The sequence below is a fragment of the Cupressus sempervirens genome, chromosome 1, assembly GCF_028749045.1.
Source record: "Cupressus sempervirens isolate cs-2001-9-10 chromosome 1, ASM2874904v1, whole genome shotgun sequence".
Classification (NCBI taxonomy): Eukaryota; Viridiplantae; Streptophyta; class Pinopsida; order Cupressales; family Cupressaceae; genus Cupressus; species Cupressus sempervirens.
The window spans coordinates 839,751,312-839,823,400 of record NC_143118.1 but is presented as its reverse complement, the minus strand read 5'-3'; the positions used below and the strand labels follow the sequence as shown (position 1 = coordinate 839,823,400).

Here is a 72,089-nt window from a genome sequence, read left to right as displayed (position 1 = left end):
TCCTGCATTATTAGTACAATTTGCAAATTTTTTTTTCACATTAAGAATGTCTTATCCTCTGTGGATTTGAGAATTCTATCCTCCATAGTTTTTGCTTCTCTTTATTTGTGATAGTTGTTTGCATGCAGGTGATACTTGGGACTTGTAGAGTTGAGCTTTCATCAACTTCAACATGGTATCAGAGCTCAAGATCTTCATGCCCCTATTCTCTTGATGAGAGGTTTGGTTTTAGTTTTTAGATTTGTTATTTTTCAGAGATTTTTTATATTAGATCTAGGGGGTCACTTGTTTTGGTGATTTTGAGCCCAAATGGACCTCGTCGTTTGATTCGTAGTGCTTAAAAACCCCTATTTCTGTATAATATTTGTCCAATTCAGACATAGTTGCAATTTCAAGCTACAAAAATTGCCCCTAGATCTGGGCACACTTCCTGAGGTGGTAATTTATTTTTTTATTAAAAAATAAATAAATAAATAACAAAAAATTGGAAAAAAGTGCTTTCCTTTTTTTTAAGTGCCTTGTTTTTTTTTTAAATCATGTGATGCTTACATCATCAAACGACACCTATGTCAACCAGGTACTGATGCATGTCAGTCTAGGTACACCAGCAGCCACATGTCATGATGTCAACAATTTTGGAGCCAAATTTTGATGGTCATTTAACCATCATTTCTTTGATTTGTTTTGTCCTAAAGACCAATTGATGGTTTTTTTTTTGTAGCTTGGGCATACGAAGGTATTTTTTGACAAATCTTATATTGTCGAAAAGCTCCTTCCAAGCTTGTCATGATGGTGTAGGTTATTTGGACTTTTGATTCTTTTTGGTTGCCTATTTATGTAGTCAAAGCTAAGAGTTCTATTTTGCACTTTGGTAGACATATCTTAAGCATCCAATCTCTAAATTGGGAATTATTTATGTCATTTGAAAAATCTTTCAAAGTTCTTTCAAGTGATCTTGGTTGTTTTTCTACATTTTTCTCCAAGAACATTCTATTTAATTTTTTGCATTTTGGTGGATATCTTGGTTGTTTCAAGTCTAAGGATTGATTTTGTTGCTTCAAATGATTCGTCATGGGTTGTACTATCTATTTTATTAGCCTTATGTCTCTTATGGTCTTTGTAGACATCATTTATATGCATTCTTGCAAATGCACTGAGATAAAGTGTCATATTTCATCTATATTTTTGTTTCAGTTGTTTTGCCTTGATTTTCCTTCTGATTCGAGCAATGTCATATGAGGACACTCATACAGATTACTGTATTCTTGGAATTCATCATATCTTGTGTCTTATTGTATATGCATTGCTCTAATTAAAGGGTCATGGGGGGTCGATGTTTTGCCTTTGCTTGTCATCTTCCTTTGTTAGTGAATATTTCACCTGTGACATTAGCCTCATCATCTGTCTGAGATTGATCACCTCAATACACACATATGTATTTTTTTGTGCATCTTGATCATGGTCCCTTAGCATGCAGATATTTTAGCCCACTTTTCCAATTTCCTATCAACTCGCTCTTGTTTGCATTAGGGGGGGCTATATTTTATTTCTCATACTTCCTTGGTTTGATGGAGAGAGCTATGTATTCAATTTTTGTTCCTATGTACTAGGTCGATGTAGTGGTTGGTTACCTATGCATTTCGGTGAGATATGTTGATTCTATGTAACTTTGATAACTTATTGATCTGAATAGTAGATCATACATGATCAAATAAAGCATGGACATCCTCATATAGGATTTGCCTATTTATAACCCTTTATGAATTACCTTATCGATGTCTATTAGGAGCATTGAATAATGTTTAGTTTGCATAGTTGTTAAACTTTGTTTGCTATCTAATTTGATCTACTAATTTACATTGATCTTGGAGAATAATTATGTGTTTATTATAAGGGGCAACATAGAAGATTCATGTCCTCTATAAGGACATGCCTCTTGGGTTAATATAAATATAGGGTAAGTATGAGGATAGAGAGCACACAATATAAATAAAGTATGCTCCTCTACATTACTGCCTAATTTGAATTATTGTAGAGTAAGAACATTTCCAGAATAGTATTTATACTATTGATAAACATTTCAAGTCTGGACTAAAGAAGATCATCTTTAGCAAGCACAAAGAAGGTATTATCTCAATCTAATTTATAGTAAAATTTGTAGAAACTTTACATGGTATCAGAGCTCTGGTAGTCAAACCTAGGCTCTCCAAATTAAATGATCGGACTTTATATATCTAGCGACATCCTTCTACCTTCAATGGCAAGCACAATCAGACCCAAGGATAGGTTTGACGGGAAAGAACACTTCATTGCTTGGAAATTCAAAATTATGATGATTCTTGAAGACAATGATGTGAAACAATTTGTTGATTCAGTATCCAAGCAACCTGCTGTTGAACCTAATAAAACTATCTGGAGTAAAGGAAACAGGAAAGCCATGCAGATCATATTAGATGGAGTGAAAAATAAAATAGTACCTATGCTAATGAAACATCAAACAACATTTCATATGGTGAATGCATTATTAAATGCATATGAAGTTAACAATGTGACTAGAACCCTTGTACTAAAAAGGCAACTAAATCATAAATAGATAAATAAGGGAGAATCTATGAACTCTTACTTCCTAAGGGTGGCTAGTCTAAGAGACGAACTTGCAAGTATAGGGACCATAATTGAAGACAAGGAACTAACACTTATGGCTATAGATGGGTTAATAGATTCATGGGAAACATTCTCACAAGGAGTAAGTACTAGAGACAATCTTCTAGACTTTAATAGACTTAAAGGAGATTGTTTGCAAGAAGAATCTAGGAAACTTAAGAAAGGAGGAAGATTGAAAATTGAAGATGAAGAACTTCATGTTCTTAATACAAATTCCTATAAAGGTAAGAAGAAGCACTTCAAGAAGAAGAAGAAGGGTAATCAAAGAAGATAACTATGATCCTGAGAATCGTGTATTGTATTTTGCACTATCAAATGAAGTATCAAGCAAAGCATGGGTAATTGATAGCAAATTATCTCAACACATTACAAGATACAAAGAAGCACTGGACTCTATATCTAAAGAAGTTGATGGCGAAGTTACCATTGGTGATAATTTCGCTCATTCATTAAAAGGAATTGGGAATTGCACCCTGAAACTGAAGTCGAGTAGTTCTCTACATCTCAAAGGAGTACTGTATGTACCAGGAATAAAAGAGGAATCTAATCTCAGTTACAGCACTTGAAGATGATGGACATAATGTTGCATTCATGGATGGTAAAGTAATGACCTGGTCTAAGAACTCTTCATTTAAAAAATCAAAGTTGAGTGGTCAAAGAAAGGGTACTTGTATGAATTAAATACAGAACCTTGTCAACCTATTCAAGCTTTAATTCATGAAGCTGTTGATATAAATGGAATATGGCACAAAAGGTTAGGACATCTAAATTTCAAAACCTTCTCAATTATGGAGAAGATGATAACTGGTTTACCTAAGTTCAATAAAGATCACTCAAGCATATGCAAAGGATGTGCTCTAGGTAAGAACAACAAAAGTACATTTCATGATAGCACTAGAAAAACCAACAATGTTTTGGAATTAATCCACTCATGTTTATGTGGACCTATGGTTGTTTCTTCTCTTGGAGGATTCTAGTACTATATACTTTTTATAGATGATGTCTCTAGGAAAACTTGGATTTGCTTCTTAAAGTGTAAAGAATCAAAAGAAATCCTTAAGAGATTTAAAGAATTCAAAACTTTAACTGAAAATTTATCAGGACACAAAATTAAAACTCTTAGGATTGATAATGGAGGAGAATAGACTTCATATTTGTTTAAAGAGTTTTGTAAAGAATCACGAATTAATAGGGAGTACATTGTTCTTTATAACCCACAACAAAAAGGGGTAGCATAAAAGAAGAATAGAACAATTATAGAAGCAACAAGAGCTTTGATAATTGATCAAAATTTAAAATATTATCTTTGGGCAGAAGCCTCTTGTACTGCAATCTATATTCAAAATAGGAGTCCTCACTCCTACAAGATAAAACTCTTGAAGAAGTCTTTAGTAAGGTTAAACCTAATATAAGTCATCTTAGGATTTTTGGGTGCCCAGTATATATTAAACATGTTCCAAAAGAAAATAGAACTAAGTTAGAACCCTCCGGGAGGAAAGGTATTTTTGTCGAGTATAGTGAAACATCTAAGGCATATAGGATTTTCATACCTGGTTAGAAAAAACATTGAGCATAGTAGGGATGTAATATTTGAAGAAGATTTAGCATTCAAAAGAGCCCTAAGATCTGGAGAACCCTCTCCCTTACCTAGTTCTAAAGAAAATACTGAATATGAGTTTTAGAGGGAGAACATTGAAGAAATTGAAGATGAAAGTCAAAATCTTAATCTTGAGTAAATTCAAAATCCAAAGAAAAGACCACTTTGGGCCATTAAGATAGTAGAGGAAGCACAAGACTTTGTTGCACCATCTAGAACCTTCAAAGAAAGCAAAAGACCCAAAAGATTTTCTAGTTATGCAGCAAACATGAGTGATTTATCTAAATCAGAACCAAACAATGTTTTAGATGTTATTAAACATACAACTTAGAAGGATGCTATGATAGAAGAATACCAATCCATTATTAAGAATGATGTTTGGAAAATTGATCCAAGACTAGAAGGAAAATTCATTGTTTCTTCTAAGTGGATATTTAAAATCAAGCATGTTGTTGATGGTATCATTGAAAAATATAAAGTCATATTTGTAGCCAAGGGATTCTCTCAGAAAGAGGGAATTGATTATGAAGAAAACTTTGCTCATGTTGCTAGATACACCTCTATAAGAGCAGTCCTAGCTATTGTAGCATCAAAGGGATGGAAAGTACATTAGATGAATGTAAAAACAACATTTATGAATGGAAAGATTATAAAGAGGTATATTTGGAGCAACCTGAAGGATTTAAAATTCATAACCCTAAAGTTTTTGTTTGTAGGCTCAAGAAAGCTCTCTATGGACTTAAACAAGCTCCAAGGGCATGGTATGAAAGAATTCATAAGTATCTCACCAACTTAGGATTCTCCAAGAATGAAGCTGATCCAAATCTATATTATAAAAGGGATAAAGATGATATGGTAATTTTAATACTATATGTTGACGATTTATTAATAACAAGTGATGATCATCTTATAGATCAATGCAAGAAAGATCTAATCAAAGAATTTGAGATGAAAGATTTAGGACTCCTTCATTACTTCCTAGGACTAGAAGTATGGCAAAATTCTAACAGTATCATACTTAATCAAGGAAAGTATACATTAGACATCTTGAAAATATTTAAAATGTGGAACTACAAGCCTATGTCTTCTCCAATGAAGACTAATCTACATAAACTTAAGGAAGTAGCAGCAGAATCACCTTCCATAGATTCTACTCTTACAAACAGATGATTGGGTCTCTTATGTATTTAGTGAATACAAGACCTAATATTTGTTATGTTGTTAATGCCTTAAGTCAATTTATGTGTGAGCCAAAGGAGATTCACCTAGTTGCAGTCAAACACATTTTGAGATACTCACAAGGCACTCTTAATCTTGGGATCAAGTATGAAAAAGTTGACTTGGATTTACATGAGTACACAGACTCAGATTGGGCTTGAAGTGTTAAATAGGAAAAGCACTTTAGGATGTTGTTTTGATTTAGGCTCAGTAATGATATATTGGATATGCAAAAAGCAAGCATCAGTAGCATAAAGTTCAACAAAAGTTGAATACATTGCCGCAGCAATGGCCTCTTGGGAAGTAGTATGGCTCAGAAAGTTACTAGTGGGATTATTTGGTCAACCCATGAATCCTACTATTATTCATTGTGATAATCAGTGTTCCATCAAGCTTTTTGTGAATCCAGTTTTTCATGACAGGTCCAAGCATATTGAAATTTCTTACCATTATGTAAGAGATATGGTAGATAGGAATACTTTAAAATTAGAATACATTTGCATTGCAGATCAGACAATAGATATTCTTACCAAACCTCTCTCTCAAGTGAAGATAGATCACTTCAGGAAAAGACTTGGTAAGGTTGAATTGTAATACATTTGTATTCTTTAATTATTAATGATTTTTAATTAAATTTATTATTGTTAGGTTATTGACTGTTATGGGCTTCACCATTTGTATTCATTATTTAAGAGGTGACGATCTCTGAGATAATGAACACTTGTATAAAAGATATTATGAGAGATGAAGATCCCTTAGATAATGTGCTAAAAAGTAGAGAACTATTATCAGATCTAGATGAGTTCAAGATCATTTTGTGATATAGACATTTCTATGCCTATGAGTTACAACTTGGACAAAGGAAGAATTTAGTCATTCTCCAGATTTTATCTTGTGTTATGGTAGATCTTAACTCAGGATCATGTTGTGATATAGGATTGCCAATACCTATGAGTCACAACTTGGATAAATGAAGAATTTAATCATTCTTCAAATTTTATCCTATATGTTGCATTCCATGCAATACTATTATTACTAGTATGATAATAAGTCATATCAGAAGATGGTAAGATGACATAGTATCATGTGTTCTATGATACCGTATGCTTAGAAGATTCAAATAGATATAGAGTATCAATCTATTCTTATTCATCTTGATTGATGTTGCTAGACATGCTATCTCTCAGTATGATTATCAAGTTAAGAGGGAGTGTTAATTCTATGTAACTTTGATAACATACTGATCTAAATAGTAGATCGTGCATGATCAAATAAAGCATGGACATCATTATGTAGGATTTGCCTATTTATAACCCTTTATGAATTACCTTATTGACGTCTATTAGGATCATTAAATAATGTTTAGTTTGCATAGTTGTTAGACTTTATTTGATATCTAATTTGATCTTCTAATAGACGTTGATCTTGGAGGATAATTATGTGTTTATTATAAGGGTCAACCTAGAAGAGTCATGTCCTTTGTAAGGACATGCCTCTTGGGTTAATATAAATATAGGGTAAGTATGAGGATAGAGAGCACACAATATAAATAAAGTCTACTCCTCTACATTACTTCCTGATTCGAATTATTGTAGAGTAAGAACATTTCCAGAATAGTATTTATACTATTGACAAACACTTCAAGTTTGAACTAAAGAAGATCATCTTTAGCAAGCACAAAGAAGGTATTATCTCAGTCTGATTTATAGCAAAATTTGCAAAAACTTTACAAGATAGATCATTTACCATACAGAAACTCTTCTTTCTGTTTCTACTTTGGTCACAACCTTCCATGTTTGATGGATCAACTCTTCAAGCTTTGATGTTTCATGTCATTTGTATCTTCAAGTTCAGTTCTTTGCCTTTGTGTGCCTTCTAATTCAAGTAGTATCTTTTGAGAGCATTCATGTAGATAATAGTCTTCTCTCCCTGGTCATGTTCTATTTCAGTGGAGGTTCTTCATATCAAAAGCTACTTTTGACAGAGGTTTGCAGCTTCTACATGCTTCAACAGTGTTTTTCATAATCAATTTGTGTTCCTATCTTCTGGGACATTCCCTAGTTTGGAGGCTTCTTCAGTCGTTCACTAGTTCTTTCAACATTTTTTCATCTCTTTTTTGGAGTAGGATTCTCCCCATGTGGTTTTCTCTATTCTCCTCTTTATAGAGATTTGGTTGTGCTTAGGTACCCGATCAAGGCTTTGTTGTCGAGACCCTTTTTTTTTTTGTTTTAGTAGTAGTTTCTTGGTTTTTAGCTACTCCTTAAGTTTATTTTAAAAGGGGGTGTTAGGGTAATAAGATATTCTCTTAATAATTAAATCATTTTGATTTAATTATTAAGTCACTTATTATCTCTAATTTACTTAGCTAAACTTTAGGCATATAATAATTAATTTTTAAATTAATTATTATGTAATGGACACCCAAGAATGCCCAAAAATTGAACCAAGGCTGAAATTATATTAATGCTGAGAATGCTACAATCAATTACAAAGAGATATATTCCAAAGGCCAAACCCTAAGGGAATGATGTCTAGAATGTTACAACAGAGAATGAACGTCCTCTATTGCCCAAAAAAGAGTGTAATTCACACATCCAAGCTCTTATCAAATGCAAGTCATAATCATCCAATGATCAGCAATGAGACTTTCAGCCCTATTTATCCTTTTCTTCATCCTTCTGGAAGGAACTAAACATTAATTAATTGCAAGAGCTAGAAGCTTCCTCTTTCCAATAATTAATGCATACCCTAGAAATTCCTCCCTAGCAATAATTAATTAAATCACGAGAAGCTTCCGTCCTTCCAATAATTAATACATACCCTAGAAGCTATTAATACAAAGTCACCTTTTAATTTTAATTGAATGACTTTAATTTTTCTTATCCTCCACTTAGACTTTGGAGAACGTGAGAGCTAAAAGATGGGATCATTACAAATCCGCCCTCCTTGAAATTGCTTGTCCTCAAGCAATAAAGTAACATAATGAACTTCAACCTCTACCTGGATCCCAATTGAAGTAATATGTGATATCCATATGGACATTAAACAAACTGCAAATGAACATCATCAAGACCAACCACATGTCCTGTAAGTTAGCTCCCAAAACTTGTGTTGATGAAATATAAGTTTGGATGTCACCAAAAGGCGGCTCCATAGAAGATCTATGAAACCTCTTCCTCCCAACTATTGCAACACAAAACTAAATCTTTGTAGATGGTGAAAACTGAGCCCAACTCCACTCAGGTGAATGATTAACATCAGCCTCAAACATCAGATTGTCATAAGACAATGTTGCATCCATGTTGAACATAGTACTATCCCAAGAGTGAACATTAACACTTTGTTGATCGATAGTATAATATGACTCTATCACTATATTGCTCACCTCATCAGCAATAACAAGTGTACTATCATCAAAGTACACATCTACAACCGCATGCATACTGCCAAACTCCTCGTTGGATGGTTCAACTGACACAGAAGTGGCTGCTGATATGATAGTATCCTTGCATTCTTCTAATCCCACATCGATGGACTCCATATCACCAGCATCATAGCTAGGTGGCTCTATATGTGTCTCGATCCCACCTAAGGAAACAACTTCTTTCTACACTGGAGCAACATACAAATTATCAATATTGATGCCCATCTGTCTAGCCATAAGCTGCAACATCATATCCATTCGCCTATTATGCTCCTGTTGCATCCGTTGCCCCTCCTGTAATGTATTTAGTATCCTAAACATTACACTTTCTTGATCTGGACTGGTATACATTTTGTCAACCTCTTTTCCCTTTATCTCGTTGTTCCAAATTCCCTATAAGAACTCCACAGGATGGCATGACTAATAGCTCTGATACCACTGTAATAGACACCCAGGAATGCCCAAAAACTGAACCAAGGCTGAAATTATATTAATGCTGAGAATGTTGCAATCAATTAGAAAGAGATATATTCCAAAGGCCAAACCCTAAGGGAATGACGTCTAGAATGTTACAACAGAGAATGAACGTCCTCTATTGCCCAAAAAAGAGTGTGATTCACACATCCAAGCTCTTATCAAATGCAAGTCATAATCATCCGATGATCAGCAATGAGACTTTCAACCCTATTTATTCTTTTCTTCATCCTTCTGGAAGGAACTAAACATTAATTAATTGCAAGAGCTAGAAGTTTCTTCCTTCCAATAATTAATGCATACCCTAGAAATTCCTCCCTCGCAATAATTAATTAAATCACGAGAAGCTTCCATCCTTCCAATAATTAATACATACCCTAGAAGCTATTAATACAAAGTCACCTTTTAATTTTAATTGAATGACTTTAATTTTTCTTATCCTCCACTTAGACTTTGGAGAACATGAGAGCTAAAAGACGGGATCATTACATATTATCATGCAACCTAGGTTTTACCTTCTAGGATTTTGATCTCTTTTTATAAAGATTGATCTCTCTTTGTAAATTCATTCTTTCAATACAATTTGCAATTATTTTTTGCATGAATGTCTCATCCTTTGTGAATTTGGGAATTCCACTCTTCATAGCTTTTGTTTCTCTCTTTCTGTGACAAGTGTTTACATACAAGTGATTATTGGGAGTTGAGGGGTTGATCTTTCATCAACTTCAACAATTATTTTAAATTTTTTGGGGCTTTAGACCATGAAACTCTTAAGTCGGTGCCTATTTTGGACTATAAGGTCAAGCTATCACATTCAAATGTCTTCTTTTGATATTAAAACTTCCTACTCATAGAATTTTATCTTATCACTACCTCACAATAATATATCCAAGAAAGAATATAATATCCAACTCCACTTAGCAATCCCTCAATGCACGGCACATCCTTCCATATCTTATTTAAAACATGTTTAATCCATCACTTGAATAGAAGCAACAAACAAGATACATAATGTATAAAATATAAATTAAAAAACTTAAGATCATTAATTTCTTTAATTAAAAGAAATATTTGTATTTAAGATAATACTCATATAAGCTATTTTTTATAATAGTTTCAATATTAATAGAAAAGTTATCATACATACAGTTTCACTTACATACAAATTTTGTTATCTAAAAAACTAATTTCTTCCAATAATAATGATTCCTTCTACAATATTATAAGTTCCTTTTTATTAAAAAGGACAAACATGTATATTTAAAACCTAACATGTTATATCAAAAACATACTAGAATAATTAAAATATAAATAATATTTAAATATTTATCTTTAAAAAAACCTAAAAGATAACAATCCTGAATTAGTTTTTAAGGTTGAGTTGTTTTGACTTGATTATTTTAAGACTATTTTATTTATTTTACAATTAATTTAATTTAATTTAGAACTTTCCTATTTTATTAAATATATTTTTTTCAACTTAACTATCGTGCTTTTTTATTTTACTCTATAATAATGTAAAAGGGATGGAACTTTGTCGAAAGGGATCTGTGATGACAAAAACAACGTCATAACTACTTGAAATTTATTTACAGTTATTTTATAATTTCCATATTACTATTCTAAAACACCTCTCAACATAATTACAAATAAATAGTACATTGAGATGAGTTAGAAAGCTAACGGATCTGGAGAGGGGTTGCTTTCTTCTTCCAAATGATCTCACAGTTGTCTGTTATTTGGTGTGAAGCATCAAGAATTCTCTTTAAGAGTCGGTCAATTTTGTAGTAATCACGGGGATGTTCAATAAGCTTGATGTTCTCCAAATTCAGCCGCTCTAACATATTATTATCACTTTCTTTGAATATTAAGCAAGAATACTATAGCCATTGATGCGGAGGCTGGGTGGGGAGCAAAGTCATCTTCTTGGGTGAGAAGTGATAAATAGATATTGTTATATGCAGTATTTGTTGAAGTGTAAGCTGTTTCAAGTCTATTTTTCAGACTTAAAAGATGGTTTCCTCAGTTTCTTATTTTCAAACACCTCTGGAAGTACTGAGCACACCATCTCTAGATCTCCTCCATACATCAATTGGATGATTATTTTGTTTATAAAATCAAACGATAAATAACAAATGACTCGTATAACATAATTAGCTCTGTTTAGCCACGCGATCAGCATTAATGGTTAGGAAAAACGTGTTTTCTGAGCTGGAAGAAGTGAAGCTACCGACATTTGTTGTGGATAATGGGCAATTCATAACCAACTCACCTTCACTATGAAAACTACGACCATGATAACATAATAACCGTTATCATATATTACCCTAGACAAAGTTTGTTTTTCCAAGTGCTACGAACCTGTTCAAAGAGATTTCTGTTCTTATCCACGCAAACAAGATAAATGATCTTGTTAAAGATCTCTCGTATATCGCATTGGGTGAATACAAACGTTTTCCACTTCTCCTTTGATCGATGTGCACTCTTTGATTGCTGCACAACACTGATAACGTGACATCATATAATGCATTCACAATAGATTTTCATATTACCGCAGAATGCACAAAGGAATGCGTTATTGTCTTTAAATTAGCAGGGCAAATAAAGAGAAAAGAGCCAAAGAGCAACTCAAAGAACAAGTTCAGATGATGGCAGCTTATATTAATTCAATCAGCAATCCTTCTAATACCCAAGTTGTGGTCACTCCGCTGGTTCTAACAGGTCTTGATGGTATTTTAGATCATACTGTTGTTCAAAGAATCGGCCAACAAAAGTCACATAGTATGATGATCGAGGTTTGGATAAACAGGATGATAGAAGATGCTTCAAAACTTATAACTGGAGTGAAAGAGATATATGGGAAAGCCATCACGCAGATACAGGAAATTTCTGAGGAGCTGGAAAATAGCAAAGAACATAAATCCAACTGGCAAAAAGTAGCTGATGAATTAAAAGAAATGGCCAAGATGGATGCGAGCACCCTACTTCTTGAGAAAATTATTGCTGATCCAAGTGACAACCAAATGCGTATCTGGAGTAAAAGTGTTGGTTGGAAGGTGATAAACATCAGCAAAGGGATCACTGAGTTCGAAAAGCTAATAGCTTCTTTGGAGCAACTGAAAATAAAGAGTACAGATGAATTAATCTCTACTATCACAGGTGGGGTGCCGGTAAGCGATCTTCAGCATGTTGATTGTCGATTTCTCCTTGATTCCTTCAGTGTTCAGATTCATTCAGAAATAGAGAACCGTGTAGCTGCCCCTCTAAACGCAGAGGAAGGCCGCATACCAAGGGCCTATCCAACTGTTGTGAACGGTTTGCCACACACACTCCGTTGGGCAATTCTTCTGTGACAAATCTGTTTACCAACAGATTTTTGGCGACTCTACTGGGGAGACTGAAAAGAAAGATTGATAGTCGCCTGTGATGAAGTACAATGGTGCTTCCGCATGAGAAAGTTTTTCCTGTTCTCCAACCGAACCTCGGCTTTCAAGACACCCAAGAAGATATCATCTCAGACTTGAACACTTTAGCCTGGAGGTGTAGACCAAGTGTACAAGAATATCATCAAGTTAATCGAGTTCTTGAAGAAGAAGAAGAATTCGGAGAAATCTTGAGAAGAGCCCCTATTGGTCAGGACATTGTAGTTATTGAAAGAATAGTGGTCATTCCAAGAAGAAACAGAGAGAATCTTGGTCATATTCAAGGACAAATAAATAATAACAACTAAGCTGGCTGATAAACCATACACCCGGGTTGAGAGACAAAAGGGTTTGGTAGACGAAGATTTTGAAGCCCTTCGAAAGTTAGATTTTAAGCCAGTTACTCCTAAGAAGAAGAAAAATGTCAAGTCTCTTAGTAGGTCTTCTTCACCAACCAAGGCTACTGTTTCTCCTGCGGCTTTTCAAGCTTTGATTTTGCTAGGTACTCTTGTGCCTTTAGCTATAAATTTGCAACCCTTGAATATCATTCTTCCGACTATGGCACATCAAGCACCGCAGCCGCCAGTCCCATGGGGAGCTTCTATTGGTCCTCTAGATTTAGGGAACCAATTACATGATATGCCCATTGGTTCTCGAAAAATCCTTCCCAAGTTTTCTGGTGACAGAAAAGTCACTACTAATCAACATATAAGTGCATTCTTTACAGCAAGCGGTGTTCTTGCAATCTAACATGAAGATGTTTCTGTTCGTCTTTTTGTTGAAACACTCACCGAAGCTGCAGCTGAATGGTTTGGACAGTTGCCAGTTGGATCAATTACGTCATGGGTAACCTTGATTCAAGCTTTCGAGAGGAGATTTAAGACTGTTGAAGATGAACATTTACTCCTTTCTCAGTTGACTTCAATGAAGAAGGAAATTCATGAACCAATGCGAGAATTCATTGCTCGTTTTAATCAGACGGTGAACCGAATTCCTGTCAACAAAAGAACCACTGAAGAAAATCAAATGACTTTCTTCATCAGTGCTCAACCTTCTGATGTAAGCTTTCAAATACGAAGGACAAGACCCATTAATCTAGCAGCTGCGCAAACCTTGGCTATCGAGGTGGAAGATGACTTGCTTAGTTCAGGAAAATGGAGTCGTGATCTACAAAAGGGAAAAGGTCAACAAGCTCCTGTCACTGCCATTGATCCTTTATACCAAAAATTGGCTAATGATTTGTTACAACTCAAAAAGCAGTTGCCTTCTAATCCTCCACCTTTGTATCAAGATATTCCAAGGAGGAATTATATGCCATATCAATAAAATAGATAGACTAAGTGGCTACCCCAATCAACACCAAGATTAGCCATCGAACATCCCTCATGATCTGGTAAACAGGCTGCTATATGTGATTTTCACCTAACAACAGATCATGATGGTGCAAGCTGTCCTGAGATGGCTAGATTCATGCAAATGCATTTGACTGCGGAGAAGATAGAAGAATATGTGGCTCCTGAAGATGTAACTGAACCTACTGTTGGAACCTCTTCTATAAATTTCCTAGAATATGAATCTGATGATGACCAAATTGAAGATATTAACAATCATTCTTGCAATGCCACTACACCAAGTTGGAGACAGAGATTGGAAGAAAAGTGGAGTAAACAAGCAAAGGAAAAAGCTTCTGATGAGACTGCTAAGAGAATTCTGTCTCGTAAGCATACTCTGGAAGAGCCTTCACAAGCGAAGGAGACAGATAAGGGTAAAACACCTCCCATCATGGAAGACTCTTTTGATTTTATTGATCATTGCAAGAAGACCAAAGTACAAATTTCTCAATTGGATTACCTAAAAGCCAACCCTCATCAATTAGAAAGGTTGATCCAATGTGTTGGTAAAGGGAAACGTTCACCTGAGATCACTATCAACCATGAATCAAGAGTTTCTCTAGAAGCGGAAGAAAATTTGAAAGGGCCCATGACTAAGAAAGAATCTTTTGTTGCAGCATCTTTGTCAGACAAACCTGAGCCTTTCTATGTTTCTCTTTATATAGCGAGATGCAAGTTAAGTAATTGTATCATTGATTCTGGTGCATCTGACAATGTTATGCCTTCAAAGGTGGCACATGCCTTGGGTCTTTCTCTGAATAAACCTTCTGGAAAAGTGTATTCTATGGAGGCAAAACAAGTCCCACTAGTTGGCCAGTTGAAAGATGCTCAAGTAGCACTTGCAGCACATCCTGAGAAGAAGTTAAAACTAAATATCTTGGTTGCTGATATTCCTGCCAGTTATGGGATGCTTTTGAGCAGAAGTTTTTGCAAAGATCTTGGTGGTGAAATCAAGATGGACATGTCTCATGCTCTTATCCCGATTGGAAATAAGAAGGTTAAGCTCGACCCTGAACCCAAAGCTAAATATACAGTGTTGAAATCAGATGATCCCAGAGCTGAAATATTATATGTTCATACTGGGCATGGAACGTACATGATGACGTCCATTGAAGAAGATGTAACTGAGCCTCTCATGCCTGATATAACCAATGAATTATGGTCAATGGAGTTTGACGGAAGTTCTTCTTATTATGGTTCAGGTGCTGGGATAGTGTTGATATCACCAAAAGGAGAGAAATTTCCAAAGGCTTATAAGTCAGCTTTTGAGACCACCAATAATACCGCAGAATATGAAGCTCTTCTACTTGGTCTCGAGTATGCAAAAGAAAAGGGAATCAAGCAACTCAAGGTATCAGGAGATGCAGAATTAATTGTAAACCAAGTGCGAAGACAATACCAAACAAAGAATGCCAAACTAAAAGCATATAGAAATAGAGTGTGGGATGAGATTGAGCATTTTGATGCTTTTTCTTTATATGCCATCCCTCGTGAACAAAATTCTAAAGCAGATTGTCTTGCAGTCTCTGCATCTCTACTTATTCCTCACCCTGAGTTTAACAAAGACATTTACACAGTAGAGATGATTCATAGACCCAGTGTGCCTGATAATAATCGACACTGGCAAGTTTTTGATGACGATGGGCAAATAATTGCATTTCTCGAGGGAAGGCCTCCATTTTCAGACCTAAAATTTGAAGGATCGCATAATCATGATGGAAAATTAGAAGATTATCCTGAGGTTATTCAATCGGAAGGTAATGTCATCCTGAGAGGATTAGTCACCCTAGAGAGTCTTTTTGATAAAGAAGACAAAAGGAAAGAAAAAGCTGAAGACACTAAGCCTTCTAATTGTTCAGGTTATGAGAAAGTAAATATTAGTTCTGAGGAAAACCCAAAGATGGTTCTAATAGGGAAAGATTTGACATCTCAAGAGAGAGAAGAATTTACAAAGTTGTTGAATGCTTACCAAGATGTTTTTGCTTGGGGTTATGAAGACCTTAAGGAATTCATGAATGGGAAATTTAAACATCAGATTCCCTTCAAACCTAGTTCAACTCCCTTTCAGCAAAAGCAAAGACAATTCAATCCCAAGGTAGCTGGCGCTATTTTCAATGAGGTTGATAAGATGCTTAAAGCAAAGATTATTTATCCCATTCACCATTCAACATGGGTAGCCAATATTGTTCCAGTTAGGAAGAAGAATGGTGAGATAAGAATATGTGTAGACTTTCGCAATTTGAATCAGGCGTCACTTAAGGATAATTATGGGCTCCCTGTTATGGATCATATTCTGCAATTGGTATCCGGCTCAGAACTGATGTCAATGCTAGATGGCTTCTCCAGTTATAACCAAATCAGTGTCGCACCTGAAGATCAACATAAAATTGCTTTTACCACTCCATGGGGTACGTTTGCCTACAATCGTATGCCATTTGGTTTGATAAATGCTGGGGCCACCTTTCAACGTGCCATGGATCATTCATTCGAGGATTTCAAGAATAAGATCATTGTGATGTATCTTGATGATCTTACAGTATTTTCAAAACAGAGAAGAGATCATGTGCATCATCTAGAAGCCATCTTACATCGATGTCAAACTCAAGGCATCTCACTGAATCCTAAGAAGTCTATATTTGGGGTGACAGAAGGTAAACTACTGGGGCATATTGTCTCCAAAGAGGGTATTTGAATAGATCCTGAACGGGTGAAAGCTATCCAACCGTTGTCACTTCCCATGAGTAAACCAGGAGTCAGGTCTTTCTTTGGGCAGATAAACTTTATAAGGAGATTCATACTAGACTTCTCCGAGATAAAAAAGTCAATCGTGGATATGATGAAAGGGAATACTAATTTTAAGTGGACAAAAGAAGGTAAGGCTTCTTTTGAACAAATCAAGACTGAAATTGCTAATGCCCCTACCCTTTCTTATCCAGATTTTTCTAAGGATTTTCATTTGTATTGTTATGCATCCGAGAACACTTTATCTGCTATACTTACCCAACCTGACAAAGGAAATACCGAGGCCCCAATAGCATTCATGAGTATCCCTCTTAAGAAACATTAATTGAAATACTCTTTGATCGAGAAGAATGCTTATGCTCTAGTTAGAGCAGTGAAACAATTCAGGTTTTACATCTTGAACTCTCACTCTAAGGTGTTTGTTCCTGATTCAGCAGTGAAAACTATTCTGACACAACAGGAAATTGGTGTGAACAAAAGGGCCTCTTGGATAGCTAAGGTACAAGAATATGATCTCGATATCAAACCTACAAAGCTTGTCAGCGGAAAAGGTTTGTGTAAGGCAATTGCAGAAGGATCTTCTAAAGGCGAAGAAGAGGCGGAGGAAGAAAGGCCTTTAGTTTTATTCATTAGCAATGTTGATGATTGGTTTTCAAATATTGCCTACTTTCTGACATATGGAGAATGCCCTACTCATTTATCACCTAAAGAGAAGAGGACCTTGAAATTGAAATCTGCAAAACACATTCTTTGGGGTGATGCTTTATACAAGAAAGGGATAGACGGTACCTTTCTGAGATGTGTTCATTCTGAACAAAGAAAGGAGTTGCTTCAGTTATTTCATAATGAAGCATGTGGAGGTCATTACTCCGCATCAGTAACGGCTTACAAAATCTTGAGAAATTGTTTTTATTGGCCTGGGATGTTCAAAGATGCAGAAGAATGGGTGAAGAAGTGCGATTCTTGTCAATACTTCAAAGGAAAAGTCCAATTAGCAGCACTGCCCTTGAAGCCAGTGGTAATCGAAGAACCCTTTCAACAATGGGGTTTGGATTTCATAGGTCCTATTCATCCTTCATCCACTGCTGGACACACTCACATTTTGATGGCAACTGACTATTTTACCATGTGGGTGGAAGCGATCCCAGTCAAACAAACAACTTCAGAAGTGGTGTGCAATTTTATCAAACAAAACATTCTGGTTAGGTTTGGTGTCCCGCATAAAATTGTTACTAACAATGCTACCAACTTCTCTTCCCAAGAGAGATCATCATTTTGCTATCAGTATGGGATTATTCTCTCTCATTCCTCTGATTATTTTGCACAAGGAAATGGTCAGGCAGAATCAAGCAATAAAAATATTATGACCATTGTGCGAAAACTGATAGATGTTAATCAAAGATCCTGGCACAAGCACCTGTACGATGCACTGTGGGCAGATCGTACTACTAAAAAGAGAGCAACAGGATTTTCCCCCTTTGAGATCCTGTATGGAACTGAGCCAGCTCTTCCTCTTCCTTTGGAACTATCCACCTTGAAATTACAGAATGCTATTGAGAATCATGAATTCAAAGATGCTCTTGAAAAACGAATGTTGTATTTGACAAAGTTGGAAGAAGAAAGAGAGATGGTTGTAGATAGAATTCAGGAACATCAATCTCGTGTCAAGAAGTTATTTGATAAAAAGGCTAAGCAGAGGATGTCTCAAGAAGGCGATCTTGTCTTGCTTTGGGATAAGCGCAGAGAGCCAAAAGGATTACATGGAAAATTTGACTCCTTATGGAGAGGCCCTTTCCAGATCAAAGAGGTATGCGGAAAGAACTCTTTTATTTTGTCATACCTGAGCGGTACCCAGTTGCCCTTACCTTATAATGGGCAACACCTAAAACATTATCACCAGTAGAAGGTGTTTGTACACCTTTTTGTATATAGGTTGTCCTGTTTTTGGTGTTCGTTCTCTCTTTTGTAAATTGGTCCCTCAATTGACTCTATTTTGCAGCCCAATGGATAAGGCGCCACTTTATTCATTCTGGATTTGAGCTTCGTCCTTGTCAGTCCTTGTCCCCAGTTAGAGCCAGCGGTTGCCCGGCTATAAGATTTGTTTCAATTTCGTGAGCCATGGTTAATACTTAAAACTTGCCCGGTTTTAAGCCTTAAATTGGTCATTCTATCTTTGAATTTTGCGAGTCTTTAAGCCTCCATGTCTCTTGCTCATTAGCAGCTTTGCACACACTTGAAATTGCTGAAATCCGACTCCTGAGCTTCAAGTTATTAAGGTTAATGATCGCCACCCAAAACGCATTTTTCTTAACCTCTCCAATAGGTTAATGATAGCGTTCAAAAATAAGTTTTTCTTAACCTCCAAAGAAAAGGTTAATGTTAACACCCAAAAACACGTTTTTCCTAACCATTAACCTCTCAAAGGTTAATGAGAGCTACTAAAAACGTGTTTTTCCTAACTTCTATAAGGTGGTTATTAACTTGTTTGAAATTTGTCCATAAAGAGGCAGAGGGGAATGTGGAATGGTGAAAATGATATTAGAATACAGCAAAGATTGTATAAGAATTGATAGATCATAAGGGAAGAAATGCTCTTCAGCTATCTGTAATGAATGCAGTACAAATATTTGACAGGAATTCAGAGATTATCACACCACCACTACATTGTCTAGCAGGTGCATTAAAAGAAAAGGATTGATTGATGATCATGACAGTGAGAGACAACAGCATTAGATCTAGCAGTCACAACTATGGAGGAAGAAGAGCCGCGTTCTATAGAACTTTTTTAAAGAAGCAATCAAATGCGTGCCACCTCATACCATGTTTGCCAATTAACTGATTCTCAACCTGCGGCTTTCCTCCAGGATGGAAAACGTTTTCTGAGCTGGAAGAAGTGAAGCTGCAGACATTTGTTGTGGATAATGGGCAATTCATAACCAACTCGCCTTCACTGTGAAAACTACGACCATGATAACATAATAACCGTTATCATATATTACCCTAGACAAAGTTCGTTTTTCCAAGTGCTGCGAACCTGTTCAAAGAGATTTCTATTCTTATCCACGCAAACAAGATAAATGATCTTGTTAAAGATCTCTCGTATATCGCATTGGGTGAATACAAACGTTTTCCACTTCTCCTTTGATCGCTGCACACTCTTTGATTGATGCACACCACTGATAACGTGACTTCATATAATGCATTCACGATAGATTTTCATATTACCGCAGAATGCACAAAGGAATGCGTTATTGTCTTTAAATTAGCAGGGCAAATAAAGAGAAAAGAGCCAAAGAGCAACTCAAAGAACAAGTTCAGATGATGGAAGCTTATATTAATTCAATCAGCAATCCTTCTAATACCCAAGTTGTGGTCACTCCGCTGGTTCTAACAGGTCTTGATAGTATTTTAGATCATACTGTTGTTCAAAGAATCGGCCAACAAAAGTCACATAGTATGATGATCGAGGCTTGGATAAACAGGATGATAGAAGATGCTTCAAAACTTATAACTGGAGTGAAAGAGATATATGGGAAAGCCATCACGCAGATACAGGAAATTTCTGAGGAGCTGGAAAATAGCAAAGAACATAAATCCAACTGGCAAAAAGTAGCTGATGAATTAAAAGAAATGGCCAAGCTGGATGCGAGCACCCTACTTCTTGAGAAAATTATTGCTGATCCAAGTGACAACCAAATGCGTATCTGGAGTAAAAGTGTTGGTTGGAAGGTGATAAACATCAGCAAAGGGATCACTGAGTTCGAAAAGCTAATAGCTTCTTTGGAGCAACTGAAAATAAAGAGTACAGATGAATTAATCTCTACTATCACAGGTGGGGTGCCGGTAAGCGATCTTCAGCATGTTGATTGTCGATTTCTCCTTGATTCCTTCAGTGTTCAGATTCATTCAGAAATAGAGAACCGTGTATCGAATGCTGAAACTATGATGAAGCTTAGCCTGGTTGCAGTCACGCTGGGAGATTGTAACATTTCAGCCTATCAACAGGAGTCAGAAGAAATTCAAGATAGATACTTCACAGCCAAACTCAGGATGGAAAACGTGTTCATTCCGAACTATGAATCAATGATGATCATCCTAGATGCTTATAGGGCTTTCCGAGATAGATCAATTGTGTCCGAGTAGATAGAATTAGTAGCTAGAAGAATCAGTGATTGTATATGCAAATATCTTTAGGAACTCTAGCTAAAGTTTTGTTTTTACAAGTTTCCTTGTATAAGTTAATTTTCTTGAGGTTAATTAACCTTCCAAAATTACGTATTTTGGAGGTGGTTATTAACCACGAAGAGGTAGTTATTAACCTCTATGTCTATATAAGGACACCTTTTGGCTTTGTAAAAAGGGGGGGGGACTTTTTGGTTTTAAAAATAAGGGAACACTATGCTGAAATTTTGATTGAGGGATAAATTTTGGAAAGTATGTACACTTTTTATCTCTGAAATTGAAAAATCTCTATTGCTTTCTTGGTGCAAGGAAACGAAATGAGACGTACTTTGAGTTTCTTATTTTAAAATCAAAATTGTTATGCATTGTAGTAGACATTCTCATGGTATTATGCGAGTGTTTATGAATGTTAATAAATGTTCTTGATAATACTGGTTGCTTCCAAGCGTAGTCCTTGATCACCTTTATTATCAATCCTGTTTGCCAAAGAAGGTCGTGAGGGCGTGTGGTGCATTCGTCTCGGATGACTTTCTCTTGAACTTTGAAGTTTTAAATCTTTATTTGAAAATCCTTTAAAAAGTACATCATACGAGGGAGCTGCCCCTCTAAACGCAGAGGGAGGCCGCATACCAAGGGCCTATCCAAGTGTTGTGAACGGTTTGCCACACACACTCCGTTGGGCAATTCTTCTGTGACAAATCTATTTACCAACAAAAATACATTTTTAAAGCCAAGTTGATTCTCTGGGAACAGCAAAGGAGAGTTGTGAAGACCGGCTTGTAGACATATTGTTTCTTGAATATAAAAATTTACTAATATGATTATTTATATTTTTAACATGTAGATACATAGTTGTCACTGTAATACATCATTTGTTAGAACTAAATAAGGAATTCTAGTGCATACTGTCCACAGAACAATTCACACTTAATATTTTGTTTATTTGTCAGGTTGGAAAGCTCATACAGTTCATAACCACATTCTTATCAGGCTTTATTGTAGCTTTCATCAAAGGATGGAAAATTTCCTTGGTTATGCTATCCATAATTCCTCTGCTCGTTGTAGCTGGTGGCTCTACGGCTATGGTAATCTCCAAAATGTCAAGCCGAGGCCACCAAGCTTATGCAGAAGCAGCAAATGTTGTGGAGCAGACAATTGGTTCAATAAGAACGGTGTGTCTTTGATCAAAAAGAGATTTGTTTTCTTATATGGGACACTAGGATTCATAAATTCTAGTTTGTTTTTCTGTATCTTAGTAAGGGCACAAGTTGTGTGAAAAGATCATAAATGTACATGATATCTTAGGGTTATCCATGCAGTTTTCTCTTATGTAAAATTTAGGTTGTGTCTTTTACTGGCGAGAGGAAATCCATAAGAGACTATGACAAGTCACTTAAGATTGCTTACAAGACTATGGCTCAGCAAGGATTGGCAATTGGTTCTGGCTCCGGATTTGTCTTGTCAATTGTGTTTGCTGGATTTGCATTGGCTATTTGGTATGGATCGTGGCTAATTCTAAATGAAAATTATAACGGTGGCCAAGTGGTCAATGCCATATTTGCAGTTATGATGGGAGGCATGTACGTCAAGTTTCCACTGCTCAACTTATTTGTTATTGTATAAGATAAGAAATCCAGCCATCTGGAATTAAACTGAATGTGTTTGGTTAATTCATGTCTGTAAATGAAAACTAAATCAGTTGTTAACTGAATTTCAGATCCCTGGGCCAAACATCACCTTCTTTGACTGCAATTGCAGCTGGACGAGCTGCAGCGTACAAGAAGTTTGAGACAATTGATAGAAAGCCAATAATTGATATTTATGACAAAACTGGGCTAGTCCTTGATGATATTCAAGGTGATATTGAACTTACAGATATACAATTTAGGTATCCTGCTAGACCAGATGGTCAAATATTTTCTGGGTTGGAAATACCCAGGGGCACCACTGCAGCTTTAGTTGGAGAAAGTGGCAGTGGAAAGTCGACGATTATAAGTCTTCTAGAGAGATTCTATGACCCACAAACTGGTGAAGTGCTTATAGATGGCATTAACATCAAGAAATTTCAACTTAGGTGTTTAAGGCAGAAAATTGGACTGGTGAGCCAGGAACCTGTCCTTTTTGCCACTACCATTAAAGAAAATCTTCTATATGGTAATGAGGGAGCTGTGCAAGATGAACTCAAGGCTGCTGCTGAGCTGGCCAATGCAATAAAATTTATAAACAAGATGCCTCAGGTTCTCACTCATGACTCCTCATGTTTGTTAACATTTTCGATGCAGAGTTCTTGGTTCATTGGGATGTCCCTTACCTTGGATATAAAAGTCCTTGCATATAATGCGTTTACATGTTGAAATTGATGCTTGTATTTTCAGGGTTTTGATACAATGGTAGGAGAGCATGGTATCCAACTATCTGGAGGCCAAAAGCAAAGGATTGCAATTGCACGGGCTATCCTGAAAGATCCTCGGATTCTTCTTCTTGACGAAGCTACAAGTGCACTGGATTCGGAGTCTGAAAGAGTGGTTCAAGAAGCTCTTGACAGGATTATGGTAAATAGAACCACAGTTCTTGTTGCTCATCGTCTAACTACTGTCAGAAATGCTGACATTATTGCTGTTGTTCAGCATGGTTCCATTGTGGAAAAAGGTCATTTTACATATCTTTCCTTTTCTTCTCTTTCTCAAGAGCAAAAAGTTGATGATCTGTAAAAAATTGTTCCTTGTTTCTAACTTGAATTCAGAAGGATCTTTAAACAAATGACTCTCTTTGTGTTCATATCTCATTCGATTTAGTCATTGACTTAATAATATAGTTCTTCCTTGTGCTATTTTATCAATATCAATAGAAATATGATATTCAGGTTCACACTCTGAGCTTGTCATGAACCCTTCTGGTGCATACTCCCAGCTAATATGTCTGCAAGAAATGCATCAATCAAAAGAACATAATGTTGAGGATTCAGATGAACTGGAAATACATCAGGATGATTCCACGGCTATTGGTAGGGTCGGCAGTCAAAGGTTATCTTTTAGACAGTCTATAAGCAGTGCATCATCTGAGATTGGTGGAAGCCGTTATTCATTTTCATATGATTTTCCTACTGGAGTATTTATCCCTGAAACGGGAGCTATTGAGGAAAGCAGTCAATTGAAGAACCCAATGAGATACTTGAGGTACAATACTCAGAAAGATGTACAGCGTGATCAGTCAGATTCTGGGAAAGATGTTCCTATATTACGTCTAGCATCTTTAAATAGGCCAGAGATTCTGGTGTTCATACTGGGTTCCATAGCAGCAGCCATTAATGGGGTAATATTTCCTCTCTTCGGTCTCTTGCTTTCGAGAGTTATGAAGGTCTTCTATGAACCCCATCATGAGCTTCGGAAAGATGCCAGATTCTGGGCCCTTATGTTTGTAGTGTTAGCAATTATGCGCCTCATTGTGTCACCTACACAGGGATATTGCTTTGCCATTGCTGGTGGCAAGCTAATCCAACGTATTCGATCATTGACTTTTGCTAAAGTAGTTCACCAGGAGATTGGGTGGTTTGACAAAAATGAAAATTCAAGGTGAGTGAGGAGGACTTTAAAAACCTCTTACTGTTTTCAGTTGTACATGCAGTATATGTAGAGAATAGATATCAAAGATCATACTAACTCCCAAGTTTCTATTTTCAGTGGTGCAATAAGTGCAAGATTATCAACAGATGCTGCAACTGTGCGTAGCCTGGTTGGAGATGCATTATCACTTATCGTTCAAAACATAGCCACCATTACTGCTGGCATTGTTATAGCTTTTACAGCCAACTGGCAGCTGGCAATTTTAATAATAGCTATAGTTCCCATTCTAGGTTTTCAAAGCTACATGCAAATGAAGTTTATGAGGGGTCTAACTGCTGATGCAAAGGTGTGAGTCCTGATCATAAAACTCGTTCTTTGGTTTTCATTTTTCCCTTCTAATTTTTCTTTATTGCTTGTATGGCTGAGGAAGTTTTGTTTCGATATTTTCTTTTCGGTAAACTCTTTTTGCACTCATCTTGAGAATAGGATGAGAAAATAATGTACCAACAATAATAAAAAAATACAAAACTGCATCGAAAACACGAATAATTTGTTATGAACCAAGTTCTAGAACTGGCCAGAAATCTTCTGTTTAGTAGAAAACTACCAATTCAACTTGGCAAAACTGTAACCGGCAAAAAGTGAAATTCATTGTACTACAATATGCTCTATAAGCAACAACTTGCTAAGATTGCTGTGGCCTATTTTTTGAGAATGAGCTACAACTGAATCTAAAGATCTGAAATCTCAATTTAACATCTGAATATGGTTTTTTTTATGTTTAATATTGAAGAAGAAGTTTCTCAAAAGGGATCTACAGTATGTGGACAACCAACAAAACTGTCACCAATGTGAGATTTGTGCAAGACGTTCAAACTACCCACCCCTTCCCCCCCCCCCCCCGCCCCCCCCTCTTCTAAGGTTTGAACTCTTTTTAGAACTTGCATTTTTCTATGTAGGATAGTAGGTTCTTCTAATTTCATCCACATTATTTTTGTTTTGAGTCCAGCGGCACGTAAAATGCTTTGTGTTTCCTTCATTAGAATCATTAACTTTGTAATTCCACATAACATAGCAATAATACACAAGTAATTGCACTTAACTGGTGCCCAGTAGTCCGGCATTTCACATGACTTTGATCAATGATATCCACATTTTATTTTGAAAAACATGGATCCTTTTCACGTTTTTTAATGAAAATTCTGTAGTGTTTAAGGGTTTAGGGTTTGGGTTTCAATTTGAAACTGTCTGATTGAATTCCATTTACACATTCGGTATGCAGTGTCAATGTAGTATAACCATGATGCATCCATTACTACTGTTAGAGAAAATGTCCAATGTCCTTTACATTCATCTTGAGAAGAGGTTGACAGAGACCATACTAAGAATAAATGTGCACGAGAAACATATCTGCAATATGATGATTTTATTACATTGCAAGATTGTAGTTGAAAAATACTGAAATAGAAAAATATCACTTGAATTCACCAAAAAAAATTATGAAATTCAGACGATAAAAGAAAATTCAAACTCTATTATAAATTTGTAGTACTGTTATGTCCTCCTGAAGCAACTAGATAAGACTTCTGCACTCTTATCATTTGTTTGAGAATACGCTACAACTGATTCTAAAGATCTAAAGTTATATTTGAAACATTGTTTATATATTTAAGATCAAGTATGAAATTTCTGATTAAAGATCTATAGTATTTGGGAAGCCAAGGAAACCACAAAAATTTGGGAAAGAACCCAAACAAGACCTTATTGTAATCAAAGATTTCTAGGTGGCACATAAGATATTTAAATGAAATCTTCAAAAATGATGTTAGTACCAAGTCAGGCCAAATAGCCTCCGAGTGCAACATGGAAGCAAACGATTCTTATACAATCCTTCTGAAACATCCAAGAGATCCCACTTTACAAAGGCTTGCATCCTTTGTATCACTCTCCTTAATTTGTGCTATGGTACATTCTTGTAGATTCTTCACCATGACCATTTATTTTTGTAGAATCTTTACACCTAAAATTATTTTTAATCCCTCACTTAAGATGCTCAATTAAAATCTTCACATCAAAAATCTCTTTGTAATTCCCACAACACCTATGATGACTTCATCTCTCTCACTACTCTTTGTAACTCTACGACAAGATTTCTTAAGCACATCAATTATAACCTCTACAAATGACATGACAAGTAAGGCTCCTTATCTCTGTGTTCAAATATCTGAACACACTTTGATACAGATGAAGTAATTCCTGTTTTCATCCTATATACAATCAAGTATCTTATCATTATACCATTTTTTATTCAGTCTCTTTCTTTTTCCTTTTATGCTCACAGGCAAATAAAAGCAAACTAAATTACCAAGGCAAAATATTCCGATTGAGATTCTTGTATCCCAATGAGAAACCAAGATTGTTACCATAAAGAATATATATGTAAAAGAAAAATCTTTTCTGGATTTGATTGTGTAAGTTTTTTAAGCATCCAGAAAAGAATTTACTTTCAAATGGATTGTGGAAATCTGATAATGTTAATAAATATAGTTTTATTGATGAAATGTGCAATATCTTTCTGATTCTGTGATGGGAGAATAACTTGGGTGATCTACATTGGAGACATGCATGCATATATGTTTAGATATTTACTTTTGATAGCAATATAACTAATGCATTCAAGTGGGCATGCTTCAGGTGGTCTATGAAGAAGCCAGTCAAGTTGCAAATGATGCTGTTGGAAGCATTCAGACTGTTGCCTCCTTCTGTGCAGAAGATAAGGTTATTAATTTGTACAATGAAAAATGTGCCACTCCCTTGAAAAGTGGAGTCAAGCAGGGAATTATAGCCGGAATTGGTTATGGATTGTCCAATTTTTTTATGTTCTGCCAATATTCACTCAACTTCTGGGTAGGGGCTCTTTTGGTTAAAGATGGAAAGACTTCTGATAAAGTTTTCAAGGTAAGAATGAACTGTTAGTAAGTTTACTGTTTTGCATTTTTTACGGATGAAAACATAGTGGTTGTTAGTATGCACTTCCGCAAGTTCTAGATATACTGGCTTAAAAAAAATATGTAGTAAGTTGTTTGCTTTACCTGATGAAATTTTTGAGATAAAGAGCTTCCAATAATCTAAACATGCATTTTTAAAGAAACACATTTGACATTTTGTGTAATGACCCGTACCGATAGGCCACTAAAAAAAACCTTAAATTTAATACACTGCTAAAATATATTACTGAAATAAAAGAAATAATAGTGCCAATGTATTCATTCAATGAAAACCAAATGTTTTTACAAATGATATGGCAAATTTCAGCACCAAAACATTATGACATAGCACATTATAGAGAAACCCTAACTGGCTGTCTACAATTGAGAACTTGTTGCAACTACAGATTGAAATGAAGAACCTGGATTGATCAAATGGTGGAGACTGAATGTTGAAGATGATATGGTGAAAGTGCAACTCCACTAGAAACTCCAAACCAGCAATTAAGCACAAGTGAAAGGACTAAAATATCCTTCCCACAGTTGCAATAATTCAAGTGATCTTTCACACCCTCAAAATTGCGCACCAATTGAAAGTTTTCGTTCTCAATGGCCAATTGTGACTACTTGCAGAAACCCTAGGCTCTACAACGCACATCAGCAAAAAGAAATAATAAATCTCGATGATAGGCAATGAGCCCTCAATGCCTATTTATTCTTTTTTCTTGATAGGTCGGCCTCCCTTTTTAATTTTTCTCCGCTTCTTCCAACAACCTCTAGAAGATTTTTTTTTATTTAATTTATAAAGTTACCTTGTAATATATATTTTTTAATTGATAACTTTATAATTAATTCCTCCAAAAAAATGGGACATTACAGGTCCGCCCCTCCTAAAATTGCTTGGCCTCAAGCAATCTTAATGCTGGATGCTACAAAATCACTTCTCCCTCCCAAGTAGCATCTTCAATAGGTAAATCTTTCCACTTAACTAGATGCTCTCTGATTACTCTCCTGCGAAGCTGCTTCTCTCTACTATCCAGAATGGATTCTGGCACTAAGATCAATTTCCCCTCATCATCCAAGGGAGGTGAAACTGCAGAAGGCATCACATTCTAACCCAACGCCTTTTTGAGGCGTGATACATGAAACACATTGTTCACTCTACTATCTGTGGGAAGCTCCAACTCATAAGACACCTCACCAACTCATTTGATGATCTTGAATGGTCCATAATAGCGTGGCTTGAGTTTCTCTGTACCACCTTCTTGAGAGTGGACTACTTATATGGCTGCAACATGAGGTAAACCATATCATTTACCTCAAAACTACGCTCAGTCCTCTTCTTGTCTGCATACTGTTTTTGCTGGTTCTGAGCTCTAGCAATGTTGTCTCTGAGAGTAGCAACTATATCCTTACTTTCCTATAATAGTTCACCTGTACGGGGTACTCGACTGTCTCCCAACAACAAATTTAAAAAACTAGGTGCCTCATAACCGTAAAGTGCCATGAAGGGTGTCATTTGTATAGTCATATGATATGTAGTGTTGTAACAATACTCATAGAGATATATCCATCTGACCCAAGCTCGTTGTTGATCTGCCACATAATTTCTCAAATACCCTTCCACCCATTTGTTTACAATCTCTGTTTGACCATCAGTCTGTGGGTGATAACTAGTACTAGGTGTAAGCTCAGTGCCACACAACCGAAATATCTCCTGCCAAAAGTGACTCATGAAGCGGCTGTCCCTGTCACTCACAATGCTTCGAGGCAAACCGTGTAATCTAAAAATCTCCCTCAAGAAGACCTCTGCCACCTAAGTTGCTGAGTATGTAGTAGCGATAGGGAAGAAGTGGGCATATTTTGTTAGCCTATCTACCACCACATAGATACAATCACGCCCTTGGGCCCTGGGCAAGCCCGTAATAAAATCCATAGAGATGCACTCCCACTTCCTGTCAGGAATAGGAAGTGGCTGTAGGAGCCCTACTGGATAATTGTGCTCTTGTTTGTTCTGCTGGCAAACATGACACTCACGCACATACTGCAAAACATCATCCTTAAGTCCCTTCCAAGTGAACCGTTCTCGTACTAACCTGTAAGTCTTGAAATACCCAGGATGGCCTCCTGTAGGTGAATTATAGAATGCTCTCAAAATCAACTGCTTCACTTTCGATCCTGGGACTAAGTAAATCCTGTTCTTGTAAATGATCAAATCATCTATGAGAGTGTATCTAGTGTCGATTGTTGTCCCCTCCACTATAGCAGAGGCCCACGTGTCTTTGGCATATTCTGCTACAATCAAGTGTCGCCAATCCTCTGATATCTGAATCATAAAAGTGAGGTGTGGCCTACAGGATAAAGCATCTGCAACAATATTCTGTGTCCCCTTAACATATGTGATATCAAAATCATATGCCTGTAACTTACTCACCCACTTCTGTTGACGATCATTCAGGTCCCACTATCCCAAAAAGTGCTTCAAACTATTATGATCAGTTTTAATACAAAATTTGCTGCCCACAAGATACTGTCTGAATTTGGCCAAGGCATGCATGATGGCCAACATCTCCTTATCATATATGTTGAATGATCTCTCAGCCTCTCTGAGTTTCCTACTCTCATAAGCTATAGGATGCTTGTCCTGCATGAGTACAGCACCAACTCCCTCTCCAGAAGCATCACATTGAAACTCAAATGGCTTTGTAAAATCAGGTAATGCTAATACTGGGCATGTAATCATTATTTCCTTGAACCGCATAAAACACTCCTGTGCCTCCCGAGTCCACACAAATGCCCCTTTCTTCAACAAATCTGTCATGGGGGTTGCATGTCGTGAATAGCCACTAACAAACCTGCGATAGAATCCACATAGACCAAGGAACCCTCTTAACTGTGTAAGGTTCTCTGGTGGTGGCCAATCAACAATAGCACGGATCTTTTCAGGATCCATTCGCACTCCTTCCGCACTAATGATGTGTCCAAGATACAACAATTCTGTCATCCCCAAATCACATTTGGACTCCTTGGCATACAAGGACTCGCTCGTAAAATGCTTAATACTGTCTCCAAGTGCTCTAAATGTTCCTGCCATGTCCTGCTATAGATCAAAATATCATCAAAGAACACTAGCACAAATTTCCTCAACTGATGGTGGAAGACCTTGTTCATAGTGGACTGAAAAGTGGCAGGTGCATTAGTCAAACCAAAAGGCATGACTACAAACTCGAAATGCCTGTAATGACATCTAAAAGCAGTTTTTTCAATATCTTGTTCTCGAACTCTGATCTAGTGATAGCCTGATCTCAAATCAATCTTTATGAAATAACAAGCCCCATGCAATTCGTCTATTAGCTCATCGATGCGTGGGATGGGATACTTATTCTTTATAGTTCTCTTATTCAACACCCTGTAATCAATACACATTCGTAGAGTACCATCCTTCTTTTTTACCAAAACAACAGAAGATGCAAAGGGTGACTTACTTGGTCTGATGTGTCCCATTGCTAGCAACTCGTTGATGGTCCTCTCGATCTCATCTTTGAGTCGTTTTGGGTGCCGGTATGGTGTGATCATGATAGGCTTAGCACCTTCCTCCAACTCGATAATGTGCTCAATACCTCTGTCTGGTGGCCTGCCTGGTGGAATCTCACTGAATACCTTCCCATACTTGATTCTCAATTTCTGAATATCTGGATGATATTCAGTCTTATGTTGCCCCTCCTGGGTAGGCATCAAAGCGCATATTGCTGCCCACTCTATATTATTATGTTTGGCTAATCTCTCAAACCGCCTAAATGAGATAGTCCTGACATCACCATTACGGATAGCCTTCAGCACATGAGTCCTGCCATCCACCACGAATCGTATCTCCATATCCTCCAATCTCAAGGTAACCTCCTTCAAAGAATGTAGCCATTGAATCCCAAGTACTATGTCCATGTCACCCATGTTGACCACATGATAGTCTGCCTTAAACTCATAGTTGTTCAGGCGCAAAGGTAGATCTTGCACCATCCTATCACAATGAAGAGTATATCCATCAGCTACCTTAACTCTCAATCCCTCGAACTCCTCAATAATGAGTCTACGCCTCTCCACAAATCATGCATCAATGAAATTATGCGTGGCACTTGTACCCAACAGAGTAATAATCTTTTGTCCTGCCAAGACTCCCCGAAATTTGAAAGATCCCTCTCTTTGAATACTAGACAGACGTGCTTCCTATAAATGTATCTCTGGAGCCTCTTTTTTCTCAGCACTATCTACCTCTTGTTCACCCTCTGCCTTATCAGGATCCTCATCATGGTGCTCTGAGATGTCTGAATCTGAACCTTCATAATAAGCCCACATCACTCGGTTAGCCTTCCCCTTAGGCTTCATAAGACAATCATGACCACATTCATAGGGACCTTTGCAAAAGAAGCATAGCTTCTTCCTACGCAAGTCATTAAGTATTTCCTTATCCCAAGGTGCAGCTAGCTTGTCTTTTGAGTCACTAACCTTCTCTTTACCCTTGCTGAATTCCCCTTTGTTATCTCTAAATGATGAAGAACTCTTTGAACTAAACCGGTTTGCTAGAGCTGCAAGTTCCATACTGCGGGCTTTCTTCATGGCTTTCTGTAATGTAGGAGGATCAAAGGCCTTTACCCACCCCTTGAGTGGTTCAGTTAATCCCTCTGTGAATAAAATGACTAGCCTCCTTTCTGAAATGTCAGGCACCATCACTGCAAGCTTTTGGAAGTCATTGATAAATTGTTCTAAGCCTCCTGACTGTCTCAACTGGGCTAACTCCCGGAAATAAACTTCAGGATTTTTTTTATCAAACATTTCTATCAATCTATCCACAAACTCCTGATAAGTGGTTACCTGATTGTGTTGCAATGTGATCATGCCATGTGTCCACCAATCATGTGCTGCCCCATCTAAGTGTAAAGTGGCATACTTGAGTGCTTCAAATTTTGTCATCGTCTTCAAAGATAGGAAAGTATCCACCTTATGAATCCAAGCACGAGCAGTCATTTTTCCACTGCCATCAAATGTGGGTAATACCAACTTGTTGGTGACCTATTGCAACTCACTGTGTTTATCTACTTGCTTCTGCCTGGCAGCTCTATAGTTCAGGTACCTGTCAAATGTCCATCCATCCTATACATATTCTGGTAATGAATCCCACTCATTCCTCGCTTGTCGGAGTTCATCTACAATATCTGTTATCATAGCATCAGGTGTGTGTGCCGGACTTTCTTCTCTGAATGTAGGACGTGTGGGTCTGTCAGCTGTTCCAGACCGTGTCCTATGTTGTGATCCTGCTATGCTCCTGTCATCCTGGTCATTATTATGATTATTCCTCCTATTTTCCCCAATCAAATGTTGCATCATAACCATCATTGCTTGTGTACTTGCCTCTATTGACTGTAGAAGTCTTTCCTGTTGCTATAAAGTCTCATCATCTCGCACACTTCTGAATGGGCTTTGAGAATGTCTCTCAACCATATTCTCAGTTATGTTGGTTCTTTTGTAAACTAAATTAAATGGTGGCTGGGTAACCCTATTAAGCTGGCAGGAAACCACTCTGATACCATTGTAATCACCCGTACCAATAGGCCACTAAAAAAAATCCTAAATTTAATACACTACTAAAATATATTGCTGAAATAAAAGAAATAATAGTGCCAATTTATTCATTCAATGAAAACCAAATGTTTTTACAAATGATATGGCAAATTTCAGCACCAAAACATTATGACATAGCACATTACAGAGAAAGCCTAACTGGCTGTATACAATTGACAACTTGTTGCAACTACAGATTGAAATGAAGAACCTGGATTGATCAAATGGTGGAGATTGAATGTTGAAGATGATATGGTGAAAGTGCAACTCCACTGGAAACTCCAAACTAGCAATTAAGCACAAGTGAAAGGACTGAAATATCTTTCCCACAGTTGCAATGATTTAGGTGATCTTTCACACCCTCAAAATTGCGTACCAATTGAGAGTTTTTGTTCTCAATGGCCAATTGTGACTACTTGCAGAAACCCTAGGCTCCACAACGCACATCAGCAAAAAGAAATAATAAATCTCGATGATAGTCAATGAGCCCTCAATGTCCATTTATTCTTTTTTCTTGATAGGTCGGCCTCCCTTTTTAATTTTTCTCCACTTCTTCCAGCAACCTCTAGAAGATTTTTTTTATTTAATTTATAAAGTTACCTTGTAATATATATTTTTTAATTGATAACTTTATAATTAATTCGTCAAAAAAAAGGGACATCACATTTTGAATTTGTTTTACTATAATCTAGTTCTGTATTCAATTATTAAGCACAGAATATTTGTGTCAGGTGTATTTGGCTCTTTCACTGGCCGCCACGGGAGTTTCTCAATCAATATGCTTTGTCCCTGACTTCGCAAAAGTCAAAGTCTCTGTCCATTCAGTGTTCAAAATTCTCGATCGTTCATCGAAGATTGATGCAAGTGATGTCTCAGGGACTACGTTAGACAATGTGAAGGGCGAAATTGAGTTTCAGCACGTTAGCTTTAAATATTCAACCCGTCCAGATGTGCAGATTTTCCATGATTTATGTTTATTTGTCCATTCTGGAAAGGTAACTCTGTTTAATTCTACTCTAATTGTTTCATTACAAAAAACATAAAGTAGCTCACTATTTGAGAATGATGGATGCATTCTAAGGTTATCAATTAGGGTACCAGACAAATCCCTTTTCACTTACTGATGGAATTATCTTTTTGTTTTGATTTGGGTAGACTGTTGCTCTTGTGGGAGAGAGCGGAAGTGGTAAATCAACAGTCGTTGCACTTTTGGAACGATTCTATGATCCCGATTCAGGCCGAATATTGCTAGATGGAATTGAAATTCAACAACTTCAACTTAAATGGTTAAGAGAACAGATGGGTTTGGTGAGCCAAGAGCCCGTTTTGTTCAATGATACTATCCGTGCTAATATTGCTTATGCAAAGGAGGGCACCGTTAGTGATGAACAAATTATAGCAGCTACTGAGGCTTCAAATGCTCACAAATTCATCTCAGCCCTTCCCCAGGGATATGAAACAACCGTTGGCGAAAGAGGGATACAATTATCCGGGGGTCAAAAGCAACGCATTGCAATCGCAAGGGCAATACTCAAAGATCCCAGAATACTTCTTTTGGATGAAGCCACAAGTGCCCTAGATGCCGAATCAGAACGAATAGTACAAGATGCATTGGACCGTGTAATGGTAAACAGATCTACTATAGTTATTGCACACCGTCTTTCAACAATTAAAGATGCAGATGTCATAGCAGTGGTGAAGAATGGAGTGATTGCAGAAGAAGGAAAACATGATGATTTGCTAGCCAAAAGAGATGGGGACTATGCATCCCTGGTAAAATTGCACCAGGCCTCTTCCTAGGCAGTATTTTCTTGAAATATAGTAATTTAAATTAAAATGTCTCAAGCGCATTTCATTACATATCCTAGCACTCTTTATTTGCATCAGGCAGAGAGTAGCAGAGCTGAAAAGCTGCTGGTATATATCTTTCTAGGTCCATAAATTGCAATTGAAATAGAAAAAAAATGCCTACTTGCACTCTGTATTTCTCTGTAAGAAAAAATCCCAAGTAAATAAATAATTTGAGAATTATAGTGGAAAGATGCATTACGGGCAACCTGGAAGAGAAGCCGCGGTAGGAAATTAAACAAGCTCTAACATCATAGTCAGAACAAGCTAGAAACTCCATTGAAACTTATAGAATAACAATGCAATGACTGAGTAAAATGTAGAACATACCGCAGAGGATAGCAAAGACGAAACCGAGTACAGAATCAAAGCTGTAGTTGTGAAGTAGTGAGAAAAAAATTTCGAATTTGAAAAAAGCATAGTTAAGAATTGCATTTCATGTTGTTTGCTGCTTCTTCGTTGGTGTCAGCTGTAAGTTTCTTGCTTCAACAGCTGCTAATACCACTGTCCTCTCATTGGCAGGTAGGGGTTTTTTTTTAACCCCTCTTTATGTGTTGATCAAAGATTCGAAAAAGACTGCAAAATCTTACACATTTAAATTAATATAAGTTATAATTGACTGGATTCTTTTATTTTTAATCAGGGGTACCTCCGCACCATTCAAAGCTCGGTCTACTTCACGTCTACTTCAGGCCGTAATTTTATTTTCATTTTACCGTCCGTTGAGTTTCTGGAATTTAAAAAATGGGGATTTGTACAAGTCTTGGTTTAGCCAAATCAAGATTTTGCAAATCTTCATTTCAATTTTGGAGATTTTACTTAAAGTGTCTGTTTGACTCGAAGTGTAAATACACATTTTGAAGGGATATTTCAAAAAGTAGTCCAACACTCCTTAAAAAATATAAACAGGTTTTGATTTTCAATTCCTACTTGCTAGTAGAAAATTGGAAAACTTGATTTTGAGGCAAAATTGGAAGTTTGGTATGCTAATTCTATTTTGCCAATTTTAAAACAAACACAAAAAATTTCAAATCTGGATTTTGGAAAAGCAAAAAGCCAAATCCTATCATCTTCTAGGAACCAAACAAACCCTTAGGGTCCGTTTGGTTCATGGATTTTAAAAAACATGGATTTTTACAAACCTTGGTTTAGCCAAATCAAGGTTTTGTATATCTTTATTCCGATTTTTGATATTTTACTGAAACCGTTTGTTTCACTCGGAAGATGTGTGTGAAGACACATTTTTATGCATAAGCTTGGAGTTGAAAGCAAATTTCAAAAAGTAGTCCAATCTATTGTTTTTACACTCCGTAAAAAATAAAACCACGTTTTGATTTTCAATTCCTACTTTTTTTAGGAAGTTGGAAAATATGGTTTTGAGGCAAAATTGGAAGTCTCGTATGCTAATTCCATTTTGCAAATTTTGAAAAAAACGCACAAATTTTCAAATCCAGGTTTTGAAAAAGCCAATTCCTGTCATCTTCCAGGAACCAAATGGACCCTTAGCTTTTTTGTTTTGTAGGTTTATTTGTTTAGTTTTTATTTTATTTTTATTTATATGTATATTATTATTATTATTATTTTAAAAAATTAAGGGTAGTTGTATGGTATTTTATGCTTTGCACTTCTTCCTTTTTGTGTTCTATTTTTTGAGTTGGTTCTTAATTGCAATTTATATATTGTTATATGTCTAATATATAATTTGGATTTGTGAATGTCTTTGACAATATTCATATTATTACACTTTTTATTAATTGTGAATTATCTAGTTGAGTACATCTATTTTCTGTTTATATTTTTTATACATTATTTTAAATTATTTGCATCTAACTTTTGTTACTAATCTAAATTAGTTGTGCTTATGTGTGAATCCTTTTAGATAACTTCAGATGAAATCTTATTTTAGTTTTTGTTTTGGAGAATTTGTTCAACCTTTACATGTGATGTCCTAACTACACACCTTAGTCATACAAAACACTTCTATTGTACTAGACAACACACCTTTGGCTAATGAACCAACACACAAGAAATATAACACTTATGAGTCCACGCCAATAGAATAATTTGAATTTTAAATAATATATTTGATTTCACAAATTTGACAATGAAGTACAAAGTAAAATATGTGAAGGGATGTCTCCAATAGTAGACTAGGGTGATTGCTAACTACCAAAATTGCAATTACAAACTAGGGAGGGTCTTGCACCTCTAAAACTACAAACAAGAACTCAATTCCAATTGGAATAGAAAATACACAAGAAAATATAACTCCATGATTCTTACCTACAAAGCTAACCAGCGCTTATATAGGCCTCCAAGAAGTTTCTAGAAAAATATAACCTCTTTTTATTTTATAACTATGTTAACTAATTAAAAAAAGTCCTCTATAATATTATTTAAATTTTGGGACAACCTAATTAATTCACTCTTTATTAATTTGGGGACATTAAAATCCTTTCAACCCAAAGATTGCTTGCCCTCAAGTAATTTGTAAATTATTTGTCATCTAACAAACTCTAAGATCTCAAATCATCTGTGGACACTGGTGGCCATATCTGTTGAAATCTATTATGACCCTGTGTGCTTCCTCCTTAAACCTTTTGGATCCATCACTATAAAAATCTTCAATAAACTTGGGTTTCTCTACTATGATATAAATAATGTCGTTCATATTTACCAAGCAAATCCTCATGATCCTTTGAAGTATCTCGCTCATTTTTGACATTTTTTGGTCTCTCATACCGAGACTCGTATGATGCCACACCATTCTTGATTTCCATCCCTAATGTAATCTTTGCCTCGACCAATGGTAGAGCTTTGACATTCAAAGGATCATTGATAGTCTTTTTCTCTATGAAAATGATTAGCCAACATTGGCTTCACAAACTTAGTCTAAGAATCTCATGTTAAGAAGTAAAGTCCACACACAATTGGGGGAGGGAGTGAATCAATTGTGGCCAAATATAATTAAATCCAAACTTATAGACCTAGTCTCCAACAATTAAAGAAATGATTCAAAATAATAAGAAACCATACACCATAACACATTGATTCATTAACTAGGGAGACCCTTGATCAAAGGAAAAACCTTGGTGGAGATGGTGTCCACAAGATAATGTACTAATATATATAAGTTTCTCGTGAAAGGATGTGATCATATTAGGAGTCAAATATTATGCATTTAGTACAATTTTCCATGTTAGATTATATATCCCTATTAGGAGACCTTTGAACCCTTGTCAGAAGGTTCCAACTCTCTTAAAGGTTTATAGGAAATAAATACACTCACTACCTAAATGCTCCAACAAATGTGAAAGATAAAACTTTAAGGATAACATATCCAATAGTATGAACTGACTAGTATGCAACTTACTTGCCAAAATAGTTCCTTTGAAGTCTACTTTAATCAACCAACATCATCTCTTCTCTACTTTGATCATCCAACATAAAATCCACATCATATTTGTACATACATCATATCATTCATACATCTAACCTAGGAAAACATCTTTCCTTTATACCCTTTACAAATGATTAATTAGGTTAGTGTGTTAGAGCTTCCCCAATAAGCATTTAATTACATAGGTCCATGCCAAGGTATACACACCTCCATAAGCATCATTACAACAAGATTCTGACATGTAACAATAGAGATTTTTTTTTTTCAATAAAGAATTATATGTTTCCTTAACACGGTCGGTTGAAATAAAATATTCCGCATGCTAATCTTTAGCAACCTTTCCGTAATAAAATAATATACCACACGTGAATCAGTTGTAGCCAAATATAATTAAATCCAAACTTATAAATCTGATCTACAACAGTTATAGGAATGGGGCACAATAATAAGAAACCATACACCATAATATAATGATTTGTTGACTAGGGAAAACCTTCATTAGAGGGAAAACCCTATTGGAGATGGTGCCCACAAGATAATGTACTAATATATATAAGTTTCTTGTGAAATTATGTGACCTTATAAGGAGTCAAATATAATGCATTTAGTACAATTGACCCTATTATAGGATAGATCCCTATTAGAAGCTCTTTGAACCCCTTTTAGAAGGTTCCAACCTTGTTAAGGTTGATAGGAAATAAATAGATGAACAATACTTAAATGCTCCAACAAATGTGAAAGATAAAACTTTTAGGATAACATATCCAATAGCATGATCTGACTGGTCTGCAACTTACTTGCCAAAATAGTTCCTTTGAAGTTTACTCTAATCAACCAACTCATCTCTTCTCTGCTCTAATTGTCTAGCGTAAAAGCTTGCATCATATTCATGCATATATCATACCTCCATATATCTAACCAAGGAAAACATCTTTCCTTTATACCCTTTACAAATGATTAATTAGGTCGACATCTTAGAGCTTCCCCAATGTGCATTTAATTACATCGGTCCATGCCCAAGAATACACACCTTCATAAGAATTATTACAATTATTACAATAAGGTTCTCACATGTTACAATAGAGATATTACATTTTTCAATAAAGAATTAGTTGTTTCCTTAACATAGTCGGTTGCCAATAAAATATACCACACACTAATTTTTAGCTACCTTTCTAGTATAATCCACACTTCCCAATTATGAACACATGTGCATGAACAAGTCTTCTATCAACTTCTAACCTCACCACGGTTAATTCATGTTCATGAATAAGATATAAGAAAAATGTCGACAATTATATTCACTACTATTTCCTATATACTGATCTTCTACCAGTCTTTACCAAATAAACTGTATTTTAACCAAACATCCACATAAATCATAGATAGCATAAATCTGATATTTATACTCATTATATTGCACACATGTAAGATTGCATACATAATATTGTCTCCAACTAACCTTGTTGTACTGGTAATCAATGTATGATATATAGAGTTTGTGCCTATCATGACCATACATGCATATGTTATCATCAATGAAAAAACTAGTCATCAATACAACATCTCAACAACTCGTCCAAGTGCCAACAAAGGCCTCAATTCATAACAATCCCCCTCTACCATTGATGGCAATGTATGGTGAAAAACCATCAACCTAAACATAATCACCAGAATATAATTTTTTGAATATCCTCAACATATATAGTCTTCACGTGTACATATAACGTTATTGATAAAATCTAGTATGGTTTAATATGTTCCTACATATATCTTCTCCCCTTTTGGTTTTTTATTGATCTTCTAATGTAGGAGCATCCTAGGGAAGTCAACAATCCTATATGCAGGGGCTTAATGCTCGAGTTTGTGAAGTTATGATTTGCGTGGTTGGGGATCTATTTGAGGCACATTGGGGAACCTTTCCTTAAGTGTACATGATGTTTGGATTCATCATCTTGGAGTTAGAGCCATTTTAGTGGTTGTTGATAATGTGTTCCTATTTATTGGCAGAGCTTTGGAGATTGTATTTGTGAGCTTCAATTCAAGGGAGTTGGAGTGTGTGCTCTTGGGTTTGGATAATTGGTTGGTACATGAACCTATGTCTAAGTGTGTGTATTCTTATGTGGTCTTATGAGTTAGTTATGCATTGTAAACTTGGGGCATGTCCTAAGTATTTAATTTTATGTCATGTATTTAATATATGTTGAAAGCTGACTTGTGGCCTGAAGGATATATTTAATGTGGGTGTATTTAACAAATGTAACTACAAAAGGCCGACCTATGGCCCTACGAGTATTTAAGGAGGGCTTGGGTAGTGTTGTAGGCATACTTTTTGGGGGAACTTAGTGGAAGAAGAGGAGTAGCTAAGAGTAGCTTGGGAAACAAGAAGTTTTCTTGTTGGCTTGTGAGCACGAGTTCAGATTCCTCTTGGAGTTCTCTAGTAGGTTGCAGATCTAGGCTAGCTAATGGTTTGGTTCTTGCAAGATCTTGTTGAACTTTTAGTGTGATTGTTGATGTATTTGGTCATAACCCAGAAGGCCTTCTAGTTGGGCATGTTGGATGAAAACCTTATTATGAGAATTGGCATTGTGTGGATCTAAATCTCTATGTTATAGGTTATATTCTGTTGTGCAGTTGTTTTTTGGGGGCTAGGACATCTCTTTTGGGGATTCTCCAACCTTGCACTATGTCATCTTCTCCCCCTTTTTCATCAAAGGCAAAGGTGTTAATATTCCAAATATCAAGATGTTTCATTGATCTTCTCCCATTATGAAGTTCTCTCCCCCTTTGATGATGACCTTCATCAAAGTACCTATATTGGATCAAGCCAATCTACAACTAAATAAATTTCAAGTGCCAACAAAATTTTTTATACCAAAAATCATTATATAAGAGCTCTAGGATTATCTCTACACAATGTGACCACTCCCCCAAAGAAGTAGTACCAAGCACCATGTCTAGATGAATATGTGAGCTTTGAATACACTCGAGTGATGCAAATTTGCATCAATTACTTTGCACAAGATGGAGTCATTACCCTAAGCATACCTCTAAGGTACTCAAAAGTGTCCTTAACCAATGGTTTAGTGAATATATTTGCCACTTTCCCTTTTGTACTCACACACTCCAATCTTATTTCCTTATTAGTAACTTTTTCTCTCAAAAAATGATAATTAGTTGCAATATGTTTAGGGAATGTTATACCAATATCCTTTACCATTTGTTTCATCCACATGATCTTAGTAAAATCATTAATAAAGAGAATAAAGTATCTCTCACCATGGAATGTTCTTGTCTTGGTAGATTGACATAAATTTGTGTGTACAATCTCCAACTTCTTTGAAGTAGTAGAAGTTTTTCTCTGAAACGTACTCCTTTTCTATTTTTCCATCACACATTCATTACACATCATGTTAGAAGGTTTACAATAATAGGTAGATCTCTGGTTGCACTAGAGTTACTCACCTTCAATATATTATCAAAGTTTATATGAGAGAATCTCTTATGCCATAGCTAGTTGTCATCAACCTATACAACAAAACAATTATCTCAAATGGATTAGATTGAAATACATTACCTCTGGTCTTTGTTCCTATGAAAATCTTCTTCCTTTCTTATCTTTTATTAAACAATTATTATGAGTGAATTGTAGATGATAACCCTTATCAACAAGTTGCCCAAAACTTAACAAGTTATGTTTCATTCCATCAACAAAAAATGCATAATTACTATTACTCTTAACATAAAGTGATATAGAACATTTTCCTTTTATCAATCAAGGTGCATTGTGACTAACTTGAATAACACCTCCATTGTAGCTCTTCAATTCCACAAACCTGACTTTTTCATCTATCGTGCAATGTGAGAAACCACTATCTATAATCTAATATGCTCTCTTTTTCTTTGAGAAACAAAAAAGACTGTTTTCTTCGTTAATAGAACATTCTTCTTTAACAACAAGAAATCATATTTCATCTTCATCATTACCATCCATAAAATTAAAATCCATGACCTCAATCTCATCATCACTAACATAGAAACATTTTAAAGAAAATTTTGATTTGTAAGGTCTAGGTTTTACCTTGGGCTCTTTTGTAGGACATTTTAATGCAAAGTGACCAATTTTCTTACACTTGTAGCAATGTATAGGTAGTTTACCTTTGAATACTCTTGTACCCCTCTTCTCTCTTTTTGCAATCAAGGCTTCAAGGTTATTCATTTCTCTTTCTTTCTTCTTGAATTCTTGCCCATTCACCTCCATATTCTCCAAGATTTTTCCTACTGGTGCTTGCACTCTTCATTAGTACTCTCTTTTCTTTATGTGTACTAGCTCTAAAATAAGTCTCAATTCTAGGCAAGCATCTTTCAATCTTTTAGTTCAAAAGCTTACAAATTAACAGTTAATGTTTCCCTACTAAAACCTTTAATAAGAGGAATGACTTCTTCAATTACATTTACCTTTTTCTCATACACTAGAGTTAAAGATCTAAGAATCTTCTAAACAACTTCATCTTCTATTATAGTTTTTCATGTTCTCTTTATCCATGTAGTAATGTTAGTAACCCTTGCACATATGCTCTAACACTCTCATCTTCTTGCATTCTAGCATTTTCTAACTTAGTCTTCCAATTTTGCAACTTCGCTTTCTTTTTTAAATCACCACTTTCATACAAATTTTCTAACTTAGTCCAAATATCATGTGTTAGGTTAAGTTCCTTTACCTCAATAAACTCTAATTCAAACATGGAACTAATAATAGCTTCTCTTGCAATCATGTTGTACTGGATTATTTAATTTTTTCTCATCAATACATGAAGATAGATCACTCTATATTTTGACATTACTTTTACTCCTTGTAATCAACTAATAATTAATTCTCATGCAAACCAAATGTGTCCACATCTTGTTCTTCTAGCTATTATATTTATCACCATCAAATTCATTGGCTTGCCTTCAACACCCAAGTCTTAAAATTTTATTTCTAGACATCATAGAAAAATTTCCTAAATTGCCCAGATATCTTGTATTAGTTTTGCTAACAGTGTGTTTTTAGAGTTCATGTTTCATAAAGAAGCATTTGGGTGAGCTATGAAGTTGAACCTAAAGCCATAAGTTCAAAGTTCAAAATACTAGTCATCATTTCCAAATGCAGATCCCAGTTCATGGTTCAAAAGAAAATTTGATAGGCCCATTAATTTAAAAACTCATCAAATTAGAGTTGAAACAACTCCAAGGTTTAGGTTCACTTTTTGAGTTGTAGATTATGAGTTCGAGAAGATCCAAAGCTCACCACTTTTGAGTAATCAAAAAGATGTAAGAAATGGATATATATAGAGAGAGGAGCATAAATATGGGACATGCTCATCTCCAGAAAAAATGCAGTAAAGACAAAACAAAGTCCAAAAAAAAAATCTAGATTCACAAAAACATAGTGATTTTTCCGATTTTTTTGTTGTTTTTTACTACAAACTATGCAAAATATAAAGATCAAATGCTGAAATTTTCAGAAAAATCTATGATGTTTTTTATTTTTCGAAAATTGGTCAACTATATAGTTTGTAGGAAGGATAGTTGCATCCTATAAATATTGCTAAAGATTTTAAATTGTCTTTTGCATAAGGACTTCATTTGTAATAAAGGATACAAGAGTGTGACATTATATGATAAAGGAAATATGTGAGATTACTCAAATAAGATTCCTATTTCTCCAATGTTAGATCATAAACTTGATGTTGTTGATGCCTACATTTGTTGACAACTTAAGGAGATAGTGTTGAACATAAAATTTATAAACATATGTAAAGGAGACATTTGTATTGTGAATGCTTCCATGATCATTAATATTTAAAATACCATTGTGGAGTTGGGGAAGAACTGTGTGGACAAGCCCATGTATGGGACCATCGAGATTCAAATTAACAGTGTTGCCTTGTCCCATTCATATTATAAAAGGATGCATAGAAACTCCAGGTCTCAGAGGTAATGGTGTAATTAATACTTATCAGAACCCAAGCATTTAAAGTAATCCACAATTGTATAAGAGCATATTTTTGTCATCTTACAATTTTTGTGGAGTTTGGTCCTTGCTAGGTGAGCATTGTCCAGTCATGACATCGAAAGCACATTGGAGCATCCCAGATACAATACTTGGGAAATGCTTGACATTGGCTCTGTCCACATCAAAGAATCACAACCACCCTTAAACATCACATTAGAAAATTAAGCTTGGAAAAAATAAGTCAACTTTGACTATTTAACACTTTTAGTATTGGAATGAAGCTTAATGTGTGATGTTTAAACCATCTAAAGAATCACCTACAACAAGCCCAAGTACACTCGACTCCCTTAACATTTCTAAAATGTGCCACTTATGTGATTGAAAGTCATCTATAACTTTGAGATAAAAAGATAACCTTAGTAATTATCGACATGAAATATTTCGAAAGGTAAAGGGAGGACAAATATCATGTACACTTGTCAATTAGTGGTGTGCCCATACATAGAAAATTGTATTGATTTGTTTTAAATGATATATTTCTCTTATAGCTACCTGATGTAGCTCAAGTAGATGTTATTCTTTGTAACCTTTCCTTGATTCAATATATTAAAAATAGATTGTTCTCCTAATATGTGAAAAAAAAAAACATTAGAAGATGAAGGAAATTTTCTAACAATTCTTAAGAATTAGTTATTGGATTATTCTAGCCAATCCATGCCCAAAGGAGATTTGGTATTTTTCAAAGATTTGGTTAGGGAATTGAATGGGTAATTCAAAAATCTATTTATTCCAAATTTTTGAAGAGGAACAAGTTCTTTTTTGCAGAGCTCTTATGGCTATGGAGGAGGAAAGAAACATTTTATGAATGTTGATTGCATATGGAGTAGGGGAAAATTTATATGCTTTCATTTTATTTTTTTTGGGTAACTTGGTAGTGTTGAAGAAGCATTATAATCATGTGGTTATTATGTTTTCTATTTGAAATAATGAGTAACAGATATATGTTCGATCTTGAGGTTTGAACATCTTTTTCTTGGATTGTATCATTTATCTTATGTTTCAAAGATTGTTCTATATATCTTTGACAAGTTGATAAATCTATTGCTTTATGTTCTTAGATTTTTAGATTGAAGCATTCAAGTTCTTTCAATCTCTCTGTTATAAGGAGGAATTAGTGAATAATCATGTGGTTATTTGTTGGCCTTCCTTTCATTATTCAAATATGCAAATACATTCATTTTGTATCGATGAGATGAATGTCAATATCCTTCATGTCTTCAAGTCAAAGGCATAATCCACTTTTAATTAATTAAATATCTTTAAGAAGGGAGCTGAGCCTTTGTATAAAAACTCAGAGAGTGTTTGCATGTATCATTGCAAATAGTTCGGTTGTCTTCTTGTTATCGACATTAAAGGTCATTTGTAAAGGGTTTTTGAGAGGAAAAATCTATTTACTAACAAAATTTAGGACTCTCCTTCTTATAAGCCATAATAGATCTCCTCAAGTTGTTAAGCTTCCTTTCTAAAGAGGACATAATGCCTAGATACCAATTGTTATGACTTAAAGCCCAAACAAAATGGGAGTGGGGGGGGGGGGGGGGGGGGGTGTGGTCAGAATCAATTGTGACCAAATATAATTAAATTAAAACTTATAAATATGATTTCCAACAATTAAAAAATGATGCACAACAATAAGAAACCATACACCAAAACACAATGATTTGTTGATTAGGGAAACTCTATATCAAAGGGAAAACCCCAACGAGGGTGGTACCCACAAGATAATGTACTGATATATAAGTCCTTGTGAAATGGTGTTTCCCTATTAGGAGTAAAATATAATGCATTAGTATAATTGTCACTATTAGAGGATCTAGATCCATGTGAAGATACCTTTGAACCCTTGATAAAAGGTTGCAACTTTGTTGAAGGCTATTACAAAAAAAAAATAGACCCACTACCTAAATGATCTAGCAAATGTGAAAGATAAAACTTTTAGGATAACATATGAAATAATTTAAACTAACTGATCTGCAACTTACTTGCCAAAATAGTTCCTTTGATGTCCACTTCAATCAACCAACATCGTCTCTACTCTACTCTAGTCATCCAACATAAAATATTGCATCATATTCATGCATACATCATACCAAGGAAAACATTTTTCATTGATACCCTTTACAAACGATTAATTAGGTTGGCTTGTTAGAGATTCTCCAATGTGCATTTAATTACATAGGTCCATGCTAAGGCATACACACCTTCATAAGGATTGTTACAATTATTATAATAAGGTTCCCACATGTTATAATAGAGATATTACATTTCTCAATAAAGAATTAGACATTTCCTCAACATAGTCGACTACCAGTATAATACACCTCACACTAATCAATAATGACCTTTCCAAAATAATTCAAATGCTTCCCAATTATAAACACACACAAAAAAAAACTCTTCTATCAACTTCTAAACTCACCATGGTTAATTCTTGTTCACCAATAAGATATAACCAAATGTCAACAACTATCCTTTTTATTGTTTCATGTACACTGGTTTGCTACCAGTCTTTACCAAACAAATTGTAAGTTAACTAAACATTCACATAAAATATAACAAACATAGATATGATATCTATACTCATTTATTTGCACACAAGCTCACACATAATATTGTTAGTAACTAATCTCATTGTACCAATAATCAACCTATGATATACAAAATTTGTTTCTATCATGAGCATACAAACATATGTTGTCATCAATGACAAAACTAGTCATCAATGCAACATCTCAAAAACTCATCCAAGTGCCAAAAAAGACATAAAATCCTAACATCTCCCTCACCCCTATGGTTGTCTTAAAGATTTTGATGTTGTATACTCAGTGATAACTTTACGAAACCCCTCTCGAAAAATTTTAATGTCGAGGGAAATTTTTTTGCTCCATATAGGGAAATAAAATATTATATGTTGGCAAAAGTTTTCTTGCCCTAGCAAAAATCATTTTAAATGTGGAAATTTTTTTTTTGTTTTGCTGATAGATAAATAAATTATGGCTATTTTTTCCCTTGCCAAAAATGAATTAATAATGTCAAAGGCAAATTACTTATTTTGTAGAAAAATGAATAATAATGGTCTTGGCTAATCTTCAATGGTAAACTGAAAAATTGTTTAATCTGAAAGCAAAATTTGCACATATATTGGCTAGTGACTGTATTAACTACTGAGTAGTCACTTTAAGTTTCAACTTGTGTACTATCTTAGTTGTATTATTATTATTATTATTGTTATTATTATTATTAATATAGTAACATCATTACGTCAATGTCACTATTACCAAGTCAGCTACCATCACTTTTGTATTGTTAATAGTAAATACAATAGTTTTATTGACCATTGATTAATTAGAGATCAATGATAGAAGATGCATCTCGAGGCCACTCGCTTGAAAAGACCAGGAGTGGCACAAAATTCTCTAGAATAGAGACATGTGGAAAGGTTTGCATGGAAATCATTACTCATTGTCAGGCACTATCAACTATCTTACATTAATGCCAGTACATTTTGATGTTTTACACACTTGAAAATTAATAGGAATATGAAAAAATAAGATATGAAAGATCGTAAACTCCAAAGAATTAAATGCAACTTCCATTAAATAGCCTCTTCAATTCCTCTTTCATTATCATTTCTCATATTATTCAATTTGAATTCAGTTTGCAGTTGCACTTTGCAGAGTTTCTTGAATCTTAGTCATGGATATGCCAATTCGCTTGAAATGCACTACAATGGCTCTGCAAAAGCCCTTTTTGGGTAGGATTCCTAACAATGTCCTTGTCATGGTTTGTAAGCCAGATGCCTAAAGTTCTTTTATCCACCATGCTATATTCATGGTACTTGGCTATGAATTATTGAGAAACAATAAGAGGTACCATGTGTCCACAGATATTACCTCTCGCTTCCCCGCATCTCTTCTCGACCTTGGAGGTAGTCAAATATATATGTTGATGCTTTTGTATAACATTTTTAAGGAAACATTTTAAGAAAATGATGTCAAAATTCTTGTATTGGCCGAGCAAGTACTGGGGCTAGGCATTGGCATCCCTTTTGCAAACGTAGCAAACAAGTGTTGGGAGGAAGGCATAGGGTGCATTATACATAAGCATCCTTTCCTACTCGACATGAACGAATGACAATTGAATTGCCATCAAAAGTGGACACGACTTAGGAGGGATTTTCTACGAAAGTGATTGTTGTTGGATGATGTCAGCGAGACCAACTTCACATGGCTAGATGAGTTTAGTGACATCATCTTCTCCTATAGATTCCTTGCAGAGGGACTTGAAGACCTTTCTAATTAAAGGCTTCAACCCCTCGACCCCTTAGCCTATTGATGCTTCCAGCCTCCCTAGCTCCCTAGTTCCCTATTCCTTATTTCCTGAATATTGTTTTCTTACGCGTTGCCCTTAGGGAAAAAAAATATGTTAAAGATATTTATATTTTTCTTTGGATTGGACCTTGCCCTTTTTTGTAAATTACGAAATAGTAAAATCAGGCTGATTTAATCAGCTATTTTGAATATCTATGCTATGAATCAATATTATGTACATTGTATAGTCTAAAATATTATCAATGAAAACAATAGTTTTTTGTTTCTCAAATCGTTGTTCTTGTTAGTCTACAACTTTGTAAGTTTGTTTTTGGCATCTTGATTCTCAATGCACTATTGAAATGTTACTGTTAGTCCATGACTTTGTTAAAAATAGTTAACTATTAATAATTAACTATTTTTCTTTAATCTGATTCATTAAAACAAATGGAGCTTCAAGGAAAAATAAAGATTAATAGATTATAACCTTAACAAAGTTAAATATAATTTTGATAATTTATATTTGAAATTTTTATTTCATACCTATCTTCTCACCTATTCCTAACTTTTTTTTCATTATGAAATCTTTTAAATGATGAAGAATAGTTTATAAACAATTATCACAATTTTCAATATATATTAATTATTTATAGATATTTTAACTATATTATATTTTAATTTTGAAACTAAATAATAAATATGAATTAAAATATAACATTTGCATTTGAATTGTAATTATTTTATTTACATTAAACTATTGTCATTATTATTTCATATCTTGCACCAATTTTATTTTATAAAATTTAATATATCTTCATTGAATTTTTCATATCATCTTTACAATAAAAAATTTATGATAGAAAAGAAAATCTTTTATTTATATATATTAAAACTATTATAATAATTATATATATATATATATATATATATATATATATATATATATATATATATATATATATATATATATATATATATATATATAATATTTTATATAAATAATTAAATTAACATCATGATTTTGACATGCTCATTGCTCAAGCTTAAAAGTAAAATAATAATAATTAATAACAATTTTTTTTATTTTTCTCTATATTAATTAATATGCTATGTAAATTCTTTTCAATGACCACGGCTCAATTTCGGGCCAAATTTTAAAAGATTGAAGATAAAGTCTATTTCTACCCAAAATCGAGACACGTGTACTTGAAGATTCTACTGAAATCTCGACCGTTGCATAAAAGAAGGATTGACAGCCTAAGATGAATTTCAGACTCATTTGGGGAATGTTTTTCCATGTGTCTAAATTCATCCGGAATCATGATACGTGTCCGATCATTATCAATTGGAAGACTCAGTTAGTATTATTAATAATTATATTTATAAACAATTATCACAATTATCAATATATATTAATAATTTATAGAGAATTGAACTATATTACATTTTTATTTTGAAACTAAATAATAAATATGAATAAAAATATAACATTAGTAATTATATTTTTAAATTTTATTTATTTTATTTAAATTAAACTATTGTTATTATAATTTATTAATAATTATTAGTACTTGCCGGTAAGTATTAGGCTTAGGGCTAAGAGCTAATATTTCATTTTCAATGTGATTCATTATTATTAATATTTTTATTTTTTTAATGTAAATGCATTGGTTTATATTTAATATTTTAATAATGTATTTTTTTATAAATTATAATATATTTTTTTCATTCAATTAAAAATAATATTACTTTTATTAAATAATAATTTAAAATTTATTCTTATAAAAATAATATTATTATTATCATTTATAATTATTTATTATATAATAGAACATATAATATAATTATGACCATATGATATATATGTAATAGAACATATATATCAATGATTATATAATATATTTATGAATAAAATTTAAATTTAAATTAACATCATTATAGAAAAATATAATTATATTACATTTTTATTAATTAAAATATTTTATATATTATAATAAATTTATTAAATTTAAATTAGATTTATATAAAAACTAAAGGCAAGTACTAATGGTACTTGTTTCATATCTTGCATCAATTTTATTTTATAAAATTTAATATATCTTCATGAAATTTTTCATATCATCTTTACAATAAAAAGTTTATGATAGAAAAGAAAATCATTTCTATAATAGAAAAGAAAATCTTTTATTTATATTATATTATAACTATTATAATAATAATTATAAATTATATTTTTTTTATATAAATAATATTTTATATAAATAATTAAATTAACCCGAAATTGGGACAAGTGTACTATAAAATTCTACCCAAAAATTGAAATCCTAACCGTTGACTAAAAGAAAGATCGACGACCCGAGATGAATTTCAGGCCAATTTGGGGAATGCTTTCCCATGTGCCTAGATTCATCCAAAATTGTGACACATGTCCTTGACAAGTGTCACGATTGACACACATCACAATTCCAGATGACTCTTGATAACAACGATATCACTCCACAAATTCACCCTAAAATCATATCAAATCATTGATAATTAAGCTCTATTTTTATTAATTTATTTATTTAAAATGAACAAATTTATTCAAATGTATATCAATATAATAAATTTTTACTTTTTTTTATTGTTATGTACATTATTAAATTATTGAGTCTTGACTTTTAATATCATTTATATGTACATTGTGTAGACACCTAAATTTGATTACACTATTTTAGTAATCCTATTTAGTTATCTAAAAAGGGCATTATTAATTAAATTTCTATTTAATTAATCCTTTGTCATCCCCTAGTTGATTAATTTAATTAATCATCTATAGTCCTAATTGATAAATCAAATAATCTATTATTTATCAATTAAATCTTATTCTTCTATGTAATTCCAAAAATCCCCATTTATTAAATAAATCTATTTGATAAATGAAATCCTCAAATTCAAAAACCCCTAACCTATCTCTAATCCTCCATTTAGCCTAATCCACCCCATCTACCCATACTAACCAAGCTTAGCCACTAACTCACCCACCCTCATTAATGCCATCCACTTGCACATCTCTAACATCCCTAATCTAATCCTAAACCCAAGCCTAATCCACCCCCTAATGTTGTCACATTCCTTAAACAAGTTTAAGACTTTCCTAATCCAAATCAAAGTCTCCCCTCAAAAAAACCCAACCACTAAGTCATGAGTGCTCTTACAAAACATAAAGACTCTTACAAGCCCACTCATGACTCTTACACCCATCTTCCACACTCTTCCCTCTTCCACACTCATTCCTCTTACATCCCTCTTACATACTCAACCCCACTCATCATGCCCTTAACCAACCCTTAACCCTACCCTCTCACACTCATCCTCCTTGTGACAAGTGTCACCTTCCCATTGGTGCTAAACAAGCACAATCCATGTGCTCTCCTTTGAGTGCATCCTAGCCCTCCTTAAGCCTTCATCCATCCTTGCATCTAAGCCCTCCATCCCTCTACCCCTTAGCCTATAAATTGAATCCCATCCCAAGCCATTTCATCAACAATCTTTGAGCTAAAGTTACCATGCTATTTCGAGAACCAAAGCCATCAACCATACTCTTATAATGCCAAATTGAGAGCTCACAAAGCTACCAATTTGCCATTACCCATCTCCATTGAAGCAGCTTTTGAGCATCTTGAGCATACATCTACAACAAAAGGACACATCTACAGAATCAAGAAAGCATGGAGTGTTTTCTCTTGTGAGGTTTGCACTTTTTGTTTGCTTTCTTTGTCTAAGCATATATGTGAATTTAGTTTTTGGTTTGTGAATGTTTACTTTATTTGTTAATGTTCTTTGCATACTGATTCTGGTTCTACATTTTGGCACGCCTGGTGGGACCCCACTATGGGTGATTTAATCATCTATTTTCATCTATATGTCATTTTTCTAACCATCTAATGTTTGTTGTTGTTTGAGTGTGTTGTGAGGGTTTTTTGCTTATTTTTGCAGGTTAAAGAACGCACTTAGGAAGAAGAAATACCATCTAAAAAAAAAAAAATCGCATTTTTAAGCTTTTTTGGCGCAGTTTTGGCATCTGCAACCTGTTCTGTCTGCGAAAATCGACGTCTGCAAAAATCCGCACCTGCGCAAATCAACATCTGCGAAAATCCGCGTCTGCGAAAATCGACGTCTGCGAAAATCCGCGTCTGCAAAAATTGACATCTGCAAAAATCCGCGTTTGCGAAAATCGTCGTCTGTGAAAATCCGCATCTGAGCAAATCGACGTCTCTACTTGTCACCTGTGTTCTGTGCTGCAAATCTGTTTTGTCCTCTTCATATTTTGGCGTCTCTTTATTTCAGCGTCTTCTTATTTTGACAGACTGTCTTCTCTGCTTGCTTATGTTCCATTTCTGCTTTATTATTTCTGCACTTTGTAGCTAAAAAAAAAAAAAGAGTATAAATCAAAATTTGACTTTTAGTGGTTCCGTAGGATTTAGACCATTTTTAGCATTTTTACGCGTAGAAAAAAAAACAAAAAAAGTTAAAAAAAAAATTTCCCATAGTTAAGCTCTCATTTTTGAAGATTTTGGCTAACTAACTAAATTGCTTTTTTTTTGTCTCATTGCAGGTTGGAGCACATATGGAACCACTAACCATGTTTCTTGCAGTTTTCATGTTGCTAAAAAATGAACTTGAATGTTTAACCATTTGTCTTTGAATGCATGTTGCTAAAAAAAAAAATGAACTTGAATGGTTAAACACATTTTTCATTGAATGAATGTTGCTCAAAAACACACTCTTGAATGTCATGGATTAAAATCAACTTTCTTTGGAATGCATGCTTAAAACAAAAAAATCCAATCTTGAATGCCAAGGATCAATTAACCATTACAAATCTCTTTTTCACATGCAATCTAGGTAAAGTTTGATTTTTGGACATTTAAGAAACTTTGTTAAGTTAAAATACAAATTTACAAAAATCAATTTGAGTAGTTCCTTGGACTCACCTCTTTTCTAATCACCCATCAAATATTAACCATTGGTTGCAATCTCAGCGCCATTTATGGGGATGGGTCTACTTGAAAAAGGTGTTAAATGTTCCACAATCTAACTCACTCACTTGGTCTTTGAACATTTGCTTTAACTTTATCAAAATTCTTAAATGGCCAAAACTCTAGATTAAATCGATCACACTTCAAGTTTGGGCACTAAAATTGAACAACAACTGACATGGAGAGCCTCCGGGCGCGCGCTTGAAATCGAATCTCACACACTTTTGTTTTGGGCTTAAAACAAACTCACACTCAATCTTGAATGCCTTAAAGAAAATTAATCGATACTTGACGTGGAGGGCCTCCGGGCGCGCGAGTTTGCTTTTGTTGACCCTAACTCTTCTTATTGTTTGCATTCTTCGATCGATTTACTTTTGTTGGCGCTTCAAGTTGGAATTGAACATTGTCTCTTAAACATGAGTGCTTGCAAAGTCTAGATTAGCACACATAAGAGTCAGTTGGTAAAAGAACAAGCATGTTTTTTAGCCCAAGGTCATCCGAGTCTTCTCTCCCCTTGTCGTCTTTCGAGGCCATCTTGGGTGCATAAGATTAGGATCCAAAACCTTGTTTTTTTTTAGGAGGCCTGCTTGGGGATTTCATCACCCCTTGGACGACCTCAACTCCAGCGCTCCGATGGAGTATAAGAATCGGGAGGTGAATCGAAAGACACCTCTCTTGGGATCAAGATTTTGTCATTCGGGCTAAGCCTCAAGGAACTTTATACCCTTGAGAAGTGAAAGAGGAGAAGTGGGTTACCGCTCCTCTCGGCTGTGTGACATCCTTTTGGTCTTATCTACGGATTTGGGCCTCACGTACCTTGCGTATATCGATGACTCCCTAGCTAAACCAATTGTCAGCCTTGCAGAAAACCATCTAGGATGTTAATGTGTTTGGAGTGACTGATCGAAACATTTGTAGAACATACACACTCCTTGGTGCAAGTATCACATTCTGATAACCACAAACTTCTATCTGGGTGTTCCTATCTATTGCTTGTTTTTATTTTACTTGTTGAATGAATGTTTGCCAAACTTGGTCAATCCTAGCTTAGGGCACACTTAGCGTAGTCACTGCCTATTTTGGAAGTTGAACAAGTTGAAGCAAAACAACTGAGTTTTTTCCCAAAGCCAAGCAAATTCAGAAATTTATGTCGGAACAACCCAAACCCAAATAGAAGTTTCACAAGGTCAAACTCAAGCCATCTCTAGCATACTAAGAACTTTCAGCCAAGAGAAAAGAAATAACACCAAGCCCACGAATTTCCAAACTCCACAAAGCAGAGGAAAAAGCTACCGACGAAGCACTTCAAGAGGCCTGGTTACAGCGCACCATCAAATTTAGCCAACATCCAGGAGTTACTCCTACTTATGCCTTACCAACTAGGCATGATTTCTATGATTAGACACCCTTATTTCTCCACATCTTCTTGGATAAGCTTCACTCTAGAGTCATCTTTGTAGAAAAGCCAGCCATCTTAGCTTATCCCCTTAAGCATTATTAGCTCATCCATCTCATTTAGAATCATACCATCTAGCTAGTAATCAAAAATCTGCACATCTAAGCTTTCAAAATTGTTGTCACCTTGCTAAAAGTTTGCCATTCCTAAAATCTTCCAAATCCACCAATCTCACCAAGGTTATCCCTTTGACAAAGCTTTGTCTAGGGTAATCTAGCTTTGTCACTTGTTATCCCTCATCACCTTGAGCTAAAGGTTGGGATTCGCAAGTGGTCAATCTCGTGTTCTTCCTAAAGGATCATCAGTCTATCCTTAAGTTGACACAATCACCACCAAGCTTGCACATAGGAAAGCAGACCTTTTGTACTTTGACAACATATCTTTGAAGTTAGAATCCCCAACCCAATCCTCCTTAGGTTTTGTCATATAGCTTTGCCTCAACCTAGGAAATCATTTGCATAGAAAAGCCTTCCCCCTTTTGCATCCATCAGCATTATTGCATCTCATCCCTAGGAGCATTTTTCATGCCACCCGTCACTCGCTTAGCCAAGAAGAAAGAAATAATGGAGCCCTATCATTTGGATCTTTTAGCCCAGAGCAAGCTATGCCATCACCTACTGACATTGAAGCTTTCATGAACCAACCAGGAAATGCAGTATTGGTAAACACCATTATAGACAAAAACAAAGAGACAATCATGGCTAATTTTTGAAGGGACAATGTAGGAACCTTTGACTTTGGAAGACCCCCTCCATTATCAGATCCATCTCACCCATTGTTTGGGCAGCTACCACCACCCATAGGCTCTTATGATCCAAATTATCCTCAATATATTCCAAAAGAAGAGCCTCCAGCCAATCCATATGACCCAACAGACCCAAACATACCATCATCCACCCAAGTTGAAATCTCCATGCCGCAAGCCAACCCAGCCACCACCACTCCATCCTTGGTTCATACCTCTCCACTCCAAACCCCCTTTACCCAAAACATCTCACCGTTCACCCCCTTCACTATTGCTGCTGCTCCCACACCTAGCCTTCCAAATCCACCCATCTCCCAAATTAGTGCTAGCATCTTTGGCCAACCTCAGCAATATACAACAAGGATGCCACCCATGGGGCCAAGTAATCAACCTTTCATTGCCCCCAGCTTGTTCACCACAGCCCAAAGCACAATCCCATCATTTCCATTAGGTCTTAGGAGCTTAATACCACCAGCCACAAATCCACAAGCTACTACCTTCACTCCACAAAGCTATCAAAACCCACAAGCTACTGCCAATCTTCTACCAAGCTCCCAAGTGACCCTAGCTCCCACCACCACTCTACCAAGCTTCCAAATCCAACCACAAAGCTATCAAACCCCATCAGTTCCATTCCCAAGCTTTCAATTCCCACCACCTCCACCACCAACTAATCCATTACCTCCAATTACCAACTACTTTTCAATGCCACTTCTAGGAGGTAATCCACCACCCCAGCCAACCACCAATTATTTGCAGATGCCATCCCAAATGGGGGCACAACCCACATATATTGGTCAAACCCCACAAGCCCTCTGATCCTTTCTCCAAGCCTCACAACCATCTTATACCTTACCTCCACAAAGTAATCCATTTACCCCACAGCCAGCTTATGTTCCTCAATCCCAACCTCAAATCCCATATCAACAGCAAGCCTCGCAGCACATGCAGCAATATGCGCCACCTCCCCCTCAATAACCCATCATCCACCATGCAGCTGCCCAAACAATGTACAATCCCTATCAGCAAATCCCTCACAGCCATCCATATTCAGTGGCCCCATCAAGCACATACCTACCTCAAGGCACTCCTACATTGGGGGCACCCCAACCATCACCTATCAATTCAGAGTGGGAGCAAATGAAGACAGCTCTGAAAGCCATCCAAGAAGGGAATGATCCAAAGACATTCAAGTTTGAGAATGTGTGTCCTTACCCATTTGACAGAGCCATTACCACGACACCATTTCCCAAACACTTTGAGGTACCTAAATTTGACAAATTCAGAGGAAAAGGAGACCCTGTCACACATATCAAAGAATTTTACATGCATTGCTAGGACGTGGCATACAATGATGTCTTCCTCTTGCGCCTTTTTCCCAAAAGCTTGGCTGGACCAGCTCTTGAATGGTTTTATAGAATCCCCTATGGCACAATTAAAAACTTTGCTGAATTATCTGAGGCATTTGTAGCCCAATATGCCCATCTTGTTGAAACAGAGCTATCAATAGTTGATCTTGTCCACACCAAGCAAAAAGGTGGAGAAAGCCTTGCCGAATACCTCCAAAGATGGCAAACCCTTACCACCCGCATATCCTGCACCTTGCCAGAACGCCATGTGGTGAAAATGTTTATTGATAATGCACATCCCAGCTTGGCTCACCACATGACCATGAACTGTTTGCAGACCTATAAGGATATCAAAGAGAAAGGAATGATCCTTGAGCAAGGACTCATCAAAGATGGTGTGGTAAAGATTTACAAAGAGGCCAACCAAAATCAATCACATTCCAATGACAAGTCTAGGTATTGGAACAAAAACAAGCATGTTGCAACAGATGGGGTTACTGACACCAGACATGTGAATATCGTTGGTCCTTCTCAAAACCAGTCTAACCCACCATATCAAACAAACAACCAACAAGCTATCAATTACCAACAACGAAATAACCAAAGCTATCAAAACCACAATACAAGACCCAACTTTCAAGGGTCTAACAATCAAGCTAATGCCATCAATGTAGCTGCAGGGCAAAAGCCCAGATTCCAACCTGCACCTAGAAACTATACACCCCTTGGTGAGCCATTGGATGTTATTTTTGAGAAATTGGCTAAGGAAAACCTCATCAAATTTCCTCTTACCCAGAAAATTGATCCAAGCCAATCCAAAGCTGCATGGTACAAGGACAATGAGTATTGCAAGTTCCATAGGGTAAACGGTCACACCACCCTCAGATGCATGAAACTGAAAGACTATGTGCAAGACCTCATTGATTGGAAGGAAATCACTGTTGGTGCCCAAACCTCTCCCAATGCAGGCTTACAGATTTATCAAAATGCTTTTCCTCCACACAACAACCAAAATCTTGGAAAAGCATCTATCCAAAACAACACCAACAACCGCCAGCCAAACCAACAACATGGGAAGAACAATGACCACACTTCATCCTATATAGACTATGGTAGCCTTATAGGTTGTATATCTGAGAAAGAACCTTCTGTCAATGTTATCAATATCCGAGGACCAGACAATGAGTGTGCGGTCACCACTCGAAGAGCGCAATTTAACATCACAGGCCCACCAGTTTCATCAACACCATCAGCTCCATCAAAAATCTGGTACAATATCTTGGAACACCTTGGGAACATGCCAGCCCAAATATCCATTTTAGACCTTCTCCGCACTAGTCCTGTGTACAAAGACATCCTTGACAGTGCTCTCATAGAATCCCATGTCCCTTCTGATATCAATGCTACTGATTTTCGTAATCTTGTTGGACACCTTTCATCCTCATGTGCCCTATCTTTCAAACCCACCGACATACCTGCGGTTGAGACAGATCACACCCTTCCACTTCGCATAGCCATCATGCTATCTAATTTTGCCGTGAAAAGAGTAATGATAGATAATGGATCAGCCTTGAACATTTGTACCCTAAAATTCATAAAACAAGCTGGGTATACTGAGGCAGATATGATCAGTGAGGTTATCACCATCAAAGCTTATGACAACTTGGAAAGGACCACAAAAGGGACTATTTTGCTACCAATCAAGGTTGGGCCAGTCATTCAAGAGACAGTTTGCCATGTTGTTGATCTAAACCTACCATTTAACATCCTCCTCGGTCGCCCATGGATTCATGCTATGAAGGCCATTCCATCCACCTACCATCAGTGCATCAAATTTCCGCATCAAGGCACTGAGGTAACCATCCATGCCGATCTAGAACCCTTTGCTTACTGCAATGCGGTTGAAGCTTCATATACAAACCATTGCCCTGGAATAGACATCGGCACAGCCATCGCCAGCTCATCCCACACTTGTAATGACGCAGAAACCATCCTTGCCTCCACCCTATCTACTGTAAAGATCAACAACAAAGGTTGTGGAGAATATAGTCTATCAGATGCATTTGCTGTCGGAGCAATCCCACTTGATCCACATACCCATGGACGGCCAACATATCACAAAGCTAAGGAGATTCCACCTCCTCAATACAAACAGTTTGGCCCAACCACCTTTGTGTCCTCAAAAACCCCTCTTCATGAGGAGCTCACTCCAGATATCAACAATTGGCTACATAAGGATGCACCTCCAAGAAATCAAGCACGCCTTGATCACTTCAGCCAGAAGTATCCCCAACAACATAAGCTCATCACTGAAAAATGGAACTATCAAGGAGGTGGACTAGGACCAAAAGAAAGGGGCATGCAATGTCCCATCGAAGCACATAATTGGGAAATAAAGTCAGGTCTTGGCTTTGGCATACCCACAACTAGGGGCACCAACGAGAACGGTCATGCTTTTTCGAACATCCACCGCGACCTTGTCAAAATCGAAGACATTCCTAAGGAAGTTGAAAAGAGAGCCTACGACGATATCCCAGACCAAATCTTCCTAGGAGACTCTGTTCTCCGAGAACTATCCATCCATCTCATTGACCTACCACTTGCTCATCCACAACTCATAGATTGGGACCAACCAAGTGTCATACATATTGATGAGTTCGCATCAGAGGAAGCGCTTCTAAGATTCATGGGAGCCAAAACTCTTCATAAGAAGACAAAGCCAGATTCTGCCTACATCTACAAGCTAGATCCCAAGGGGTATTTTGGAGAAAATCCCCAACCTAGTTTCGATACACCCAAAACTGGAACTAAGGTAAAATCGGGACTAGCTAAGGCAGCAAAGAGAACCCCTCAGCAAGAAAATCCAGAGCCACAAGCAGAACATGAGGATTTAGTATTGCCTCCTCAAGATAATCGACCAGAGGTGTCTTCTATTCTAATAGAGGATACTAGAGAAGTCAACATTGGTTCTTTAGAGATCCCTAGAATTGTTCACATTGCTGCATCCCTATCACAAGACCAAGCTGACCTCCTCTTTGAGGTTTTACGAGAGAACATTGGCCGATTTGCATGGTCATATTAGGACATGCCAGGACTTGATCCAAAGCTTGTAGTTCATCATCTTGCAGTCGATCCAAAGATCAAGCCCGTCAGACAAAAGCTTAGAAAAATGCACCCCAAGGTGGCATTACTAGTCAAAGCTGAACTAGAAAGAATGTTAGCTGCTAAGGTTATCCGACCTATCGACTACTCAGAATGGATCTCCAACATGGTCCCTGTCACTAAGCCTTCCGGTGACATCAGAATCTGCACTGATTTTAGAGATCTTAACAAAGCTTGTCCAAAGGATGATTTTCCCTTGCCCAACATAGATATGATTGTAGATCTCACTGCTGGACATGAAATTCTGTCCCTTATGGATGGATTTTCTGGGTATAATTAGATCAAGATTGCAGAAGAGGACCAGCATAAGACAGCATTCACTACCCCTTGGGGAACCTTTTGCTACACCATGATGCCTTTTGGCCTAAAGAATGCTGGGGCTACCTATCAAAGAGCTATGACAGCCATTTTCCATGATCTTATCCATAGCATTTTGGAAGATTATGTGGACGATATCCTGGTCAAATCTCACACCTTCATGGATCATCTTGCTGACCTAGAAAAAGTCTTTGATAGGTTGGCCCAATATTATCTCATGCTAAATCCCAAGAAGTGTGTCTTTGGGGTCACATCTGGCAAGCTTCTAGGCTTCATAGTTTCTAAACGGGGTATAGAGATCGACCCCAAAAAGGTCAAGGCTATCTTAGACATGCCTCCTCCCCAGACACTGCGATAGCTTCGCTCTCTTCAGGGAAAACTTCAATCTGTCCAGCGCTTCATCTCCCAACTTGCAGATAAGTGTACACCATTTTCATACTTGCTAAAGAAGAATGAGAACTTCGAGTGGGATCTTTTATGTTAGCGCAGCTTCGATCAGCTCAAGCAGTATCTCACCAATCCCCCTATCTTGGTTCCACCAGTTCCTGGTCGTCCCTTGATCTTGTATATATCAACAACACCTACTGCTCTAGGGGCACTTCGAGCACAACGTGATGATTATAGCAGAGAGAGAGCCATCTACTATATCAGTAGAACCCTAGTTGGTTATGAACTCGATTACACTCCTATGGAAAAATCTTGTTTGGCAGTTGTTTTCTCAACTCAAAAGCTTCGCCACTACATGCTAAGTCATACCATCCAACTAGTCTCCAAGATTGACCCTCTCAAGTATATGCTCTCCAGAACAGCACTTACAGGCCGTTTGGCCAAATGGGTTATGCTACTAAGTGAGTTTGACATCCAGTATGTGGACAGAAAGGCAATCAAAGGGAAAGCTATAGCAGATCACCTAGCTGATGCACCTCTAGTAGATGCATATCCTTTGCTCACAGAATTTCCAGATGAGCATATCTGCCTAATTGAGGAACAGCCCCCATGGAAGCTTTATTTTGATGGCTCATACACCTCTCATGGATCAGGGGCAGGAATATTATTAGTTACACCTCAAAGAGATTACATTCCAAAAGCCTTCAAGCTACAATTCCCTAGCACCAACAATATAGCAGAATATGAAGCTCTTGTAGCAGGATTAAAGATAGCTGCAGAATGGAATATCACTGAGTTAGAAATCTTTGGCGATTCCCAGCTCATCATCAAACAAGTCTTAAATGAATATCAAACCAAAGATGAAAAGCTATTACCCTATAAAGAGCTAGTTGATCAGCTGACCCAACATTTTACAAAGCTTCAGTTTACACAAGTACCTCGAATGCAGAATAAGGCAGCAGATGCCATGGCCACTATCGGCTCGCTCTTGGAAATTCCCCAAGATGCTACGCAGTATGAATTTTTAGTTGAGCAGCTCCTCACACCCGCTTATGCGAATGAGGATTCAAACCGTGTTTGTATCTTGGTTGGTCCCCAATCCCCTTGGTACCATGAAATTCACACTTACCTTAACGATGGTATCATATCCCCTCACCTCACACGCACCCAACGCCAGAACCTCATCCGAAAATCATCCCGCTATGTTATCATAGCCAATACCCTATATCGTCGGGGTTATCACGATACTCTCTCTCGATGTTTAGATGAAAATGAGGCCGCGATGGCATTAAAAGAAGTACATTCTGGACTTTGCGGTGCCCACACGAGTGGTATTGTCCTAGCACGAAAAATTCTTAGAGCAGGCTACTATTGGCCTACCATTGAAGAAGACTCTTGTGACTTTGTCAGAAAGTGTCTCCCATGTCAGCAGCATGCAAATCTTGTGCACGCTCCAGCACAGGATCTACAGCCTATTGCACCACCTTGGCCTTTTGCTTGTTGGGGCCTTGATCTAGTTGGAACTATCACACCTCTCTCATCTGATGGACATAAATGGATAATAATAGCTACAGACTATTTCACTAAGTGGGTGGAACCAGTCCCCCTAGTCTCAGCTAGAGGAGTTCAAGTCTCCAAGTTCATCTTGTACCACATTGTTTGTTGCTTCGGCATCCCATCCACCATCTTCATTGACCACAGAGGTAACTTTGAAAATCTCAACATGGAAGAATTATGCACTTCCCTTCGCATCCATCACCGCTTTTCTAGCCCATATTTCCCACAAGGTAATGGCCAGGCAGAGGCAACTAATAAAACCCTCCTCAAAATCCTAAAGAAAGTTGTCAATGATTCCGACCGTGATTGGCACCTTCAAATAAATCCGGCTCTATGGGCCTATCGAACTTCCTTCCGTACATCCACAGGCACAACTCCATACTCCCTAGTCTATGGTGCCGAAGCGGTATTACCTATAGAAGTTGAACTTCCCTCACTACGCATATCTTTGCGAGGGCAAATCTCAGATGAAGAATACAGAGTAGCTCGACTCACCCAGCTAGATCTCTTAGACGAGAAGAGACAACAAGCCTATGACCATCTCACAGTCTATCAAACTCGTCTCAAAAGGAATTTCAACAAGAAGGTGCTCCCACGACACTTTCAGCCAGGTGACATGGTCCTCAAAGAAAATATGAAAGTCCAAGTAGATCGAGAAAAGAAAGGCAAGTTTGAACCTACATGGCTTGGTCCCTATGTGGTTGTTGCCTCCTTTGGCTCCGGAGCCTATCAATTATCTACACCAGAAGGAGAACTCTTGAATGATCCCACTAACATCATTCATCTCAAGAAGTTCTATGCTTGAAGATCCTTGGTATACCCAGCTTTTGAAAAAAAAAAAAAAAAAATAGTAAAGAGAAAAAAGCGTCCAATGGTGAAAACTTGGCAATTCAAGCGCCTTGGATAGGTACCTTGGTGAAAACCTGGTAATTCAGGCGCCTTGCGTGCTAAAGACTAATCCATTATCTATCACTATCCTATCCCTCATCCATCCACCCACCATCCCATAAAACACCTGCTTGTTCCCTTGGTGTTCCAATCAAATATCCAAAATCTGATGGAGCTTGTCAATACCTCCTGTACAGCTTGTAAATCTTGTACCAAAGCTTGTATTATACCTTGTAAATCTTGTACCATACCTTGTATATATCCAAATCTTGTCCAAAGCTTGTACCATATTCCATCTTGTAAATGATCTTGTATCCTAGCTTGTATCCTATCACATGCACACACAGAACTCCATTTTCCTTAAGCTTTTCACAAACCATCTACCTATCCACCTATCAACTATTATAGACACCCCATCCTTCACAAACATTTCCATCTCACAAAAAACCAAAACATAAACAAACTTGTACATTTGTAACATATCTTGGTCTGTCAGCTTGTACATCCTCTTTAGCTTAGTATCATTGTATCTATCCAGCTTTCATGTCAGTTTGTCCTTGATCAACATCTTGCACACATCGCACATCTTGGTTAGCTATTCCAATGCATCCTTTAGCTAGATTTTTTGTCACCAAAGTGTTATCTTTCTTAGTTCAGCTTGCTAGACGCATCACTCATCCAAATCCACCAGCTTCGGTGCTCTCCAATAGGTCCTTGCAGGATATAGCTTTCCTCATGTCTAATCTTGGTCCGTTAGTACCTTGTCCTACCCATCTCTTCGGCAAATGGTTCTCTTTTGGATTTTTGCTTTCTTTTGATTTGAACTCTTCCCTATTGGGTCTTGAAATATCTTTTCCAAGAAATCTCCTTGTTCCCTCCTCAAGGTTGCCACGATCTTCCATATCATGGTATACTATGAATGGGGCAATCAGAGCGTAAGGTCTTGATCATGTCTTTTTCTTGTTTTCTTTTTTGCTTGTGGGTTACCCAGTGTCGTTTCCACACTGCTTCCTCTGGGATTCATGTGTGATACTGGGGCAATCCTTGCATGTTTGTTTTGAGTCAGTTCGTCAGTCCTCTGGACGGTTGGTAAAAATACCTTGATGTTCTTGGTAACCCTGGCAATTAACCAACAGTCTTATAGCAAATCTAGTGCTCAACTACATGGTGGTACTTCTCTCTAAAGTATCCCTCCGCTCAAAAAGCTTCAACGGATTCCCTTCATCTCCATTATCCCCCCGTCCATATCCTACATCTGTCGCTCCTACCCCAGCTTATGCATTAGTATCTCTTTGAATCACTCCTCACGCTTAGCTTTAGGGATCCACCAATCAAATCAATCCACCAAGCCTCATCTTTCGAGATCCACAATCCTAGTCCTAGGGATCCCCGAAACCCATCTTCTGCCAATCCGACTCTTTGAAATCCTATTGCATCAGCTTTATCATTCTATGTCCCTACCACAGATTCCTTTTATAGCGCTCCGCTCCTCCATCTCCCCCCCCAATCCTGGAAAGTCTTAAGCTTGCTTTACTATTGTGCCTCTGATTTCCCTTTATCATTCTCCCGTAGTGAGAGTTTGAGCTAATTCAGCCCCTTCTCTTTGCCAACTTGCGTCTCAGCTTGTCTCAATTTCTTGTACTTTTCAAGAAGTCGTCGACCCTCATTTCTCTCCCCGCCGCCTTCTTGAGGGGGCATCATCTAAGTCTAGTCTCTCCTCTTCTTATCCGAGACTAGGGCAACCTTGTTGCTAAAACATCCTCCTCGTGTTGTCTTCATTCAAACTTCTTTGATTACAAAATGTAGACACCTAAATTTGATTACACCATTTTAGTAATCCTATTTAGTTATCTAAAAAGGGCATTATTAATTAAATTTCTATTTAATTAATCCTTTGTCATCCCCTAGTTGATTAATTTAATTAATCATCTATAGTCCTAATTGATAAATCAAATAATCTATTATTTATCAATTAAATCTTATTCTTCTATGTAATTCCAAAAATCCCCATTTATTAAATAAATCTATTTGATAAATGAAATCCTCAAATTCAAAAACCCCTAACCTATCTCTAATCCTCCATTTAGCCTAATCCACCCCATCCACCCATACTAACCAAGCTTAGCCACTAACTCACCCACCCTCATTAATGCCATCCACTTGCACATCTCTAACATCCCTAATCTAATCCTAAACCCAAGCCTAATCCACCCCCTAATGTTGTCACATTCCTTAAACAAGTTTAAGACTTTCCTAATCCAAATCAAAGTCTCCCCTCAAAAAAACCCAACCACTAAGTCATGAGTGCTCTTACAAAACATAAAGACTCTTACAAGCCCACTCATGACTCTTACACCCATCTTCCACACTCTTCCCTCTTCCACACTCATTCCTCTTACATCCCTCTTACATACTCAACCCCACTCATCATGCCCTTAACCAACCCTTAACCCTACCCTCTCACACTCATCCTCCTTGTGACAAGTGTCACCTTCCCATTGGTGCTAAACAAGCACAATCCATGTGCTCTCCTTTGAGTGCATCCTAGCCCTCCTTAAGCCTTCATCCATCCTTGCATCTAAGCCCTCCATCCCTCTACCCCTTAGCCTATAAATTGAATCCCATCCCAAGCCATTTCATCAACAATCTTTGAGCTAAAGTTACCATGCTATTTTGAGAACCAAAGCCATCAACCATACCCTTATAATGCCAAATTGAGAGCTCACAAAGCTACCAATTTGCCATTACCCATCTCCATTGAAGCAACTTTTGAGCATCTTGAGCATACATCCACAGCAAAAGGACACATCTACAGAATCAAGAAAGCATGGAGTGTTTTCTCTTGTGAGGTTTGCACTTCTTGTTTGCTTTCTTTGTCTAAGCATATATGTGAATTTAGTTTTTGGTTTGTGAATGTTTACTTTATTTGTTAATGTTCTTTGCATACTGATTCTGGTTCTACACATTGTACATACTATTAGTAAAGTACCTAAAACCATTAATTACTTAATACTTTTGTTTTAATTTGTAACTATTAACCCTCTATGTTTTTAGAGTATGAAGTTGAAAGTTCTCCAAGCTGAGTCTGATATGATAGGGTTTTCAGATTTCAAATTTTTAAAGACTGGCAGAATTCCATTTTGTGTTCTGAAGACTGAAAGTGTGAAACTTGAGTATCAAATGACAACAACAATTATCCAATCTCGATTCTGGGTATTTAATTTTTTCTAAACTTTTTCATTGCAATTTGCAGCAATAGAAATCTTGATTTTAATTGTCTTAGGTTTATATTTTACAATTATTTTAAATAGGGCATGAAGAAAAATTGTGTAATAATCAGTAGCAGGCATGAGCAAAACAAAGTCAAAAACCTCTCGTATGAGTGCAAGCATAAAGGAAAAGAAACACATTATAGAACTCAGGCAAGTGCTACAAACCCTAGGTTCACCGATGAATGTCATGATATTTTTTATCCTATTATCCATGGAGATTTTTGAATCATGAGAATTAGACATTCATTGTTTAATAAGTGGAAAGATCCACTAAAGGGGAGAAACTATTACAAATATAACAACAATATTCATGCACATACAAATAAACTAGCTGCTCTAGTTATTGGATTAGCAAACCTCGTTGTACCTAAAGTATTTCCTTTTCTTGAAATTGTAATGCTATGTGCTCATAACTATGATGAAAATAGAAAGGCAATTGTAAATCAAAACACTCAGAAAGAAATTTTATCCATAACTGAGAGTGAATTTTTCACTCTGTTAGACCTAGGGCTAGGGTTTAAACCAGAAAGCTTTAACGAGCACATTGACTTGGATAAACTAGCACATGATTATGATAAACTTGAAAGAGTTTTTCAAGATTTATTTATTAAGGGTTTAATAAACTCAGAGTCCTCTACTAGTGTTACACTGGAAATAGACCATAAGCCTCCTTATCAGTATGATATTTTTGTGCCATGGGTTCAAAATACTATTTCTTTGTTATCATTTTGTTTGGGATTGGATAGTAACAAGAAAGTGGGGGCCAGTGTTCTTGAAATGATTTACAATATCCATTGTCAAGGTCAGTCAGTTGAGAAGGTAGATGTAAGATATAATTTTGTTCAGCACATTGTTGAATCTATGCAACAACAATTACTAATGATTAAACAAAGTACAACTATAGGCAAGACGAAAACATTTAGGTTCACAAGTTACTTGTGCTACCTTCTTTTAGCAAAGCATCACCCAATATTTGAGACAGAGAACAACAAGCTTGATATTAAGGTCTATAAGTTTGATGAGAAAATCCAGAAGAAATTAGAGACTCCAAGTCTAGTATATGAGTGGACACATAAGATGAGGATGACTGCTACAAATAAACACTACAATCATTTTGTAGACTTCTTTTTGGCACTTATTTACAAAAAAATCACAAGCACTTCAATGCCTAGATTACCTATGTCTTGTAAAGATTGCATTCAACTGAGAAGTCAGATTCAATTGGTTGACTGGTTCTTCATGGAAGAGTACACTATCTTAAGGTTTTATGGTTCAACATTTGTACCCTATAAACTTCCAATGCATGTTACATAAAGGGTTTTTGCACTAGAATATGCATGGTAGATGGAGAGCACATATGAACTTTTTAGTGGGCAACAAAAGAAAATGATATTTCTTTCCTTGCCTTTCACAATTAGAGGCCTCACATTTGAGAGAAAGGCTTTGAAAGTGGCAAATGAATCGATAAATTTTTTGGGCTTTGATTTTGTCAATCACTGGAATTATGATCCACTAGACATAATAAAAATGAGACTTATTGCCAATGGTAACTCTGCGAGAAAATATCAACATTAGAAGATACCATTGATAGAAAAGTTTAAAAAAAAGGATTCATGGGATGAGGTTAAGAAAGAGATGGAGAAACATGCAACAGAGAATAATATTTCAATGCAAGAATTGTCATCCCAAATTATAACATTGCATAAATCAAAGCCTCTGACATACTTAAATTTCTACAAGAAAGTATTTGAACCTTCTAAGAGGTCTATGCTGGAAGCAATTAAAGAGGCATGAGCATCTACTTTGTGGTGTCAAACCAAGATAACTGATTTTTGAAAAATGAGGCAAATTTTGGGTGAACCAAGGACATCATCTGGTTTTGATGAAATTGAGGAGGATGAACTTTTCAACAATTATTAGAATAAAGAGCATCCACCTGTACTAAATTATTTTGGCAGTGACAATGATAATGAAAGATAGAAGGACCTCAAGTCTGATGCCAACATTCAAGGTATTTAGGATTCTGGGTCAACTAGGGGCAGAGATATTGTTAAACTTTAAACGAGTGATTTTTTTAAACAAATGTATAGTAAATGGGCAACTATGATATAAAAAATGGGTTATGCAGGTATAGGTCCCATTGGTGCAAGTGGTGAAGGGATTTGGAATCCAGTTCTAGTACCAGACCCACCCAAAAGAGGATGTAATCCAATCATTGGACTCTCTGAGATTGAAGATGATTCATCTAGAAAGGGGGAAAAAAACACTATACTTCTGCTTCTGAAAGTCATCCCAACACATTATTTGTTAAATCTTCAAATCTAATTGTAGTTGATCTCACTAGCACTGGTACTGGCACTAGCATGGATGAACCCTGTGCAAAAAAGCAAAAAGTTATGACAATTACACTACCAACAATGTTAGCGGTTACTTCACCAATGTATGCACCAGTAGCTTTTGTACAAGACCCAAAAAATAGTCCTAAAACGTCAGGATTTGGAATGGGCCATCTTCAGTTTGTTGACAATCCTCAAAATACAATTGTAGGTGGAGTAAGTTTAACTAGAGTTGGAGGAGCATATGATGATACAATTGATAATTCACCTTTCAAACACTCAATTGTGTTAGCAAACCCAAATTTTAGTTTGAATGAGTTTGCATCAAATTTTGAACAAACAAGTGAAAGAAATAAACAAATTATGAAGATTTTGAAAAGTGTTACAGTTGTTGAATGTTAGGGATCTACTAATAGAATATTTCCAACATATGATCCAAACAATGAAATGATGAACTTCATGGCTGTTATGCCCCTGGGTAGAAATAATAATCCACCAGAAAATGTAATAAATTGTAACAATATACAAGTTACCAGTCTTCAAATGGATTTTTCAAAAGTGAAAAATATTGACAAAATCAATATATCAAAAGAGAACAACAAAATGGTCTACTCTACACTTTTGAAAGCGGAGAGGGAAAAAAAAAAGCTTACAAAGAAAATAGAAAAGTTACAAGCAGACCTTGATAATGTGAAAGCCAAGGAGAAAGCAACAGACAATAGGTTCAAAAAATTGCAAAACAAGATAAAGAATTCTTCTCCTATAGAGGCAATTGTTTAGCAAGAAAAGATGAATGAACAAGTGCAAAATTTGACTAAAGAATTGGATGAGTGCCAAAAAAGACTTCAGCATGAAAAAGCCTCTACTACACAGTTGTTCAAGTCTGTAGAGAGTAGTGCACAGGTCAACAATAAATTGAAAACTGACCTGAACTCTATTGTTAAGGAAAATAACAATTTGAAGATTGAATTGGACAATGAAAATAAAAAAGAGGAGTCTAGGGCAAGGATGATTTATAATTTGCAAAAGGAATTGGGGAATGAGAAGATAAAAGAGGAGTCCAGTGCAAACACAATCCATAAATTGAATAAGCAATTGGAGAATATGAAAAAAGAAAAGAAAATGAGTTGACTGCAAAAATAATCCTTAATTTGAAGAAGGAATTGGAGAATGCGAAGAAAATGAAGTCTAGTGCTACTATAAGCACTAACACAATCCACCATATGAGGAGGGAATTGGAGAATGCAAAGAAAAAAGAGGAGTCAGTTGCAAAGAAAATCCTCGATTTGAGAAAGGAATTGGAGAATGCAAAGAAAGAGGAGTCTACTCAAAGACTCCATGATTTGAAGAAGGAATTGGACAATGCAAAAAAAAGGAGTCCACTACAAGGACAATCCATGATTTGAAAAGGGAACTTGAGGATGAGAAGAAAAAAGAGGTAACTATTACAAATACAATCCAAGATTTGAAGAAGAAATTGGAGGATGAGAGGAAGAGAGCAACTAATTGGCAAGGGCAACTAGAGGAAATATAGAAAAAGAGTGAAAAAGAGATGTCTGAAATGAAAAAAAAAAGGAGAATGTAATTGCACAAAATAGGATGAGCTCTTCCAAAGACCATCATGTGAAGGATACTATAATAAATATAGTTAAGCTTATCAAACAAAAAAATTGGGACAAAATATTGAAGAACAATGATAGTTTGTTTGAATGGCTTGATTTAAATAGCAATCTCAGACTTGTCTTTGAAAATGTAAAAAATGATGTTCAGAGTAAAAGATGAATCTTCACCAATTCCTTAAAAAAACATGCTAACCAAATTTTGAATAAAGTACAAAGATCCAATGATAGGGATTTGGCAAACCATGGAATAAACAACTGCTTGGATGCCTCTATAATGACCATTGATGTGTGTCACAATTGTGAACAAGTAATAGAAATAGCTTAAGCTCTCAAATCTGCTTCTAAAAACTTGATGAAGATGAATCACATCATACTGAACTTACTAAATGTTGGATTACCAAATCTAGCTAACTTAGATGGCAGATTCACTGGAAAAGAAAATTACATGAAAAAGTTGCAAGACATCATGAATTCTGATTTAGGCAACTTGCCTGAGGAAACCACTTCAGAAAGAATTGCAAGTTGTATCAAACCACTATCAATAATGAATGAAGTTATAGATAAATTCCTCGATTCATGTAAAACTATCTCTCAAAAGTATTCATTGTTGATGAGGTTACAACTATTTAGCTATATCTTCAAACAAATGGAGCTTCCAAAAGATGTAGAACGGAGCGCCCTAAAGAAATTCATTAAAGCTGGGTCATCTTCTCAAACTGTTACTGTTGATGTCAGTGGTAGTCATAGCTAATAGCATTAAGAAGTAACAACTTAGTAAGTGATAGTACTATAATCATTTTGTTAGTTCTTGCTCTTTAATTTGAAATTTTGGATTTAATTTCAAGTTTGTTTAATGTTAATTGTTACAAGAATCAAGAGCCAACATATCAAGATAGTTGGGTAGCCAGGCACTAGCATACTATTACTACACAGAGTTGATGGAAAAAATTTCCCTACTACTTGAAAAATTTGTACAATCAACAATGTGGAAAATTGTCAATGTGATTGTATACCAAAGTAACAAGAATCGAAATCGGCAAGCTCAAATTGAATCGTGAATCAAATTGTCGAATCGTGTGA

The 72,089-nt window shown here is 36.1% G+C and overlaps 1 protein-coding gene across 1 annotated transcript; it reads left to right on the top strand.

The window, feature by feature from the left end:
- The first annotated feature begins 13,357 nt into the window (after positions 1-13,357).
- LOC149580463 (ABC transporter B family member 11-like) lies at positions 13,358-35,140 on the top strand. The gene is made up of 22 exons (XM_089804632.1): positions 13,358-13,448; positions 13,557-13,858; positions 14,921-15,113; positions 15,225-15,500; positions 15,702-15,947; positions 16,050-16,060; positions 16,439-16,841; positions 17,367-17,431; positions 17,705-18,103; positions 18,542-18,739; positions 19,567-19,645; positions 19,797-19,884; positions 20,202-20,316; positions 22,065-22,286; positions 22,456-22,694; positions 22,832-23,351; positions 23,490-23,763; positions 23,978-24,686; positions 24,795-25,023; positions 27,372-27,635; positions 34,012-34,275; positions 34,436-35,140. The coding sequence occupies exons 1-22, from the start codon at positions 13,358-13,360 to the stop codon at positions 35,078-35,080; spliced, it is 5,832 nt and encodes a 1,943-aa protein (XP_089660758.1). The 3' UTR covers positions 35,081-35,140.
- The last annotated feature ends 36,949 nt before the right edge of the window (positions 35,141-72,089 follow it).

Excerpts from the sequence above, each read along its gene's own strand:
- LOC149580463 (XM_089804632.1), top strand. The coding sequence starts at position 13,358 with ATGGCACATCAAGCACCGCAGCCGCCAGTCCCATGGGGAGCTTCTATT. Across the intron at positions 13,449-13,556 it reads ATTACATGATATGCCCATTG|ATGTTTCTGTTCGTCTTTTT; the intron begins GTTCTCGAAAAA and ends TCTAACATGAAG. Across the intron at positions 23,352-23,489 it reads TTATAAACAAGATGCCTCAG|GGTTTTGATACAATGGTAGG; the intron begins GTTCTCACTCAT and ends TTGTATTTTCAG.